At 44.7% G+C, this 72,089-nt stretch overlaps 1 protein-coding gene across 1 annotated transcript; it reads right to left on the reverse strand.

Moving 5' to 3' along the window:
- Nucleotides 1-5,425: 5,425 nt before the first annotated feature.
- Nucleotides 5,426-51,555, reverse strand: LYPLAL1 (lysophospholipase like 1). Its single transcript, XM_053308967.1, has 5 exons — nucleotides 51,389-51,555; nucleotides 45,161-45,260; nucleotides 20,713-20,882; nucleotides 8,811-8,926; nucleotides 5,426-5,802 (listed from the first exon to the last, which is right to left on the reverse strand). The coding sequence occupies exons 1-5, from the start codon at nucleotides 51,471-51,473 to the stop codon at nucleotides 5,563-5,565; spliced, it is 711 nt and encodes a 236-aa protein (XP_053164942.1). The 5' UTR covers nucleotides 51,474-51,555; the 3' UTR covers nucleotides 5,426-5,562.
- Nucleotides 51,556-72,089: the final 20,534 nt, after the last annotated feature.

The following is a 72,089-nucleotide window of genomic DNA, read 5'->3' on the forward strand; positions in this document are numbered from 1 at the left end:
TCAAATTTGAAATAAATCCTGTCCCCGCATATTTGTCCCTCCTTTCCTGATTTTCTCATTCTTCAGCTCCTGAGAGAATGAGGAAAGTTGAAGGGAAGTTAGACAAAATAAGTTAGGGCGTGTTGCCTTCTAGTATGCTGCTCGGACCCACTCCTGTGTATTTAATAAACAAACAAACCAACAAACCACAGTGTTGGAGCAATGACTCAGCAGGAGCGGTGTCCTCGCCCGAGAAGCCTGCTCCAAAAGCAATAGCAATAGCAATAGCAATTACATTTATATACCGCTCTATAGCTGGAGCTCTCTAAGCAGTTTACAATGATTTTAGCATATTGCCCCCAACATTCTGGGTACTCATTTTACCGACCTCGGAAGGATGGAAGGCTGAGTCAACCTTGAGCCCCTGGTCAGGATTGTAACCTTCTGGTTACAGGGCGGCAGTTTTACCACTGCGCCACCAGGGGCTCTTATTTTAAGCAGCTGGAAGCTTCCCCATTACTGCATGTGCCTGTGTGGCAGGGGGTGGGGGGCAGTGTTCCTTCTAATAGGGATTCCCAGATGTTGACTACAACTCCAAGAATCCCCAAGCAAAAGCCGTTGCAGTTGGGGATTCTGGGAGTTGTAGTCAACAACATCTGGAAATCTGTTAGAGGGAACACTGGTGGGGAATGATTTCTGCTACACTTCCTTGCTTTTGGAAGTGCCCTGTTCCTTTAAAAAACAACAACACATGGCCCTGCAAAATCCTCAGGGACATATTTTTCATGGCACAGAAGGCTTCCTGAAGAAGTTGTGGAATTCAACTTGTGGAAATCAACTAGTGGAATTCTCTGCAACAAGATGTGGTGACAGCCAACAACCTGGATGGCTTTAAGAAGGGCTTGGATAACTTCATGGTCTATCAACAGCTACTAGTTGGAGGGCTAAAGGCCACCTCTAGCCTCAATGGCAGGATGCCTCTGAGTACCAGTTGCAGGGAAGTAACAGCAGGAGAGAGGGTATGCCCTCAACTCCTGCCTGTGATTTCCAGTAGCATCTGGTGGGCCACTGTGCAAAATAGGATGCTGGACTAGATGGGCCTTGGGCCTGATCCAGCAGGGCTGTTCTTATGTTCCTAAGTGGGGGGCACAGCAGGAGCAAAATGCATTTATGGATGGGTGAGCTGTGCCCCACATATTAGATTTCTGAAACTGAAATCTGAGTGCAGCAAAGAAGAAGAGTTGCTATGAAATTCTGGCTATTGAGGAGCTGCCCACAGAGAAAGTTCTTCCTGAAAGACTCCTGCAAGTGAAGACAGAAAACTGAAAATATCCATTGGTCCCAGAGTGGATGTGTAATATTCCACGTTTTCATTAGTAAGGTATGTCTGTAAGCAGTGGAATAAGTTGCAGTTTCACCCTTGGTCTTGCAAAGTCTTTGAATACTTTTTAAAAAGCCAGGTGGATGGATTCTGTTCTTTTATATCCTGGATCTTTGTATGCAATGGCCTCACCCCTTGGAACACACCAGCAGTGATTGTTATTGCTTCATAATTTGAACAACTTGAAAAGTGACCAGTTTCCATGTGAAAAGCAAAAACTATTTACATATCTACCTCCAATGGTCATAACAAACGAGGTTCTGTAATCCTGACGACAGGATCACACACTCTTCTCTAGCATCTGAAGCATATTAGAAATGTCAGTAGTCTGGCACTAATCAAAGACACTTTCAGGACATTTGTTTTCATAGTGAGGAAAAGCTTGCCATTCTCAAGACCTCGCTGCCAGCCCTTGAGAAACTTACATATTTTGCTTACAGAAGCATCCTCTTTTTAAAAAGAAATGAACCGAGAAAGAGCCAAAGATGATTTCATGATGCAAGTACAGGAGGTTTGTCTATTATCTTTTCTTTTTTCTTCTTGTCAGCACAAATAAGTTTTGACCTTTGAAATAATTCCATTATCATCATATCATCAACTTTGCTCTGACTTCTGAAGGTAAGGCACATTAAGTTATATAACACAGAGCACCTCTTCAAGAAATCCATGCAAGGCAACAACTGTATCTCTCATCTCATCATGCTGCCTTTGATCATTTCGAACCCTAGAGAGGTGAGCCAAACATGTGGCTGGTTAGCAGGGTGGGGCAACCTTGACTCTATGATCCAGAGTTACCTTCCCTGTAGAGTTCTATACCGTGTCCACTTTCATCTGCCAACTAAACACACAGCCTTCCTGGCCCCAGGCCTTCTGAAATGTGGGACTGGAACCAAATTTTCTCCAAAGTGAAATTTGAAAGAGAATGTTATAGGTATGTAGAAAGCGGCTTCCTACCAGATCAGACCATTGGCCCATCTAGCTCAGTACTGTCTATGCTGACTTGGCCAGTGGCTCTCCAGCTCAATGCTCTTTGTATGCTTGTTTTGTTATCCTATATACTTGATCCATCTTATTTCTTTCTTTATTATTTCTCTGTGTAAACGGCTTTGGAAACTTTTGTTAAAAAGGGGTATATAAATATTGGTTGTTATGTTATGTTGTTTTGTGTGGCACTTGCCTTAAATAGTAATTTAGAAATTCTTTGTGATTACTCTTCTGCAGGCTGGCTCAAATGGATGGATTCTTTTTTGGTAATACATTCAAAAGTTGAGAAATCCAATAGCTCAGAATCTTCCTGTCTTTTTCATACATCTCCCACTTCTACCCACACATAAGGCTGTTGACTTTGTTTCCACGCCTCCTCCCAGTGATTAAAAAATTAGAGGACTACCCCCCCCCCCTTTTAAATTCACTTGACAGTCAGCTAGTTTAATAGGGGGTGACTAATTCAACTCCAGGACCTCTTATTTGTTCAAGTTTTGTTACCAATAATTTTAGGCTTACCAGCTTGATCAGCTGATTCCACTCTTGCCTGTAATTGTTTTCCGGCTCCAGCTGTCTGTGGCTGCACTTCAATTAATCAGGAAGCTTTGCAGTTCAAAGCACTAACCTATTCATGAATTTCAACCCTCCTTTCAAAAGGACATGTTTATAAGGATGGAAGATTAATACCAAAAAAACCCCAACAACCCCTAAACTCAAGCTTTATTTCCAAGCAGAACAGAAAACCTTTACAGAGCCCAAGAGAATTCAAGCCTAATTTGAAGTCATTTTCATTTGCTCACTGAATTATGTACCTCGCCCACATAAGTGGCAACTCCAGAAGGTATCCTGAAATGCATTGGTTAAGCCCACTCATTTGTTTCGTGTATATTTGCCGAACGGCCTTCGACTTAGACTGAAATCAGAGAGGCTATATATATAATATTGGTTTTTAAAAAAATTAAATATCAAAGCATGTAGACTAATTACTGTTGTTATTGACAGCCAGTATGCTTCTGTGCTGTACCCTGGGACAAGGTTAACAGATGTTTTGGGACAACAACATAATCCCAAGCCACAATGGCCTCTAGCAAAAAGCACAAAAATACAAGCAGAATAAAGTTGTACTCTCAAGTTGGTGTCGACTTCTGGCAGCCACAGAGCCCTGTGGTTTTCTTTGGTAGAATACAGAAGGGGTTTACCATTGCCTCCTCCTGCACAGTGTGAGATGATGCCTTTCAGCACCTTCCTATATCACGGCTGCCTGATATAGGTGTTTCCCATATTCTGGGAAATATACCACCAGGGATTCGAACCAGCAACCTCTTGCTCGCTAGGCAAGTCATTTCCCCACTGCACCATTAGGTGGCTACAAGCAGAATGCAGGTGTTATTAAATAATCTGTTTTATCCAGACATCGAGTCCTTCCCAAGGACCAGGGATGGCTGAATTTTTTTAATCAATGTTGTTGCTGTTATTATAGATATTGTTGCAGAATATAGGCTGTTCCCAGTAAAGTTGCTTTTTGTAATTGGCTGATGGTGATTTCTGTGGCCACTATGGTGTTGATGTGCTCTTCAAGTTGTTTTGGAATTGCACGCAGGGCGCCAGTTACCACGGGGATTATTTTGGTCTTCTTTTGCCACAGCCTTTCAATTTCAATTTGTAGATTGGTGATTTTTGTGTATTTTGTGATTTTTGTGTGTGTGATTTTTTCTATTTCTTTTTCTTCTATCCCTTGGTATTGCTGATTATTTTAACTTGTTTTTCTTTCTTCTCAACTACAGTTATATCTGGTGTATTGTGTGGCAGATGTTTGTCTGCTTGTAGTCGGAAGTCCCATAATATTTTTGCATCTTCATTTTCTTCAACCTTTTCAATTTTATGCTACCACCAATTTTTGGCTACAGATAGCTTGTATTTTTTGCAGATGTTCCAGTGTATCATCCCTGTTACCTTGTCATGCCTTTGTTTGTAGTCAGTCTGTGCGATCTTTTTACAACAGCTGATTAGGTGGTCTACTGTTTCATCTGCTTCTTTACAAAGGCGGTACTTGCTGTTTGTGGTGGATTTTTCGACTTTTGCTCTTATTGCATTTGTTCTTAGTGCCTGTTCTTGCGCAGCCAGTATTAAACCCTCTGTTTCTTTCTTCAAGTTGCCATTCTTAAGCCATTGCCAGGTCTTGGTGATGTCTGATTTTCCACTTATATTGTGCAAATAATGACCATGCAGGGGCTTATTTTTCCATTTTTCTGCTCGGTTCTTGACTTGTTCTTTCTTGTAGGCCTGCTTTCTTTCATTGGTGTTGAACAGTTTCTTGTTATTGACCATTTGAAATGCATTTTCTTCACTGTCCTTGATATATTCTTTAAGGCTTCTTCCTGTTGTTGTTATTATTATTATTATGCTATTTACACACAGTCTACCAGATGTTATTGACTGGATTTGCTACTTTAATTATCGGGCTTTTTCCAAGGGTCTAGGATAACTAAAGAAAAATTAAAGATAGTGTTGTAGTATTTGTGCTGTCCCGAGTAGTTGTGGCCTTCTGTAGTTGATGTGTTGTAATTTTATTGATGCCCAAGGTGTCAAGACCTTTGGTACTGTAGCAAGCACCAACAATTATTGGCACCACTATTTTTTTTTCTTTTTCCAGTGCCGCTTAATTTCAATCTAAAGGTCCTTGTATTTAGTTATTTTTTCCAACTGTTTTTCGTAGACTCGTCTACCCCCTGGGATTGCAATATCAATTATCAGAACCTGATTCTTCTCGATGACTGTCACATCTGGCATACTGTGCGCTAAATGTCTATCAGTTTGTATTTGAAAATCTCAAAGGACTTTTTCTTCCTCATTTTCCGTGACCTCATTTGGATGATTCCACCAATTCTTGCTTAATTTTTTAAAATAATAATAATTATTATTACTATTATTAAATTTATATACCACTCTTCCAAAAATGGCTATTATAATGATGGGCATCTGCTAGTGCTTAATAATCCTATTGTATGCAATTTAAAATCACATGATATTTACAGATGCCCTAGAAAATTCCAGGAATGATCCACATACTTACAAAACACACACCATAATTTTTGTTTAATATTCTTATCATCATTTGAACATTGTGCTTCTGTTCAGAACCAAATTACAAGTTCAGAAATAATGTAACACAGAAATATCCATATGCATTCTAGATACCAGATACGTGATACCTCCCCTTATTGATCATGAATCATTAACTCTTCTGGCAACTGCTTCAGAATCCAGGCTTGCAATTTTTCCAACTCATCACTGTTCAGTTCATGATGAAAGTTTGGAAAACTTAGAAATGTTGTCCTTACTCCAAGGGATTTTAACATCTCGTTGGTTTCTTCACCCCACGGATGCAGAACTAGTTCATCAGCCATCCCATGACACTGAAATAACTCGGGTAGTTCCCCTTCATTCTTCTGTAATGCCTGTTGGCAGAGGAGACATTACCAATCTTAACAAGAAATGTAGCTCTTAGAAAACAGAACGCCAATGCTCAATACTGGATACCCAACAAGATATAGTATTTGGATGGCTATTCATGCGTGCATGTGCAAAAGCCAGTCATTTGAAAAGGGAAGAATACCATATCATCAAGTTTGAGAAACAAAGGTCCATTGCATCTGACCACTGCTCCATCTAACCCCTTATTTCCTATTCCGGCTGGCAACAACTCTCCAAGATCTAGGCAGATCTTGGAGAGTTTTATTTCTAGCCCTGCTAGTTGAGATCCCTGAACGGAAGATACTAGGGATTGAAATTCTATTATTATTATTTCTTGTTTACACAGTCAAAAAGGTGTTATTGACTGGTTTGTTTTATCCAGACATCAAGTCCTTCTCAAGGACCTGGGATGGCTGAATTTTATTATCAATATTGTTATTATTATAGATATAATCACAAAATATAGGCGGTTCCCAGTAAAGTTGCTTTTTGTAACTGGCTGATGGTGATTTCTGTGGCCCCTATGGTGTTGAGGTGCTCTTAAAGCTGTTTTGGAATTGTACCTAGGGCGCCAATTGCTACTGGGATTATTTTGGTCTTCTTCTGCTACAGCCTTTCAATTTCAATTTGTAGATCTTTGTATTTTGTTATTTTTTCTATTTCTTTTTCTTCTATTCTGCTATCCCCTGGTATTTCTATGTTGATTATTTTGACTTGTTTTTCTTTCTTCTAGACTACAGTTATATCTGGTTTATTGTGTGGCAGATTTTTTTTTAAATTATTAATTCTTGTTTACACAGTCAGACCTGTTATTGACTGGTTTGTTATATCCAGACATCGAGTCCTTCCCAAAGACCTGGGATGGCTGAATTTTATTATCAATATTGTTGTTGTTATTATAGATATTGTCGCAAAATATAGGCTGTTCCCAGTAAAGTAGTAGTAGTAGTAGTAGTTATTATTATTATTATTATTATTATTATTTATTTGATTTCTATACCGCCCTTCCAAAAATGGCTCAGGGCGGTTTACACAAAGAAATAACAAATAAATAAGATGGATCCCTGTCCCCAAAGGGCTCATAATCTAAAAAGAAACATAAGATAGACACCAGCAACAGTCACTGGGGGTACTGTGCTGGGGGTGGATAGGACCTTGTTCATGCACAGCATGTACTTTACTTAGAGGTGCACCTAGGTAATTTTGGAGCCTGGACCTAAAGGACTTTGGAGCCCCCACCCCCCCGCCATATTTTAAACACATTTTTAAAGTGACCACACCACCCGGGACAGACTAAAAAGGATTTGGAGGCCTCCAGGGTGTGTGGAGGCCCTGGACTTTGGCTCAGAAGTCCAGAGCAGTGTTCCCTCTAAGGTGTGCGCACGTGCATACACTAACACATTTTTTGATGTCCACTCAGTTAATTTTAGATCCCGCTCAGGTTGAATCAGGAAGGCCCCACTCTGAATGCATGTGCGTACACAGTGGCTTGATACTGCTACCCAGAACAAAACTCATTCCACACACAGATGAAAAAAATTAACGAGAATGCTAAGTAAACGGGGAGAGAACGGGGTAAGAGTACCTCTGAGTATCCCTCAGCTACAGCTACAGAGTATCTGTATCCCTCAGCTACAGCTGAGTATCCCTCAGCTACAGGAGCAGATAGGGAGGCAGCACCTGAAGTATACTGAAATAGCCTGATGGACAGAAGGATGTAGGCTGTTTACAGATCGGGGGCAGGGTGGGAAAACAAAAATAAAAGAAACCAAAAAGAGACAAACTTCTGCAACAGGAGAGGAATGGGAGATGGAGGTCATTCAGACAAGCGAAAACTGTGTTCTACCCAGGTTTGGGAGCTGTGTGTGTTTCCAAATTTCAGTTGTGTGGGTGCAAACAACTTGGCAGGAGGAGGGAGAAATGATTGTGTGGAAGCTAGGTAGGAGCTTTCATACCCAACATTTGACCAAGGCAGGAGGAAAAGCTGTCCTACCCAGCTTTTCCTCCTACCTTGCTTCCACACAATCACTTTTCCCTCCTCCTGCCTAGTTGTTTGCACCCACACAACAAAAAATTGGGAGCAGACACAGCTCCCAAACCTGGGTAGAACACAGTTTTCGCCTGTGTGAAACTACGTGTTGTAGGATTGGAAGATTGAAATATAATGAAAAGAGGCATGTAACTATGGGATATTCCTACAGTCCCCCACCTCCACCACCCATGTTTTGCAGCCATCACATGATGGAATCAATTTGGAACACAATCATTTGATTTTCGTGAGTCACTAAACTGAACAATCTATGTTTTGAAGTTTTTTGATGACACATTGTCCGAAGTGAAAAGGTAAACTTCTGCAATTAAGCCCCACAGGGGCTCTCACGGTGCAGCAAAAAAGCTGCAATGCAGGGGAAAAATCAGTCCCACAAATCTGCCTTTACTTAAATTGGATGTTGAAATTTGAATCACTCATGCGACACACAGGGCAGGTTCACCTGACCCATCACGAGGGAACTAGAGGCTCCTGGGGAGCACGTGCTCCTGATGCAAGCCGATACTTCCAGCCATTTCTCTGTTACCTGAACCTGCCATGTCAGGTGGAAAGTATCGGGTTCCCTTCACCACCTGACATTTGCTCAACATCCATAACTGACATTTGAAGATGGCTTGAGAATGTCGGGCGAATGTCAAGCAGCGGTGGGAATCTGACATTCTACGGCCGACACGGCGGCTCGGACGACACAAAACGAGCTGAACTTGCAGCTCGTGTCAAAAGTGTGTGCTTCCCAGGAACCGCTGGTTACTTGTAGCAGGTCGTGTGAACCACCCCCCTCCCCCCATAGTATTAGTCTAGGAAGCTAGGGTAACAAACATGGCTCTTCTGGGAAATGATGATCAAGTAAAAATTCACTTCACATCATTGATGCACAGCCTCCAGAGGTTTTTAAAGTTAAACGATATGGGAAATGAGACTAGTAAAGCCTTTGGAACTCACCTGGTAAACAACGGAGTTCTTACAGAGAAAGCTTGAAAGAGCAAACACTCCTGCCAGGTCTTGGTGATATCTGTATGCCAAGTGCATAGCCATACCTCCTCCCATGGAAAACCCACCTATGGAATGTTGAGGGGGAAAGTGACAAAAAGCATACTATGTCCACACATTCAGAGACCTCACTTTCAGTGCTGATTTCTACCTTCTACGCACATAAAGGTATACATATGTAACAAGGGTCCATCTACTCCAGCATCTTGCTTCCCACAGTGACCAGTTGCCTTTGGGCACATGGAGGCAACCACAGCTCTTTTCTAAGAACCAGTATTCAGGGGCATACTGTCTCTGAACATGGAGGTTCCTCATAACCATCTTGACTACACTTTATTTCACTTCAGTGATTCAGCCTTTCTTTATCACATATAATTAACATTTTTTATTTTAGTTTTACATTTATATCTCGCTCTTCCCCCAAGGTGCCCAAAGGTTATGTTTATACATGGTTATGTTTATCCTCACAACAACCTCAGAAGTAGTAATCCTAGTAGTGTGGCTTCATTTTTACATTAAAAAACAAACAAAAAAAAAAACCCTGAGATTAGGTTGTTAAATTGTATGTGAACATTTTAAAATAGAATTATTAATTATTTTTATTATTAATTAATTATAATTTCAAGATATTTCACACTAAAAGGAATGTATGGCCTGAATCACACTGAGATTTTATTCATAGTTTTGGAACAATAAATACCCACACGTCTATTAGACTTCTTTTCTTCTGGTTTAAGTTGATGTCACCCTTTTTTGTGGCTTATCCTAGTGAGTTATGAAGCTTAAATCTGTTTCCCACTGGTTTCCATACTGGCTGCAGTGAAATCTTTCACATGGTGACAAACTGACTAAAATAACAAAACACATAAAGGGCTGGTTCAAACAATGTCTGAGTCAGCCCCACCTACACACAATTAGGGGCACATGTGCTCGTGTCCCACTCCTACTCCCCTCTTGGCATCCTGTTCCCCTTCTCATAATTGTGTGGGGAGCAGTTCATCTGAACAGTCCTCCTCATGATTATGGGAAGGGGAAGAGCGTGTCAGGAGGGAGAGTGGGACACAGAACGTGCACATCTCTAACCATGGGTGGACAGGAGCGGCTCATATAAATGGTTCAAAATGGTCCAAACAAAAGGGCCTATATCAACTCACAGTCCTGATATGGAAACTCTCAAACATATATTGAAGCAACAGTTCTGCTATGGAAATATAAGTGGCTCAGTAGCAGAGGTGCTATTTTATATTTTAATAACTGATTATTAATTATTAATTATTACTAGCTGACCTGGCACAGAGCATATGCGCCCCTAGTTCTTCCTGTCGTTCTTCCCCACTGGCTGGCCCGGTGGTGGGCACTCTCCTTCCCGGCTGGCCCGGTGGCAGGAGCTCTCCCTCCCTGCTGGCTGGCCCAGCAGCAGGCGCTTTCCCTCACCAGTCGGCCCAGCAGTGGCCACCATTTTCTCTCCCCATACCTGTGGCTATCTGGCAGCTGCTTGCGAACTTCCGTGAGAGCTGCCTTGCATGGGATTAGCCACGGGTACGTCTTAGAGCAATAAATATATAGATTAGGGATTCTCAACCTTGGGTCCCCAGATGTTACTGGACTTCAGCTCCCATAATCCCCAGCCCCAATGGCCTTTGGTTGGGGATTAGGGGACTTGATGTCCAACAACATCTGGGGACCCAAGGTTGGGAACCCATGATATAGATTATTATTTTGCTTTTTTAACCCCTCACCCCACAGATAATAAGATGGTTCCCTGTCTCCAGAGGGCTCCAAAAAAGGAACACAAGAATCTTCCTTGTACCGAGTCAGAATGCTGGTCCATCTTGCTTGGTGTTGCCTACACTGAATGGCAGTGGCTCTCCAAGGTTTCAGGCAGGAGTCTCTCCCAGCCCGACATGGACATGCCAAAGACTGAACCTGGGATCTTCTGCATGCAAGCATGCAGATGCTCTTCAATTGAGCGATGGCCTCCATCCCTTAAGGGGAATATCTTAAAGCGCTCACACGTAGTCACCCCTCCAACAATGCAAACCAAGTTGGACCTGCTTAGCAAAGGGGACAATTCATGCCCACTAAATCTAAAAAGACGCACATAGAAGACTTCAGCAACAGCCTGTGCTGGGTTGATCTGTGCCAATTGCTCTCCCCCTGCTACACAGAAGAGGATCACCACTTTGAAAGGTACCTCTTTACTAGTTTGCAGGGCTTCCATCACAATGAGCCAGAGCCCGAAACGGAAAGAAATGTCTTAGCTGCTCCTGACTCTCTGCTCATTTCCTTGTGCCACCCGATGGATGATGCAATCACCCCCAACCTCATAAAAATGCAGCGTGGAAATGTTTTGCTCTATATAAATATGCATACATACACTCCCAAACACTGGCACATATTGTGCATACATAAAATTAAGTCCATTTTGATGTTTTAAAATACAGAGGCAAAAAAAGGGGCACATTGAAAACTCATTACTAATTTGCAAATGATTTAATCTCAGCTTTGGGTTTTTTTGCATCCATTTAGTCACTAGTTGGCAAAGGAACCTGCAATTACTCACCAGCCATGCCTGATAATGCAGTCACCTTCTGTAGGGAGAACATTAAGCAACGGGGCTTTCATGTGGTTCCTAACATTTGGGGGGAACTGAATGCCAAAAGCTGGTTTGTTGAATTCTGGGTCTTTAGGGAGAAACTCAGTAGCACTGCAGTCTCTGGGTGAATACTGAAGCGAAAGCTTTGAGGACCATAGTAATAAGGGGTTGCCACATGCAGGATTGGCCTGGACAGTCCAGGAATCAGACACCCTGTCCATGATGTAGGAAAAGGATTGTCCAGTCTGGGATGCTGGGATTTTACCTTATTTGCTGGTACAGTACTTTTCTCCAGGCATCACAACTACATGGTGCCAGTGTTTAAGGCCCATATTCTTACCCATTCTCTGGCATCACTGCAGTGTCAGCTGGCTAGGTTGCCTTTCCATATATGGTTCAATAAGCCCCTTCCCCTCCTTTCTGGATCATCTCTAGAATGAGTGAGAATGGTAGGAACATAGAAAGCTGCCTTCTACTGAGTCAGACCGTTGGTCCATCTAGTTCAGTATTGTCTACACAGACTGGCAATGGTTTCTCCAAGGTCACAGGCAGAAGTCTCTCTCAGTCCTATCTTGGAGATGCCAGGGAGGGAACTTGGAACCGTTTGCATGCAAGCATGCAGATGCTCTTCCCAGAGTGGCCCCATCCCCTAAGGGGAATATCATACAATGCTCACACATGTAGTTTCCCATCCAAATGCAAACCAGGGAAGACCTTGCTTAGTAAAAGATACAATTCATGCTTGCTGCAACAAGACCAGCTCTCCTCTGGATTTAATTGTGAAGAATATGGACAGAGGAACATAGGAAACCGCCATGTACTGAGTCAGACCATTGGTCCATCTAGCTCAGTATTGTCTACACAGACTGGCAGCGGCTTCTCCAAGGTTGCAGGCAGGAATCTCTCTCAGCCCTATCTTGGAGATGCTGCCAGGGAGGGAACTTGGAACCTTCTGCTTTTTCCAGAGCAACTCCATCCCCTGAGGGGAATATCTTACAGTGCTCACACTTCTAGTCTCCCATTCATATGCAACCAGGGCAGACCCTGCTTAGCTATGGGGACAAGACATGCTTGCTAAAACAAGACCAGCTTTTCTCCCACACCTCCTTTTCTCCAGTGGAATTGTTGGGGCCCCACTTCTCTCTAGGACTCTTTCCAATCCCCGTGAAAAAAGCAATGTTTTAAAATCTGCCCCCCCTTCCCTCCTGATGGTTGTCTCCAGGAATTCTCTCCAGCGAATGTGGCAACCCAAGGTTGGAGGCAAAATGTTATGCTTTCAAAGCAGTGCTATTACTATGTAAGCCTATGCTAGGCCTATCTAAGCCTCTGTTGAACATAACACATAAAACACACCGTCAAACTGAGGAAGATGTGAGCCAATTTTCGCTATCTAAAGTGAAATCTGAAAATAAAATATATATATTACACAAATGAAGACTTGAGAAAAACTTCATGAGATTAGCAAAATATACAATATGCAACAGCTAGCCAAGCAGCAATGACATCACCATCACAGCATACAGATAGAGGTAGTCAAGGTCTGCAGGTTTATTTCCTAATCCTAGCTATAAATAGTTGCCCAGAAGAACAACAACATGAACCGTGATGTTTGGAACTCAGCTGCAGCTGCAGATCTATGCACTTAGGCTGCTTAAATCCCACCAAAGTCAATAGGATTTAAGCAGCCTAACTGTGCACAGGATCCCAGCCAACGGCAACTATTATGTTTGCTCAAATCATCCTAAGAGTATGATGACTATTGTTTAAAACAAGTCAGACTCTGGCAACAGAGGATATTAGGCACAGCTTTGCCAAACATCACAGCTGTTCAGCCATCATTCATTTCAATGGGTTCAATGCAAGGGAGGAGAGCTGGTCTTGTGGTAGCAAGCATGACTTGTCCCCTTAGCTAAGCAGGGTCTGCCCTGGTTGCCCATGAATGGGAGACCTGATGTGTGAGCACTGTAAGATAGCCCCCTTAAGCGATGGAGCTGCTCCTGGAAGAGCAGAAAGTTCCAAGTTACCTCCCTGGCTTCTCCAAGATGGGTCTGAGAGATGGGTCTGCCTGCAGCCTTGAAGCCGCTGCTAGTCTGTGCAGACAATACCAAACTAGAAGGACCAATGGTCTGACTCAGTTTAAGGCACCTTCCTGTGTCCCAGTAACTTACTCCTATCTGTGAAACTTTGAGTTACTTCCCAAATACATGCTCCTTTCCTCACAACATCAAGACATCACTTCAAGTCATGACTTGCATGTGTGAATGCACCATCAACAATTAACACCACAGACAGAACTTCCATTATCTCCTTGCATCACCAGAGCATGGTCTAAGGGCACCTGATGCACCCACCTTGCTGAAGCTAAGCAGGTCTTTGTGTGTTCAGTGGCTGGATGGGAGACCAATGTATACCACCTTTCAGGATGGGGCCATAGCTCAGTGGCAGAACATTTGCTTTACTCGCAGAAGGTCTCAGGTTCAATCCCTGACATCCTTAAGTAGCACTGGGGAAGACTCCTGCCTGAAACCTTGGAGAAGCTGCTACCAGTAAGTGCAGACAATACTGAGTCACTACTACAACAAATATTGATATGTCGCTCTTCAACAAGAGTCCTCAATGCGGTTTACATAGAAAAATTAAAAAAAGAAATTGGGTTCCCTGTCCCCAAAAGGCTCACAATCTAAAAAGAAACACAAGGTAGGCAGCAGCAACAACCACGGGAGGGATGCTGTGCTGGGTGTGAATTGGGTCAGTTGCTCTCCCCCTGCTAAATATAAGAGAATCATCCCTAGATGGACCAATGGTTCTTCTCAATGAGAAATCCAGTGATGTACATGCCTGCCTAATGGGGGTGCGAACTGCTCCTCATGTTTGCCATGGGAGAGCATTCCATCATGTGAACCCACACGACAGTCTGAGTGGTACAGCCTACATGCAGGTGAGCCATGGCAGTGAGCATTAAGCCTAAGTGTCTGGCAGCAGACAGAGGGCTGCCTGAAAGGACCTCAGCTATGAGCAATATGGCGAAATGAATAGAGTTGGACCTGGAGCGGAGAAGATTCAGGATCAAGTCCCCAGTCTGTCATGCAACTCACTAACTTACCATTTAATCTACTACTCTATAGGATAGGAAAGCTAACACTGAATAACCTCAAATACACCATCCTAAGCTCCTTAAGGGCAGGATACAATGTGGTAAATATATTAAATGCCAGAAAACGGATGCAGATTTCAAAACTGTGATGTTTCCTGATAAAATACAAATAAAATATGCTGCACTGTGGTGCAGGATTGCTTTAGGGGTGCTCTGGGGCAGGAGTGGTTCTTGTTCATCTCCCCTTTCCTCTGAAGCCAACTGTGATCCCTGAAAATATGTCCCTGAGGGTTGTGCAGCCCTCAGGGATTTTTTTTGCGGGGGGGGGTTCCCAGTCAGCTTCAAAGCAAAAGGGAGATTGATTAGAATTGCCCCTCCCCCAGAATGCCCATTGTGCATTAGCACCACGAGTGGTTCTTTAGTCCGGATGTCAGCCATTATATTCATAAATAGAACTGCAGGGATTTATCAGCAATTTGCAAGAAATGCAGCACTCTTGTGTTCTTTCCTCCACGGTTCAGTAGCTAGGGAAGAAGTCTAGCAATAAACCGAGAAGTGGCTGCATGGGTCATGTTATTGTAATGAAACAAGAGGTCAAAAATCATGCACATATTCCTTGGCAAGCAGTCGAGTCAATGGCTCTGTCGCTGAAAGTTTGTTTTCACTGGCTGCTAATGAAAGGCTACAGGTTGCTGGGACCAATTGGCTTGGATCAGCATTTCTGTGGCATACCCAAAGAAGAAAAAGCAAAAGTGACCTGTAGAACAAGGAAAGAGGAAATGTCGAGGTTGCTAGAAGTAGTGAAATAAAAGGAGACAAAGGTTATTTTATATACCACTGTGAGTGTAGCAAAAGGCCAAACAAAAATGCTGCTTACACAGGAAAACAGGAAGCTCCCTTATAACGAGTCAGACCATTTCACTCAGCATTGTCTATGTCTATACTGACTGGTAGTGGCTCTCCAAGGTCACAGGCAGGATCTTTCCCAACACTACCTGGAGATGCTGGGGAGTGAACTTGGGACCTTCTGCATGCAAAGCAGATGCTCTACCACTGACCTACAGCCCTGCTGCCTAAGGGGAATATCTTACAGCATACAGCACTCACATGTAGTCACCCATCCAAATGAAAACCATGGTAAGCCCTGCTTAGCAAAGGGGACAGTTTGCACTCACTACCACAAAATAAAAAAGGAAAGATTGTGCAGATTTGCCATCGAGTCAGTGTCAACTTCTAGTGATCACATAGATTTCTCTATCCATGTGATTTTCTTGGTAGAATACAGGAGTGGTTTACCAGTGCCTCTTCCCGCGCAGTCTGAGATGATGCCTTCAGCACCTTCCTATATCGCTGCTGCCCAATATAGGTGACTACATATATATTTACTAGGCACAGTCTGGGAAGCACACCGGCAGGGATTTGAACCAACCAAGCTCTAGGCATGCTGGTTCCCCGCTGTGTCACCGCAGCTGATCACTACCACAAACGACTCCTAATTCCGCAGGAAAGATGTATGTGTGTGTGTGTTTGTGTGTGTGTAAGCAGCAACCTTTCATGTGAGTCACTCCTGTGCATCTGGATACAATCTCCATTCTTACAGCCGTCTTGAACTGGCTGGATTCAATGTGGGAGCATCTCTATTTGCATCAAATGATGCATGCAACCAGTTCAGTAAGACCATGGGGATGGGAAGTTGTGTCCAGGTGCACATCAGCAACTCACATGGATCTCTCTTGAAGAACTGAGAGAAAGTGATTTGAACTGTAAGCTGCATTCTTGTTTGGCTTTTTGCTGTATCCATAGAGGACCATAAAATAACTGTCCATCTTCTACTGTTATGCATGACTAGCTTTCCTAAACCAGGACTCCATTTGGATCTGGGCCTTTAAATTTAAAGACTAGATGCGTACAGAATGATCGTCATCTGTATTCAATGTAACAGATGCTTAACATTCTTCTTTTTTAAAAAAGAGATGGAGCAGAAAGAATGGATGCTGAGAAACGAGCACGTAACTGAAATGACAATAATTAAACACACGCAGGATAGAGAAAGCTTGGATGGACTTAATAAGTTCAATAATAATTGGATGGGGATAGTCCAGGAGTTCTCAGGCTTGGGTTCCCAGACACTGTTGGACTACAATACTCATCACCCCCAGTCTTTGGCCACTGTGGCTGGGGATGATGGGAGTTGTAGTCCAACATCATATGGGGACCCAAGCCTGAGAATCCTTAGGCCAGTCAGTTATTAAAATGATGCTTCTGGAGCCTCAGGGTTGAATTTCAAATTATATTTTTTGATGCAAAACATATGTACTAATTTCTTTACTTCCACTGAAAAAACCCAACAAAAACCAGTGTGATAATTTACCTGTGCTATTTAAGTAATTCAGAAGAAAGTTTTCTTTGGGAAGTTACCAGTCAGCTTGGACATCTCCATAAAGCAAATTGTTCCAAGCAGAAACATATTCCCCAAAAGTTAATTTCCAGACAGAAAGTGTCTCTCCATAATAGCCTTTCCACAAATTCTGTTTTTCTAGGACAGAGTATAGTGCTCTACATGTAGATGCCCTCCTAACCTATCCCCTGGAAGACACCTGCTCTTCTCCATATGACCCAATGCCAGCAGGTAAAATAGGAAAACCAGATCAAAGAGGCTCTTTTGAGACAACACACCCTGAAGCCAGGGCAATGAGCCACCAAGGAAAATAAAACTGGGGCCTTCAAAGAACAGGGAGGGGCTGCATCCAGAAAGAAAACAGGAGTCTGGCTCCATCACTCAGGATCTTGGTGGCATCTGGATCTGATTTTAGATGCTACCACATTAAAGGCAAAATTTCTCCACCTTGGATGATTCATTGGTGTGCCTGTAGCACCTACAACACACAGATGAAGTTTCGCACGTGACAGTGTTCCTATACAGGCCCTCCCGGAAACCTTGCCCATAGTTACAGGTATACATGACCTCCAGCTCAAAGGCAAGATGCCTCTGAATACCAGCTAAAGGGAGCTGGAGAACAGCATCCATCTCTTGCCTGTGGGCTTCCCAGAGGCATCTGGTGGGCCTCTGTAGGAAACAGGATGCTGGTCTAGATAGGCCTTGGGCCTGATCCAGCAGGGCTGTTCTTATGTTTGTCCTGCGACCATTGCTCAGAGCATACAACTCTCATCTTGTGTCAACTAACTATTTATTTCTGAACTCAGTTGAAAGTGCTGCTTTTGACTTTTAAAGTCTTAAATATGCTTGACCCTCAAGGACTGCCTGCTCCCATATAAACCTGCCTAGATTTTAATATCCGCTTTGGATGCCGATTTTGCCTTTATCCTGGGCTATGAAGCAGATGAGCATGAGAGACAGGACTTCAGTGGTGTCACCCTAGCTCTGGAATACCCTCTTGCTGAAGAACTGGCTGTTCCCTCATTATTATATTTTAGACAAAAAGTCCAACAAACTTTTGTGTAATTATGCTATTATATTTTAAACGGCATGACTGACGTCCAGATGAACACTGTATGCACTACAAAAAAGGGGGCAATTTTTGTCCATCTCTCCTTCCCTCTGAAGAGCACTGTGCCTCCTGAAAAAATGTCCCCGAGGGCTGTGCAACCCTCAGGGGACATATTTTCAGGAGGCATACTGTGCTTCAGTGGGAAGGGGAGATTGGTGAAAATCGCCCCCGCTATAATGTGCAACGTTAATCTGGATGCCATCCATTGTTTCTAAGTTGTGATGCTGTAGTATGTTGTAGTTGTAATTATTATTCTGGCAATATTGAGACTAGTTAGTCATGACAAAGCAATGCTGAAATCAATTTGACAAATGACTAACTTAGTCTGGATGCTGCCCATTGCATTCGATTTAGTAAGCCACTATGATGCTCCCTGAGTAGAAGAGCAGGACACCTGTGGCAATCCTTTTGTAGGGAATTATTAAAGAGGCTCTTTCTTTTTCAGTACTTAAACAGAGCCTGAACCTTGGTAGTTTCAAGAAGCTTTTAAAGCCACACAGAACTGACTTTATGTTGACTTTATTAACTCTGTTCCTGCTAATATGCTATGACTGTGTTTATTGTATTTTTAAAATGGTTCCAACTGGTTATGTTTTATAAGCCACTCGGCTATTTTTTAAACCAACAGTGGGATATAAATATGGTAAATATATGTACATTTAATATAAATGCACTGAAAGAAAGAAACAGGCATAGAGTTCAGTTAAGTGCTAAACACTGGCCAATATGATGCATAACACACCAGAGTTGCCTGACAGCTGGTGCAAGTAGCACTGTACAACTGCGGGTACACAGTTTTGCAGGTATACAACTGCCTGCTTGCCCAACACTAGGGCTGCCTAGCATGGGCGCAACAGCTAGCTGATGGGCAGTGCTGGTGTTGCACTGTGCATCGTGTTGGCCATTGGCCATAACTGCAAGGACGTTCTCTGGCACAAGTTGTCATTGGAGCTGTGCATGATGGACCTTAAATAACAACAACGACAATGACAACAACAACTTTGTTAGCCACCCCATAACATTCTGTTCTCTGGGGAGCTCACAACATAGCATTAAAACATGAAATAAAATACATGAAATTAAATACATTAAATCGTAACAGACCAAAAGGGGGGGAAATACAAAATACAATATAAAGCAAATTTAAAACTCTTTTGAAATAAGTTAAAAATCAGATTTGAGAGTCAAAATTTAAAAGGTCTGAGTGAACAGAAAGGTCTTTACCTGCGTCTAAAAGAAGAACCAAGTAGCCGCCTGCTTCACCTCATTTGGCAGGGGCACCCGGAGGAGGGCCTTCAAAGATCTTAAGCTCTGGGTTGGGACAGATGAGGCAAGGCGCTCCTTCAAGTAACCCATCCCAAGTCATTTAGGGCAAACTGGGCCCAGAAACGGACTGAGAGCCAGTGCCGCTGATGAAACACTGGTGTAATATGCTCAAAAGGTCCAGTCCCAATTAATAATCTTGCAGCCCTATTTTGTACTAGTTGCAGTTTCCAGACCATTTTCAAAGGCAGCTCCACATACAAGGCATTGCAGTAATCTAAGTGAGAGGTTACCCGAGCACGGGTAACTGTAGCCAAGCTATCTCTGTCCAGGTAAGGTCGCAGTTGGAGTATCAGCTGAAGCCGATAAAAGGCGCTCCAAGCCGCAGAGGCCACTTAAGCCTCTAGTGACAGTGCTGGATCAATGAGCACCCCCAAGCTGCCAACTTGGTCCTTCAGAGGAGTGCAGCCCCATCTAGAACAGGCTGAACATCATCCACCCGGGCAGAGGAACCACCAACCAACAGTACTTCTGTCTTGTCTGGACTGAGTCTCATCTTGTTCACCCTCATCCCATGAAAATGATTGCCGGGAAATCTAGGACCAACAAACGGAAGTACTTTTTCACACAACGCATAATCAACTTGTGGAATTCTCTGCCACAAGATGTGGTGACAGCCAACAACCTGGATGGCTTTAAGAAGGGTTTGGATAACTTCATGGAGGAGAGGTCTGTCATCGGCTACTAGCTGGAAGGCTGTGGGCAACCTCCAGCCTCAAAGGCAGGATGCCTCTGAGTACCAGTTGCAGGGGAGTAACAACAGGAGAGGGGGCATGCCCTCAACTTCTCAGAGGCATCTGGTGGGCCACTGTGCAAAAGTAGGCTTCTCAGAGGCATCTGGTGGGCCACTGTGCGAAACAGGATGCTGGACTAGATGGGCCTTGGGCCTGATCCAGCAGGGCTGTTCTTATGTTCTTATCCTGTCCATTTCATCCTCATCTAGACCTTCCCATTTGTAAATAATGGATATTATTGTTACCTTGCCTTTTTTTGCCCAACTTGGATGCAAATAATGTGAAATAATATCAGGACAGAATTTGTGCCAGTCCTTAGCAATTAGCCAACTCCATGGGGAAGTCCATCTCATAATTAAGTGGCTCATGGCCTCTTCTTTATAGCAGAACCCCAATGCTACAAATAGTGCTAGGATGCGTCCAGTTAGAATGGCTGTGGATTGCACTTAAAAGGGATTAGCAGAAATTCTACCTAAGCATTTAGGAGTTCTTTGACTGCCCACAGCCTCCACAGCTACTCACCACATTTCAGGCTTGGCTCAGCTCACAGGATGAGCTCTCTTACAAATGTTAAATATTTTCTTCTCTTAAATCTTACCCAAGAGTATCCTGTTCTTTCTGATGCCGTTTTTAACTTCATCATCAATCAAATCGGTAAGCTCTTGACACATTGAGTCAATAGTTTCAATATGTTCTGGGCAATCATTAGAGATCTTATATCTGTCAAACCACACCGTGGACAAGGACCCTCTCATTGGTGTATAGGGTCTGAAAGAAAGGTTGTCAAAAATATGCATGAGAGCAAAGTCACAATAGACCAGTGGAAATCTCCAAGTAGGGTATCTAAGGACCTTGACACACACTGGTTTACTGGGGGACAAAGGGTCTGTAGGGCCATCAATGAACCGTCCAGACAACTAAGGCCACAGGTGTTTGTTTAAACCCAGGTCAGCCCAGAAATCTGTGGGCATGGGAGGTGGGACTTAAAGAGCAAATGGGGTGTGGCAGGTGAAGGACGAGGAACCTTTTGTCCCTGCTAACTGGGCAAAGAGGCACATTTCAAAGTGGTGATTTGCTTCAATTTAGTCGAGGGAGAGCAACTGGTCCTATCCAACCCCAGCACAGCATCCTTCTAGTGGCTGTTGCTGGTATCTGCCTTATGTTTCTTTTCAGATTGTGAGCCTGTATTATTTTTTCTGCGTAGCCATCTTATTCCTTTTTCCATGTAAACTGTTTTGAGAACTTTTTGTTGTTGAGAACCAGTATATAAATATTCTTAAATAAAATTAAAACAGTAACAATAACCCCACCCCACCCCCTTTGAAACATACCCCCTTCAGTCTTTTGCCCCAAGAACATTTCTCTCAGCTGGCCTCAGGGCCCAGGAGAATGAAGGAGTCTGAACACTGGACATGGTGAAGTAAACCATAAGAAGACCAAGGGTTCTATTTCCCCAAAACGTTTTCTGTGGGGGTGCGGGGAATACTGCTTACTAGCTACCAAACTACTAATTCAAGTTTTGTAAATTGCAATTTTTTCTTTCACTAGCAGCGACTGCCACATTCTTGCTCTGTGGAAGATGACTGCACTAGCATCACGGATAGCTTACTGGATGGTACCTATGACATGATAGTCATGTCTACCCATGCTGTTTAAGATAGGCCATTGCTCAGAGCAGGGGCGTAGCTACCCCGCCGGCGGCCCATGTGTGGCCACGGCGGGCGCCCCGATAGCCCTGCCCCTGCGTCTGATGTCAGACTCAGGGGATAGCCACGCCCCCGTGTCTGACGTCAGATGCGGGGTGTGTGGCCTGGCTCCCGAACGGAGCCTTGAGGCTCCGTTCAGAACTCAGCTCAGTTGTAACTGCTGAAGGGGCCGCGCGGCCCCTTTGGCAGTTAGAAGAAGGCTGGTGCTGCTTTCGCAGCACAGCCCAGGAGCGGCTTTTCCCTGCAGGGAAGAGCCACTCCTGGGCTGTGTTGCGAACGCAGCACCAGTCTTAGCTCCTGAAGGGGCCGCGCGGCCCCTTCAGGAGCTAGTTAGGCTGGCGCTGCATTTGCAGCGCGCAGCCAGGAGCTGCAAACGCAGCACCAGCCTTAGTTTAGTTCCCGAAGGGGCTGTGCGGCCCCCGCTCGGGAGCTAAACTACCGCCCCCCGCGTCTGATGTCAGACGCGGGGGGCGTGTCGGGGCTGCTCTCGCAGCTCCTGATTGGTCACCAGCCCGGGTTCTTTGAACCCGTTGGCCCAATGGTGACTCCGCCCTTGGCTCAGAGGTAGAATACGTGCTTTGCATGCAGGAAGTTCCAGGTTCGATCCCTGGCATCTCCAGGAACACCTGGGAAACACCCCTCTGAAGCCAGCGTGGTGTAGTGCTTAGAGTGCTGGACTAGGACCGGGGAGACCCACGTTCCAATCCCCATTCAGCCAAATAGTTGCTGGGTGACTCTGGGCCAGTCACTTCTCTCTCTGCCTAACCTACTTCACAGGGTTGTTGTGAGGAGAAACTTAAGTATGTAGTACACGGCTTTGGGCTCCTTGGAGGAAGAGTGAGATATAAAATGTAATAAATAAATAAATAATAAATAAACCCTGGAGAGTACCTACCAGTCAGTGTAGAAAATACAGAGCTAAATGGACTAGTATAAAGCAGCTTCAGATGTTTGAGTCTACACGCTTCCAAAACCCTGGACAATCATAATTCACTTCTTGGGAAAACCCATGGGTTCATGGGGCTTGAAAATCTCATGTGCTCATTTATACAAAATTTATGAAACTAGGGACAGTGGCCAACATCCAGACTAAGGAAATGCAGGTGCAGCATAACTGCATGAGTGCTCTGAGGGAGGAGTGATTTTTGTTTCTCTCTAGGGATGTGCACGAAGTTTCTTCTGCACTGGCAGGGGTAGTCCTTTAAGGGCGGGGGAGGGTGTACTCACCCCTCCCCCCGCATATCCCCCGCTGGTGCTCCGTTACTATTAAGCCCCTCGGGGCGGCAGCGGGGGATATGCGGTGGGAGGGGTGGGTGCACCCTCCCCCACCCTTAAAGGACTACCCCCGCTGGTGCCGAAGCACTGAAACGGCCCCCGGAACCGAAACGTTTCGGAGGCCTTCATAATGGCCTCCGAAACGTTTCGGGCACAAGCCTATTTCTCTCCTCTGAAGTTGACCGTGGATCCTGAAAATATGTCCCTAAAAGACACACAGCCCTCAGGGACATATTTTCAGGGGTCACAGTTGACTTCATAGGGAAGCGGAGCTAAAAAATTGTCCCTTCCTCTGAGCATGCACCGTGTGTTAGCTCCATGATTGTTTCCTTAGTTTGGATGTCAGTCATTTTAGTTAATAAGAAACTTGGGCCTTTGATAATCCATGGTAACATATTCATTTGTCTCCAAACCCATAGAGTCAGCAGTTTCATTTTGGTTCTGAATCAAGCCTGCACATGTCTGGGAAGTAAGTCATGATTGGCTTCTCCCATTAACTTCAGTTGGACTGCTCATGAGTAATTTAGTCTGGCTGTCAGCTATTAAAAGTTTCATCTAATCTTGTAAAAGCAAAGTGAAACACTTTGATCCAAGAGCAGTGTTGTTTAAAAATGCAAATGCAGCTAAGCATTCTCTGCTTCTTCAGGTGATCGTGTGTTAATAAATATATATATACATTTCTATGCGAAATTGCCACAAGCATAGAGTTTGCTTGCTTACTTGCTTGCATCTTGGCAAGCAAAATATCGAATTATAACTTTACTAGATTATCTTTAAAGACACAGAACTTCGTATCCATGACATGATACTGATGGCTGACATTTAGCCAAGCATCTCTGCATGATAAAAGGGCAGAACAATATAAGACTCTGGGGCTATTCTGATGATCAGCAAAAATCGGGCTAGCCTCCGCTAGCCCGATTTTTGCCGATCGTCAGAACCACCGGGCTCGGCTGCAAGCCCGGTGTTTCTCGAGCAGTTAACCCACTCCTGTAGCCCTCCCCATAGCCCGGGTTTGCGGAGTGAGCACTCTGCAAACTCGGGCTATCTGGTCGTGAGTAGCTGCAGCGTGGCTCCGCGCCACAGCTACTCGCAAGTAGACCCCCAGAGGGGAGGCGAAAAGCCACTGCCTGGCTCCAGGGGTCTCCCCAGTATGCCCTGCGTGCTCGCTTAGCCCGCTCTCCCCGCAGTTTTGCAAAAAGCAGGTCTCACGGATTGTGAGACCCGCCTCACTGTTTAACAAACCTGTTTCCATTTCTACTTTGGGTCCTCATCCAAACTAAAAGTATTCAGCCTAGATGCTAAAGGTATTCAGTTTAACGTAGCCCTTCAAACCTCAACCAACAGGACTATTCACCAACAGAAATTTGAATACGGCATACAGTGAGTTGGATGCACCCAATTCCTTTCTAAATCCATAATAAAAAACATGCTTGCTTGTAAGCTGGACTTGGAGCAAGCATTGTGATTACCAAGGAGATGATGTGGAAAATAGTAACTGCATGGGGAGTGCTCCATCCCCAGCTGTAATAATACTTCTTGGGATTTATACGGGATATAGCACTTTATACGATTCAAAGCACTTCACAGACATCATCATCATCATTATTTATTCAATTTCTATACCGCCCTTCCAAAAATGGCTCAGTGCAGTATACACAGTGAAATAACAAATAAATAAGATGGCTCCCTGTCCCCAAAGGGCTCACAATCTAAAAAGAAACATAGACACCAGCAACACTGGAGGGATGCTGTGCTGGGGATGGATAGGGCCATTTACTCTCCCCCTGCTAAATAAAGAGAATCACCACGTTAAAAGGCGCCTCCTTGCCATGTTAGTAGGGCTCAATCATCTCAAACATCATCTCATTGAGGTCATTCACACAATCAACAACTGTGTTCTACCCAGGTTTGGGAGCTGTGTTTGCTCCCAATTTTTGTTTGTGTGGAAGCAAAGAAAGAGGAAAACCTGGGTAGAGATGACTGTGTTGAAGCAAGGTAGGAGGGAAAGCTATCCAGGTTTTCCTCCTACCTTGCTTCCACACAATGGGGCTATTCTGACAATCACAAAAATCGGGCTAGGAAAGCCTAGCCCAATTTTTGCGGGTCGTTAGAACCACCGGGCTTGCAGCCGAGCCCGGTGGTTCTGGAGCGGCTAACCCGCTCCTGTAGCCCGCCCCTTAGCCTGGGTTTGTGGAGCGAGCACTCTGCAAACCCAGGCTATCTGCTTGTGAGTAGCCGTGGTGTAGCTCCGCGACTACTTGCGTGTAGACCCCCGGCTGGGAGGCTGAAAAGGGGGTCTCCCCAGTATGCCCTGCGTGCTCTCAGGGCCCCCCGCTGCACAGTCCCCGAGCTCCCCAGCCGCCGCCGTCTCCATCTCGGAGACGGCAATCATGTGGGCGGCCGATTCCGCCACCCAGGGCTCCCTTCGCGTTCACTTCCTCAAACCAGGTCTCACGGATCATGAGACCCGGCTCAATCACTTCTACCCAGGTTTTCCTACCTTGCTTCCACATAATCAGTTCTATCCAGGTTTTCTTCTTTCCTTGCATCTACACAACTGAAAATTTGGAGCACACACAACTCCCAAACCCGGGTCGAGCACTGTTTTTTATTTTGTGAATGACCTCATTAACTCTTACAACATCTCTGTAAGGTAGGAGAGTATCATTAGACCATATGGCATGGGAGGAGGGCACTGAGGCTTGGAAACAGTGAAGCTGACACAATCGAAAACTGAGCAGGACAAGTGTTCTACCCAGGTTTGGGGGCTGTGTGTGCTCCCAATTTCCGGTTGTGTGGGAGCAAACAACTAGGTTGGAGGAGGGTGAAGTGATTCTGTGGGAGACAGGAGCAGGTTGCTTCCTTCCAGAGCCTAATCTGGGCTCTGCTGCTTGCAAGCCCACACAACTGGAGATCTCCAGTACTGACCTCAAGAGCTGGATCCTCCAGCTATACCACAGCTTTGCTGAAGCAGCAGAAAGGCAGTCCTCAGTATTATAGCAGCTCTGATTTTCCTGGTCCTCCTTTCCACCTGACTCTATAATAAGATGGTTGCCAGCAGCCCAGGAGCAGCTTATATCGTGCCAGTGCTGCAGATGACCAAAATACAAGGTAGGATGGGCTCTCTTCATGTCCTACCTCAGTTTTAGCCTGGGTTTTAGCCGTTTTGCCCAGGTTTCATACCTAGCATTTGACCAAGATAGGAGGAAAAGTTGTTTGCTCGCACACAACCGAAAATTGGGAGCACACGCAACTCCCAAACCTGGCTCCAAATCTTCAGCTCTGTATTGAGCTGAACATACCAATGGTACGACTCAGTATTGAGACTATTTAAATATCACTTTTCTACAGGAAATTCACAACTTCACATGGCAAGAAGGTTTGCTGTGTATAGGTTTACATAGCAAAAGGAACGAAAACATGAGAAAAACAATGATAAACTGGTTTTCATTCCCAAAAATGACCCCTGCTAACTTGGCAAAGAGGCACCTTTCAAACATAGTGATTCTCTTTATTAGCAGGGGGAGAGTAACTGGCCCTATCCACCCCCAGCACAGTACCTCCAGTGACTGTTGCTGGTGTCTCTCTTGTGTTTTTTTTTTTTTTTTAAGATTTTGAGCTCTTTGGGGACAGGGAGCCATCTTATTTATTTGTTATTTCTCTGTGTAAACCACCCTGAGCCATTTTTGGAACGGCGATATAGAAATCGTATGGATGAATGAATGAACAAGGTTCACAATCTAAAGGAAACAGAAGGGGCACACCAGCAATGGCTACCGGAGGGATGTTATGCTTGGCTGAAGAGGGACAATTGCTTTCTCCCTGATAAATATAGAGCCTGTTCGCACAACCAAAGGAGGAGGGATTTGGAGGGAAGGCAGGATCCTACCTGCCTCCTTCCAGACGACCAGAGCCATAACTGGGTTTTGCTGCTCACATGCCCACTCAAGCAGAGATCTCCAGTACTGACATCAAGAGCTGGGTCCTCTAGCTATACCACAATGCATTGCTGAAGCAGTAGAGAGCCAGCCCTCAGTATTATAGCAGCTTTGCTCTGCCTGGTCCTCCTTTCCACCTGACTCTATGAGATGGTTGTCAGCAGCCCAGGAGCAGCTTAAATCACGCTGGTGCTGCAGATGACCAAAATAAAAGGTAGGATGGGCTCTCTTCATGCACTGCCTCACTTTTAGCCTGGGTAGTGGGTCTAGGCTACCCAAGGACAAAACTGCTGGGTCAGGAGAACTCCTGCTGCTGCAGACAACCAGCCATTCTTGGGTGAAAGCTCTTCCACTCAGGAGTCTCTGGTCGCAAGAACAGCTCCACTGTTGCTTCCACCATCACTCTGCTCCCCACAACCACCACTTTAAAAAGTGCTTGAGGCTGTTCTCACAAGCAGCCAAGAGGGGGCTAAGGCAGCCAAGCTCACTCTTGGCTGCTTGTGAGAAGAAGAGGGAGGCAAGCGGCTACCGCTGCGGTGGCAAATTTGCCCTCAAAGCCCCCAGCTTAGATGTGGTTAATTAATTAAATCAACATTTAATTTAATGTTAACCACATTAAATTACATGTGGTTAATTTCACTACATCAACTATTTAATGTGGTTAAAGGTTGCTTGGGGATTATGGCACTAGTGTGGGGCATTGTGGGAGTTCTGGGGGGGCAGGGAGACACTCCCAGTCCCCCGACCCTCCACGCTGCCTGAGGAAGCAGTTGCACATCTGGGCAATGATCTCTGCACCCAGACTCTTCAAAAGGATCATCTGTGGGGAGGTAAGCTTTTGAAGGATTCTTTCCCTCGCCCTTTCTCCAACCATGAGAAAGGGCTCTTTCTTTGCTCAGTTAGCAGGAGTTATGTAAGTATAAGGCAGCTTCCTGTGTGTTAAGAATGAGACAAACTACAATGTACCCAGCCAGTGTTCCCTCTATCAGGGATTCCCAGATGTTGTTGATAACAACTCCGAGAATCCTCATCTTCAATAGCCTTTGCTTGGGGATTATGGGAGTTGTAGTCGACAACGTCTGGGAATCCCTGTTAGAGGGAACACTGTACCCAACTGGGCAGCTCTAACATTTCAAAATCATTCCTGACAGTATCACTTTTGTATTTGTCCTAATTTCTACATCTAATTTTTTTTTAATGTTACGCCTGACGTTGCAGGACAACAACAAACAATGCACACTCAGGCTCTCAGTCTCACCAGGTTTAACAAATCTCCCCCCACCTCTTTGTGAGCAGTTAGGACTGTTGGAAGTGAAGGACTATGCGCTGTCTCTTGTCTCATTGACATAGGAGGACAGACTAGTGAGTCAGAGGGCTAGAGGATCAAGACATTGGTCATCTCTTCTCTACTACTCTGACACTATCCCTTTGATATGTAGATTGCTAATCTCAGGGACTTCCTTCCTTCCTTCCACTTCCTCTTCCCTTCTTCCCTTCCTTCTACCTTGCATCATGCAAGTTCCTCTCCCCTGCACCATGTGTACAGAGATGCAGAATCCATCTGCATCCTGCTAGATAGATAGATTAGAGATTCTATCTCCTCACTTTCCTATCTAGAATGGAGTTCTCTAATAAATACTACTTATATTGACTTGAAACTATGAACTGGCTCCAAGTTACTTTACTCTCAGCATACACGCATGCCTAACTAAATTCCGCTGTGTTGTACCTCTGTGCACTCTGCTATAATGATAAAAGGTTTCTCTTACCAGAGAGAATTCCCAACAAGGATTGCAACCCAGGAGTTTTCCTTAGCATTTACTTCTTCCGCGTTATGTATAATGTGTTGCTTGGATCCAACTAAGTGCCAGCATCTCAGTTTTTCAGCCCTAAAATGTAGATTTTGAGAGGCGCAAAAATGTCACTTCCCATATTGTTGTCTGGAGGAGGAAACAAGATCCCAAGATAGTAAACCAACATATGGAATTGTTGCCTTGTTGTGTTATTTGGTGCTAATTGCCCTAATGCACATATGAAGCTTCTCTGAGCTGGTTTACTGAAGTAACACATGTGCAGGCTTTCCTCTGCAAGTCTCTGGGGTCATTCACACAATCAACAAGTTGTTCTAGTAAGAACTAATCAGCCTACTTTTCTTTTTATTGTCTCTACAACTGGACTAAATTTAATCACTTGAACCTCAAATCGAGGTTCACAAATGTACATGCATCCACCATTTTGCATCAGGGTGGATGGCATTATTACAAATTATACCATTGAGGTGTCCCTGTGTGTCACTCACTGCAACTGTATCAAATTTGGTTCAAATGGGTTAGACAGTCCTCTGGTTAGTGCACTTGTGCCTCAAAAGTTCACATGTCCACCATCTTGGATCAAAGTGGATGACATCATCACAAACTATACCATTGGGACATCTCTATGTGTCCACACAGCTGTAGCAAATTTGGTTCAAATCAGTTAGATTGTCCACAGGTTAATGCACTTGCACATCAAAAGTTTATATGTCCGCCATCTTGAACTGGGTTGGATGACATTGTCACAATCTGCGCCATTAAGGTGTCCCTATGTGTCGCTACAGCTGTAGCAAATTTGGTTCAAATCGGTTAAGCAGTTCACAAGTTAGCCCACTTGCACCTCAAATATTTACGTGTCTGACATCTTGGATCGGGGTGGATGGCATCATCACGAACTATGCTGTTGAGGTATCCCTGTGAGTCAGTCACTGCAATTGTACCCAATTTGGTTTAAATGGGTTAGACAGTCCACAAATTAGCCTGCTTGTGCCTCAGATGTTCACGTGGCCACCATCTTGAATTGGAGTGTATGACATCATCACACACCATGCCATTTGGGCATCCCTATATGTCCCTACAGCTGCAGAAAATTTGGTTCAAATCAGTTAAGTGGTTCACAAGTTAGCCCACTTGCACCTCAAAAGTTTATGCTGCCACCATCTTGGATCGGGGTGGATGACATCATCACAAACTACGCCGATGAGGTGTCCCTATGCGTCCCTACAACTGTACCCAATTTGGTTCATATTGGTCCAGGCGTTGCGAAATTGATAGGGGGGACACGTGGGCACACAGAAACACTCTGTGAGGCTATTCTCACAATAGCACAAAAGAGGCTATTCTCATGATCACTAGCCTGTTTTGGGGCGATCGTGTGCTGCAACGGGAGTCGCACGGCTCCCGGCAGCAGACCTTGCTAAGTACCCCGCCCTTTAGATGAGGTTAACGGAGCGAGTGCTTCATTATCCTCATCTTTTTGCTCGTGTGTTGCTGCGGCATGCAGCGACACACGAGTAGACCCCATGACCGGGAGGCTGCAAGCAACCTCCCGGGCTCGGGGGTCTCTCCAGGATGTTGTGCACACTCGCGAGGGGCATCCTGGAACTTCCGGGGGCCATGCGGCTCCCGATCCCTGCAGCCCCATGACGGAGCCGGCAGTCGTGTGGGTGGCCGATTTGGTCGCCCAGGGTTGCCTTTTGATCGTCTGCGGGAAAGCAGGCTAAGCCCCCTCTCCCCGCCAATCCGGAAGAAGCTCTTACTGTGTTCTACATGGGTTTGGGAGTTCTGTGTGTGAACAAGGTAGGAGGAAAACCTGGGTAGCTTTGCTCCTGACCTTGCTTCCACACAATCACTTCTGCCAGGTTTTTTTTCTTACCTTGCTTCCACACAACCGAAAAGTGGGAGCACACAAAGCTCCCAAACCTGGGTAGTTCTCGATTGTGTGAGTGATCTCTTTATTTTCTGCCTCCATTAACATTCATGAACATCATCATCATCACTCTTATCGCCTTTGTGAACATCATCATCACTCTTATTGTACAAGATATCTTTTTCTGAAGCTGTAGCTGAGGATAAGTATGTTTAGGAACAGGGTGCTATTCTTTAAAAAGAACAACACTCGTAAGAGAAGGAGGAATGTGTGATCTGTTCCTTCCCAGTTGAAGCTCTGAATCCAGTCCTGGTCCCCAGACCATCAATGCAATTCAGCAACAAGATAAAACATTTGTCAGATAAGAGATGGATGCCGTCTGATCTGAAGCATACTTTTAATGGGGAATTAAGGCCTCCAACAATACAGAGGACTATGGAGTGCACTTCACAAGAATCTGATGGATTGTCTTTTTCGTTTTTTAAATCTCCGTGCACAGGATCTGGGTAGACGTGGCTCTCACACAGATGCCATTCCTTCTATAACAGAACAAAGAGGTTTGTTTTCTTTTCCTGACATCCAGCTTTGTGTAAATTAATCCATTGGTACTAGCTCCGGATGTCTCTTGGCTCCCATCCCATTGGCAACAGAAGCGTTCACCATCAGCATGGATGCCAGCGCTTTCAACTACACGCTCAGATTAATGGATGCGTGCATGTTTTAAAAAACCAATTCTCCAAAAATGTCAGCTCAGCTTCTTCATTCTAATAAATGCTGTCTGCTGATATTGCTTTTACTTCCATAAGCCATGGGCACAATCCAGCCAAAGTGCTTTAAACGGGTCCTCCATTTGAATGGAGGAGATTTAATCACTTGGCTAGACCTTACTCTTTTTTAGGTTTTGTCCATCAAAGATGGATGCACACACTTAATTACTTTCCGAATCTGAGCCTAGGGCTTTGTAATAGAACTTTTCAGCTTCCATGTTCAAATTTCATCAGTCAGCCTTCTTCCACAGTCTCAAAATGCAATTAAAAATGGATTAAAAGAGTTTTTAAACCAAAAAAGCTCCTCCCCTCAAAACACAGTCGTTTTTGAACGTCCTTTTGTCATTTCTTTGCTTCTAAACCTTTAGCAAATCTAAGATCCTAGAATGAAGGATGACATCTTCTTAAACCACAAAAATGATATATTTTAGTCATGTATTTATGTGGGGATTCAGTGGCCAGACTAGAATGGCTTCTGGAATACCCATGCATTCAAAATGTTCAACAAATATATATTTAAAACCAACCAGTCAAATTCATTGCAAATGTCCCTGGGCATCCAGCATTCTAGACTACAGGGAGGATCTCTCCCCAGGTACTCGGCTTGTCTCTTCAGACAAATGCTGTACTCGTGCTATTGGGGGTGGAGAAACAACATAGTGAGCCGGGTCTCATGATCTGTGAGACCCGGTTTGGGGCAGTGAGCGGGGAGGAAGCCGAGCCCAGTGGTTCTTACAAGTAACAAAAATCGGGCTAGGCTCTCCTAGCCCGATTTTAGTTAATTGTGAGAATAGCCCCAGTGTGTCGTGCATTGTACAGAGTAATGCTATGAGAAAGAAGTCACTGCAAGCTCAGAAAAAGTGGGGGGGAAGTTCGCACAGCGCTATAAAGTAATTTCCAGGGTTCCAGAAACATTCACTTAAATGGAAAAAGGACAACATTCTCCATGAAGTCAGAAGAAAGTGCCGATGTTCGAGTTATCAAGTGGTCAAAAAGGGATCTGTGAATGAAGGTCAAAAGCGAAGAACTTGGTTCTCACCTTTTGGAGTGACACTGATGCAGTGTTTGGAAATTATTAGTAGGAGAGAACATAGGAAGCTGCCTTCTACCGAGTCAGACCATTGAACCATCTAGCTTAGAACTGTTGACACTTACTGGCAGTGGCGCTACAAGGTTTCAGGCAGGAGTCTTTCTCAGCCCATTCCATAATTGTCACTGCAGCTACTAAACCTTTCCTTAAGTTCAAGTTCAAGTTCTTTAATGTTATAGCCACAAGCCAAAACAAAAGAAAAAGGTTACAATTATACAACAGTAAATAGAGTATATATAATTAGAACAGGTTAAAATTAAAATTAATAATTTTTTTAAAAACAAAATCGGAAACATAGTGATAATAAAAATTAAAACAATAAAATGTCCTTATTAACCATCCAGTGATGTATATTTATGGCAGCAGCATAGAATTTAGCCACATCAGATGTAATTACAAACTCCTTAAACATCAGAGCAACTGGAGAAGGCAGAAGCCAAAACATCTTGTTGATTATATTTCTGTTTCGTTAATCAACAATAAATATATACTGTTCTGTTTGATTAACAGCATCCTTCCAGGATTCAGATAAGATTTGTATGGAGTTCTGTTTGCAGCTTTAAAAATTCTTTCTCTCTTCCCCCACCTCTCTGTCTCTCTATAGAGATCCCGTTCTCATGACCAGAAATCAGATGGTAGGAGGCAGTAAAGGCAGCTATTGATGATCATGAGAACCCATGAGAAGCCTGCTTACCCAGCCCATTCAAACTTGGGAAGCCTGACTTGGGTATCCTGAATTTTACTGAGGTGGGATGAAAATACCAGCTGTCACAAACCTCAGAGTTTGCTTGTGTTTTGAAATTGCTGCATTAAGCTCTCCCCAGCAACCAGCAGCTATGTTTGTCAGAGAACCCATGTTCTGTGGCTAGAGGGACCAGTCAGAGCTGTCGATGTACTGAGGGGCTGTCTGTCTACCGCGAGTGCAATGCATTGTGGGATACCTTGAAAGACCTAGCTCCCTTTTCTCATAATGGAGATTTGAGTTTGCAAACCCAAATGGAGGGTCTGCTCGGGGGCGGGGGGAATCAGGGTAGGGCTCTTCCCTTCCCCAAATTACCCCCACATGATCGTGTGCAAGACCTCGCTTTTGCTCAAGTCTGGGTGGGCGCTATGCATTGAAAGACACCCCCCCCAACACAATTCTACTGATTCACCTCAGTTATAATCAACAAGACTCCCGCAGATCACCAAAGCTGCCAATCTGTTTAAATGGTGCCAAGCTGACTGGTGCTTTTGTGCTGTAGCCAAAGAGAGAGACCTGCTACGAGAAGGAACCCATGAGAAGTTCAGAAAAACTGTGCACTCTTTCTCCAAAGCATTTTCCAGGGCTCCACAAATATTTACTTAAATGGAAAAAGGAACATGTATAACAAAAGTGCACAAATTATCTGTTGGTTACTGAAAGAGTACAAATGGGATCCTTCAGTTCATTTGTTGGTTAATTTTGGATTCCACTGGGAAGAACTGAGAGAAGGAAATGCTACATAACGCAAAGATTATTTGACCTAGATTTGTGGAAGGGAAACATTAAAAAGGTACGGTATACTTATTTCAAAAAGTTGAGACTACATAATTTTAACTTGACCACGTTAGCTGCTACAATGCCAATTTAAACTATCACTTTCTATTTGAGAAGAAAAAAAGGCAAAAATTGGGCAGTATTCTCTTCTGATTTAGACATTTGACTGAAAACAAATGTTTAAAGCCACACTGCTAGCAGCTGAAACAGTATTTAAAACTGCAGCCATGCCGACGCAAAGGGGAAAAAATATCATTTGCTTTAAATCCACTTGGGTAGACGTGGCAGTGCATTCTGTTTTTAAAGCCCCAAGCTCCAGCACGTTTAATCACAATAATTGGGGGGGAAAGATTAGGTTGTATATAACAAATGAAAGGGGATGCATTTGTTGCTTTTACACAGTAGGTAATCCACTTACACAGTAGGTAAACCACTAACTCAGTGATTCTCAAACCTGAGTCCAGTGGTCCCTCTAATTTTTTTCATCTCTGTGTGGAATGAGTTTTGTTCTGGGTGGCAGTATCAAGGCAGTGTGTGCGCACCTGCATTCAGAGTGGGGCCTTCCTGATTCAACCTGAGGGGGATCTAAATTGAACTGAGCAGATATCCCAAAACTTGTGAGTGCACGCAAGTGTGCACGCCTTAGAAGGAACAGCGCCTGGGTCTCCAGATGCCGTTGGACTTCAACTCTCATAATCCCCAGCCACAATGGCCTGGGATTATGGGAGTTGAAGTCCAACAACATCTAGGGACCCAAGTTTGAGAACATCCACACCAACTCATTCAAATGCAAGCTATAATTCTTACGAACAGGTGACCTAACCTTTGCAAATTATTATTTGGCCACAATCATTAATCTTCTGAAACTCTTCCTTTGAAAATGTGTTGCTTAAATTTACCCTCTTGCAAAGCACACTGCCAGCTTAACTTTAACTTTAATTAACTTTAATCTCATTAATATTTATAATCATCATCATCACCATCATCACAAACAAATCACAAAGTGTAATACACCATGTAGTCCTACTGTGAATACTTCATTCATATCTATGACAGGGCTGTCTCACTTATAGCAGCAGTGGCTTTGGTTCCTGAGTGCTTCTGGTTCTTTAATCCAGGCCTTGGCAAATTTTCCTTGGATTTAAGAGCCAGCCCCAAAACTTTATAAGCCAGTCAATGGACACTTGACAAAATTACTGGACTTAGGGAGGAGACCACCAGCTGAGTGACAGCTTGCTCTTCACTTTCCCCCTTCTCACTTCTCCAAACAAATAATGGGGAGGTGGGGAGGACAGGGGCCCATCTTCATTTTTTGTCCCAGGACCCACTCCAACCTGCTAAGGCTCTGCTGCCTGGGACAAATAAAGATCTTATCGAATAACTCTGCCTTTGAATATCCTAGTCTAGGCACCATAGTTAAATTTCTAGGTGCCATGACTCTGTGGCACCTGGGACTTGTCAAGACCTATTTTAACTATGGTTAAAATATTAGGAAATATTACATCTGCGCACAGTCTTTGTTGACCATTCCCATGGTTCACAGATCATTGTGCTGGCGCAGAATGCTGTTACAAACAAATCTGGATATTATTAGATACACCATTCAATTCAGAGCCTGAAGTGCTTGGAATTAAACCCACTAATACTCCCAAGTGTGAACATTCAAGCTTTAGCATCATCATCCAACACTGCTGTAGCTTTGGCACGACAGCAACACCACTGCAAATGAACCTGTTTTTGCACTGGTGAAAATACTGTGTGACCAAAGTGAAACCAGAGTGCTGTATGTGGAAGGTAAGACAAGAATCAGAAGCTATTCACACGAGCAGGCAAAACCAGGCTAAGGAAGTCCAGCCTGGTTTTACCTGCACGTGTGCACCACTGAGATTGGGCCTGATCCCGGCGGCGCCTTGGCAGCAAATCCACCTAGGCAGCCACCCTGCAAAATGAGGTTAGGAGAGCAAGCACTCTCCTAACCCTGTTTCTGAGATCATTTGCCAGATGTGGCTGCTTGCGTCCCGTCACCCTGGCCCTCCAAGCTATTGGCAGCAGCTGGTAGTTGTCTGGGTGGGCAATCCACCCGACAAAGAGGACACCCTCGATCGTCTGTAGGGAGGTAAGCTCTTTAGGGCTTCCTCTCCGCTAACCCTAAAAGTTGGATTAGAACCAATGGATCATGTAGCTCAGTGCTCTTGGACTTTAGACTCCTGGAATTCAGAGTGTGATGGTGGTTTAGTTTAAAATTGGAGAAACAGTCCACTTTTAAGATGTATATATGGACCTATTCTCAACTGGCTCCAGACAATGGGGAAACATCCTCCTTGCAACGAGAAAATAGCCCAGTTAATATATGCTTCCGATATCTGACCTTCCATTTTGCCACTCAGCCGCAGGGACAGGATGCCGTTATATGAACATAAGTTGCTTTACTCTGAGCCATAACATTGGTCGGTCTGTCTATCTATCGATCTATCGATCTATCTATCTATCGTATTTTTATTCTGCTTAATATGTACATCTCTAGGCGATGCACAAAATTTAAAGTAATATTTAAAAGTCAACACAGATTAAAATACATGAGACATAATAAAAACAATAGTATAGAAGTTAATAAAACGATTAAAATTATTGAAATTAATTCCGAAGAAAACTTGTGAGGACAGGAGAGTCTTGAGGGTCTTCCTAAAAATAAACAGGAGGAGATGCTCTTATTTCAGCAGGGAGCATATTCAAAAGCCCTGGGGCAGCCACAGAGAAAGTCCGGTCCTGGATTGCCACCAAATGAGCTGTCAGCAACCGTAACCGGACATCTCTAGAAGACTGCAATAGGTAGCAGGGTTTATGACAAAGGAGGCACTCTCTTAAATAGCTGGGACACAAGCCATTAAGGGCTTTATAGGTAATAACCAGCACTTTGTATTTCACCCAGGAACGTATCAGCAGTCAGTGCGGTTCTTTTAAAACTGGTTTTATATGGTCCCTTCATGTTGTCCCAGAGGCACAGGAACATAAGAAGCTGCCATATACTGAGTCAGACTATAGGTCCATATAGCTCAGTATTGTCTACACAGACTGGCAGCGGCTTCTCCAAGGTTGTAGGCAGGAGTCTCTCTCAGCCCAATCTTGAAGATATCAGGGAGGGAACTTGGAGCCTTCTGCTCTTTCCAGAGTGGCTCCATCCCCCGAGGGGAATATCTTACAGTGCTCACACATCAAGTCTCCCATTCATATGCAACCAGGGTGGATCTTGCTTAGCTAAGGGGACAAGTCATGCTTGCTACCACAGGACCAGCTCTCCTCTCCAGACCAGCTCTCCTCTTCAGTCTGGTTGCCAGACCAATATGGCTGCCGCATTCTGTACCAACTGCAGTTTCCTGACTACATACAAAGGCAGCCCCATGTAGAGTGGATTACAGTAGTCAAGCCTGGAGGTTTTAAGGTCATTTACCACTATTTAAGGTCATTTACCTCTAGAAATAGACATAACTGACATATCAATCAAAGTTGATAAAAAGCACTCCTGGCCACGCATGTTTTTCAACCTGAAAAACCAGGGAGAGCTTTGGATCTACCTGATCTTTCAGGGGGAGTGTAACCTCAACCCCACCCAGAACAGGCAGATCTAAACTATCACTTGGGTCCCAACCCCCCACGGTCAGTACCTCCATCTGATTCAACTTTAGTTTGTTATCCCTCATCCAGCCCATTACCACCTCCAGGCAGGCATTTAGGAAAGATATGCTATTCTGATGTGGTTGACATGAAGAAATAGATCTGGGAGTCTTCAGCATATTGATAACACCCTGCACCAAACCTCTTGATGGTATCTCCCAGCAACATGTAGATGTTAAAGAGCATTGGAGACAGTATGGAGCCTTGTGGAACTCCACACTTTAGTTCTCGCTTTGTAGAACAACAGTCTGCCAGCAACACCATCTGGAATCTACTACAGAGGTAGGAATGGAAACACTGCAAATCAGTGCTACCCAATCCCACCTCCCTCAGGCGGATCAGAAGGATACCATGATCAATGGTATCGAAAGCCACAGAGAGATCCAAAAGGATCAGCAGAGTCACACTCCCTCTGTCCACAGTCCACAGTCAGTTGGAGATCATCCAACAGGCCAACCAAGGCAGTCTCAATCCCATAGCCCACATGAAAGCCAGTTTGAAACAGATCTAGATAATCTGCATCATCCAAAATTGCCTGGAGCTGAGAGACCACCACCCGCTCAATCACCTTGCCCAACCATGGAAGATTAGAAACAGGTCTGTAATTAGCTAACTCTGAGGGATACAGTGCAGCTTTCTTCAAAAGTGGTTTAATAATAGCCCCCTTAAGACAAGGAGGCATCCTGCCTTCTCTCAGAGAAGCATTTATCATATTTACCAGACCCTCTCTGATAATATGATTATCAGATGAGATGAGCCAAGTTGAGCAAGGGTCAAGAGAACTGGTTGTAGGGCACACAGTCCAAAACAGTTTGTCCACTTCCTCAAGAGTCACAAATTGAAAATGATCCAATCTAACCCCATAAGAGAAGTTGCTGGACACCTCCACAACACACTCTGCAGTAACTGTGGAATCCAGCTTGGCCCGAATACGAGAGATTTCATCTGCCGAAAAGTCATTAAAGACGTCACAGTGAGTGACTGATGGTTCCAAGTTTAAATTCAAGGAGGAGTGGGTACATACTAGCCGCCTCACAACCCTAGACAAGTCAGCTGCACATTAATTTGCAGAAGCAATGTGGGCAGCAAAGAACCACTTCTTTGCCGCCAGAGCATAGGTTGTGTTGCGCCCAATCAGACTCGCGCCGAGTCTTCCTCCACTTGTGTCATCTACCTCACCGCTTCAACTCCTCTAACACATCCAAATACCTTGCAGTCTCCAGCCCTGGTTGCTCAACTGGAGTCCTGTTGCCCACTTGCCAGCAGATGTCCAGGGACTCCAGCACCTGGCGCGGTCCTTGTTGACCCGGGCGACGACCGATCCGGTATAGATTTATTAAAGTTATGTCTCACCATATTGTTGATGGGAGAGGCACTCTTTGTCTGGCTCCTCTGGTGAGACCTGTCCAGTATGGTTGGACCTCTGGCATAGCTCTCACCTTCTTCAGAGCACACAAGCCACGCAACCACGCCAAGGTAGTTCATCATCATCATCATTATTATTATTATTATTAAAAAATTATAGAAGAAGAAGAAGAAGAAGAGGAAGAGGAAGAGTAGTAGTAGTAGTTGTTGTTGTTGGAGAGGACGCTTAGGAGCGATTGTGTCTACTGCTCTAGTGAGTTCATTATTCTATGTTTGCACCAGAGCATCAACAGATTCACTAGCAAAGCCAACCCTAAATCCCTCCAAGGCTTCTTGGAATCCTATTGGATCCAATAAACTCTTTGGGCGGACCAATCTAATAGGTCCTTCACCCCTGAAGACGTGGGTCGTGGCTGTAAGTTCTACCTTAACCAGATGGTGATCCGTCCATGACAATGGGGAGATGACAGGAGTCTCCACCCAAAGAACACCACTCTGATCAGAGCAAAAGACCAAATCAAGTGTGTGACCAGCATCATGTGTCAGTCCAGAGACCAACTGGGATAGGCCCACAGTCGTCATGGCTGCTATGAACTCTTGAGCAGCTCCTGACAACCCGGCCCCAAAATGAACACTGAAGCCCCCACCACCAACAGCCTGGGCCACTCCAATGACAACTCAGCAACCAGGTCCGTCAGCTGAATTAGGGAGTCCACTGGGCAGCAGGGTGATCAGTATACCAGCAGAAGTCCCAGTCTATCCCTGGTCCCTAGACTTAGGTACACACATTCAATACAGGCCAAATCCCTGACAGGGATCCTGGTATTCTTATAGGCCACAGCCACCCCACCTCCCTGCCCACATCCTCTCACCTGCTCCACCATGGAGCAACCCTCTGGGAGAAGCTGGGACCAAACTGGACCACTAGTCTCTCCGGACCAGGTATCTGTGATACATACCAGGTCAGCTCCTTCATCCATAATCAAGTCATGGACTACATCAGATTTATTTTGAAACGATCTGGCGTTACAGAGTAATAAAGTGAGGTTCTGTGGGTAGTGGCATTGCTTTCCAAAATCAAAGAGGTGGTAGGCCTGCTGGAAGGGGCAACAACAATTAAATTTCTGAATTCCCTTCCCCTGTAATGGCCTACTGGCCTACCAACACCATATCTTTGTCGATTCCCTACCACCACTGGTATAGCTTCCCCAGAGTCATCTCCCACCTCCCCATCTCTGTTCAACCCAAGACATATACCTGTACCAGGCCTAACTAAGAACTAGACAACAATGAAATGAGCAGGAGTCTTCCTCCCAGCGGTCCAAGACAATAAGTCAGCCCCAGCCCTCAGTCCCACCCTGAAAGCCACCACCAAAGGCCGCCACCAATCTACTTGTCTACTCTGATGGGCAGTGGCTCTCTGGGGTTTAAGAAGGGGTCTTTCCCGGGCCCTACCTGGAGATGTCAGGGATGGACCTGGGGTCTTCTGCATGCAAGGAGATGCTGTCGCCCTGAGCCGCAGCCCCTCCCCATAGTTTATTTGGCAATGGTGATGCCTCTGTGAGTCACCAACGCTTGGCAGCTACAACACAGGCTGCATCAGAGAATCCTGGTGCATCCTGAGGATAGGGCATAGAAAGTGGAGGAATCAATGCTGCACAGGGCATTCCAATAGGGAAAGAGTGATGGCTACAGTGGAGGCCTGTCTGAGTGAGCTGGAAAACAAGCTGTAGGTGCAGCTTCTTTTCTGCCCCACCACCCCGCCCTACCCAGATCAGACCAGCCAACACTAGAAGCCAACACTAGATGGCTGCATCCAACACAGTGCATTAATTTTCAAGGAGCACTTCAGCACTTTTCATGGCAGACTCGTGTGTCTCTCCTGGCACACAGCTCGGGAATCACTGATATATACCAGCTTTCTGGCCTGAGAAGAGACATCCTATACCTAAAGCACTCCCAAGAGACGTTCGTCCAGCCTTTGTTGGTGACTTTTTCAGCCAAGCAGCACCACACTGCCTAAAGATGCTACTTAAAGTGAATTGTGGTTGCATTTTTGACATGGCTCTGCCCACTTTCACATAGTGCAGGCTCTATGACATCACCAAGCCAAAACATCTTCCCCAAAATTGATGTTTGTGCAGCAGTTGGTATGCTCTATATTAAGCACTTATTGGGTGGTGCAGCAAATTGTAGGACTGGGTGGTTGCCCTTTTGGCATCAGGGTGACTGAGTTAGGATTTCAGATTAGCTTGACTGTGGATCAGACCTTCAGCTTTGGAAAACAAAAGCAAACCAACCAACCAACTCACCCACCCCACCTCAAAACAGACCAGTATGAATTTTGTCTTGTTATTTCTGCTGCTTACCCTTTCTTAGCATCATATGAAACGGCCTTGTATTGGACGGGTTCACACTTAACACAGAACGTCAGATTTCCCAGGGCTGCTGTTATGCCCATGTGGGACCAGGGGCAATTTTGGCCAATCTTCCCTGCATTCGAAAGTGTCCAGTGCCTTCTGAAACTATGTCCCTGAGAGTTGTGCCGCCTTTAGGCACATAGTTTCAGAAGGCACAGGGCACTTCCAAAGGCAGGGAAGAATGTACAAAGTCACACCCAGCTGCGTACATGGGCACAGCATCAGCAGGGAAATTGCTGGCTGCATTAAGAGCAAATTCAGGCTGCAAAGATGCAGCTCCCATTGTATCTCCACTCTGTTGCTCTTCATGTTAGCCAGTGTTTATAAAATGAACAAATTTCCTTATATGTGAAAGACCTGAAATAATTATAACGAGCTGACCTGGCGCAGAACAATCTATACATGCATATGAGTAGATTTACTAAAGAGACTACTATTACTACTATGGGTAAATATATATCACTTAGATCAGGGCTGCACAACTTCAGCCTTCCAGTTGCTGTTGGGACTACGACTCCCACCATCCTCATCCAGAGTGGCCAATGATCAGGGAAGATGGGAGCTGTAGCTCAACACCAGCTGGAGGGCCAAAGTTGTGGAGCCCTGACTTAGATACCAGATGGATTGGCTAATACAGACACTCTCCGAATTACAAACATCCAAATTACAAACACCTGTACTTACCAAAAAAAAGCTTCGTAACATATTACATTAAGGAAGTCCCCAACATACAAACGCCAATCTGCACATTACAAACAGGCGTCACTCTTGGGAACATAAAGACAAAGATGGCAAATACAAAAGTTCCCAAAGTCCACATGGATATAAATAAATAAATGAAATGGCTCTCTGTTCCCAAAGGGCTCAGAATCTAAAAAAGAAACGTAAGATAAACACCAGAAACGGCCACTGGAGGGATGCTGTGCTGGGGATGGAGAGGGCCAGTTGCTCAATCCATGGAAGTTTTTCACACCCGGCTTTTAGTTTGTATCTCTTCTGGAATGGAGGGTGTGCATTCACATATCGGCCAAATTTACCCCGAGGTTCCTGTGAGCTTCACACAAAATTTGGGTTTTTCATCACTTGTTAAAAGTGTAGCCCAATTTATATCAGGGTATAAAAATCCACTTTTTGTGTCGGTTTTTTTGCGGCAACTTTGAACTTGCATTAAAACCTCACAGAAAACCTGTGGTAAAGACTGCTGTCAGGGAAAGCTCCTGTTAAATAAAGAGAACCACCACTTTTAAAAGGTGCCTCTTTGCTCAGTCAGCAGGGGAACTATATACATTCTAAGTTACGAACATACAACTTACAAACCGACCTTTGGAACACAACTTGTTTGCAAGTAGGCAGTCATGTAGCTAGGGGAGGATTGGCTCATGTTCGCTCCTCTCTCTGGCAGCCCCTTACGCATGCCAGCCACACCACCTGTGTGTGACATCACACGTGGCCAGCACAGGGGCATAGCAAGGTTGGAGTGGGCCCAGAGACAAGATTTTAAAAAGATTTTAAAATGTCTTTAAAATGTCACACACAAAGCTCAGCTCATGAAGTAAAGAAATCTGAAATGAGGCTGAATAGTGGTAACAAAACACACACACACACACATATATATACAGGTGAAACTCGGAAAATTAGAATATCGTGCAAAAGTCCATTAATTTCAGTAATGCAAATTAGAAGGTGAAACTGATATATGAGACAGACGCATTACATGCAAAGCGAGATAAGTCGAGCCTTAATTTGTTATAATTGTGATGATCATGGCGTACAGCTCATGAAAACCCCAAATCCACAATCCCAGAAAATTAGAATATTACAAGGAACCAAGAAGACAAGGATTGAAGAACAGAACAATATCGGACCTCTGAAAAGTATACAGTGTACTGTGCTTGATTGGCCAGCAAACTCGCCTGACCTGACCCCGTAGAGAATCTATAGGGCATTGCCAAGAGAAGGATGAGAGACATGAGACCAAACAATGCAGAAGAGCTGAAGGCCGCTAATGAAGCATCCTGGTCTTCCATAACACCTCATCAGTGCCACAGGCTGATAGCATCCATGCCACGCCGCATTGAGGCAGTAATTGCTGCAATAGGGGCCCAAACCAAGTACTGAATACATATGCATGCTTATACTTTTCAGTCATGTGACTTGCCGGGGGGGGGGCAAAGGCAGTGGGCCCCCAGACAACTGTCTCCCCTTGCCCTATTATAGTTACGTCCCTGGGCCAGCACCTAGGCCTGCACAGCTCTCTGGAGCTCATTTCCCAGCTGGGCTTGTTACCAGCTGTGTACTTTCTTCATTCTCTCCCTCACTCCAAGTGAGGGAGAGAACTAAGAAAACATGCAGCCAACAATGAAGCCAGCTGAGAATGAGGCCGGCTGGAGCTCAGTGGGAAGAGCAACCCAGCCAATTACAGCTCCACTCCTGTACATTGGGGACTTCCTGTATTTGTACGATAGTAGCCGGCTTTGGAGCAACCTAAACCAGTAGTCTTCAGTGCAGTGGCCCATATTATCTGCACAGCAATGCCAGCATATCTGGTCGGATGGTGCTACCACGCATGTGGAAGCCAGCCCCAGCGGTGCTACAGAGTAAGATGGTCCCTGGCCACTCTGTGGTGGCAGTTGGGGGAGGGAGGGGCCACTTCAGCTGGAACATTATTTCTTGTTTACACAGTCAGACAGGTGTTATTGACTGGTTTGTTTTATCCAGACATCGAGTCCTTCCCAAGGACCTGGGATGGCTGAATTTTATTGTCAATGGTTATAGATATCGTCGCAGAATATAGGCTGTTCCCAGTAAAGCTGCTTTTTGTAATTGGCTGGTGGTGATTTCTGTGGCCCCTATGGTGTTGAGGTGCTCTTCAAGGTCTTTTGGAACTGCACCCAGGGCGCCAATTACCACTGGGATTATTTTGGTCTTCTTCTGCCACAGCCTTTCAATTTCAATTTGTAGATCTTTGTATTTGGTGATTTTTTCTATTTCTTTTTTCTTCTATTCTGCTATCCCCTGGTATTCTTCTTCTTCTTCTTCTTCTTACATTTATATCCCGCTCTTCCTCCAAGGAGCCCAGAGCGGTGTACTACATACTTGAGTTTCTCTTTCACAACAACCCTGTGAAGTAGGTTAGGCTGAGAGAGAAGTGACTGGCCCAGAGTTACCCAGCTAGTTTCATGGCTGAATGGGGATTTGAACTTGGGTCTCCCCAGTCCTAGTCCAGCACTCTAACCACTACACCACATGGCAGTTGGATGGTGCCAGCTCGCCAGCCTGTTTCTCTCTCCTTCTCCCCTCCCAATGTGACTCACTGTGTTCATTCTCCCAATGTGACTCACCTTGGGGTCATAGGAACACAGGAAGCTGCCATATACTGAGTCAGACCATTGGTCTATCTAGCTCAGTACTGTTTTCACAGACTGGCAGCAGCTTCTCCAAGACTGCAGGCAGGAATCTCTCTCAGCCCTATCTTGGAGATGCCAGGCTTGCTGATTTCCTAATCATTTGCAAACAATCAAAACCTTACAACTATTAGTTATAATCTTAATAGCAATCATTTTGGGTAAAGAATGATTTAAAGCTAGTATGAAAATGCACTGAAGAATACCTGGCAGGAGCTGTTGGATAAATGACTTTTATATGTTGGAAAGACAAATCTCGATTCAAAGTCTGTTTGATCCAGGCTCTTATTCCTTGACCAGTATCACCTGAATAACACAAAAAGATATAGTCTGCATTAGATATCTCACTGGACGTGTGCTTCATATAACAGCAGCTTCTGGGGGGGAAATGGGCAAGTTCACACAATTATAATTAGGTCTGAACTACCTTTCTATATGTTCAGGCTTATATAAAGTGTTTTATATAAACCTTATATAAGGATTTGATCCAGGAGGTTCAAACACTTGGTAAATAATTAGAAGATCTTTCACTGTGAAATGCAAAAGTGACCATGTGCTAGTATTCTGCTATAGGATCCAACACAAATGCAACTAATTTCATGAACTGGTGAAACCAATACTTCTCTTTTATAATAGATGCAAAAACAACAACAACGTTATTTACCAGATTATTGGAAAATAACCCAGCAGAGAAAAGGACATGAAAATATGGTATGCTGAACATGCTCAGGTTTTTGAAATGTTTCATTTTGCACCTGTCATTTAACAATAAATATGAAATCTCTGATGGCCAACATAGCGCAAGAGAGTTCTCAATGCACATTAATAAGAGTGTCCAAGATGCGTTCGAATGTAGTGTAGGGCTGGCCAATCTGAGGCTCTCCAGCTGTTGCTGGACTACAACTCCCATCATCCCAACTCCCAAGTGTGAGCACTGTAAGATATTCCCTTTATGGCAGGGGTGGGGAACCTTGGCCCTCCAGCTGTTGTTGAAATACAACTCCCATCATCCCCAGCCACTGGGGGCCAAGGTTCCCCACCCCTGCTTTATGGGATGGAGCCGCTCTGGGAAGAGCATCTAGGCTCCAAGTTCCTTCCTTGGCATCTCCAAGATAGGGCTGAGAGAGACTCCTGCCTGCAACGTTGGAGTAGCTGCTGCTGGTCTGTGTCGACAATTCTGAGCGAGATGGACCTATGGTCTGACTCAGTATATGGCAGCTTCCTATGTTCCTATCCCCGGCTGCAATAAATGGCAGCTGGGGATGATGGGAGCTGTAGTGCATCAATAGCTGGAGAGCCTCAGGTTGGCCACCTCTAAGGTAGTGTGTTCTTCTATCCTACATGCCTATCTGTTAACTGTTACCTAACAGGAGTTAATATATGAGTAAGAGGTGACATACTGAAAGATAATGATTAATACGTTAGGTGGTAGTCATAATGACTGTGGCTGCCTGACCTAGGGATAGCCCCTTAAAGACTCCTGCCATGATTTTCCTGTGGTCCATTCTCTTGCCTTCTTCCCTCATCTGCAATAGCAAGCAGCAATCTATTCAAGGGGTGGTACAAAAGACTGTAGGAATCACAGCTTATGACTATGTTCTCACGGTTCTAGAGAAGGGTTTCTTAACCTTGGGGCCCCCAGATGTTGTTGGACTACAACTCCCATCATCCCCAGACATGATCTTTGTGGCTGAGGATGATGGGAGTTGTCATCCAACAACATCTGGGGGCCCAAGGTTAAGAAACCCTGTTCTAGAGCTCTTAAGCACAAGGTGAACAGTTCCAAGGATCACGGAATCAGGCATGTCACCACTTTTTCAACTATTGTAGCCATAAGCAAATTTTAGAGCTGACATTATACATATCCATTGACAAGAGAACACATCTTACTATGAGGCCATTTGTTAATAAAACCCTTAAATGTTACAGATAGTGTATAAAATTTGTAAAATAATCAGTAGCTGAATGAGGATTTTGGGATATAATTTCTAATTCATTTACAGACATATTTTTGCACATTTCAGACATTAGTTTTATATTTAAGAGTTTTGTCAAAATGTTTAATATCCTATTATAGCAGAATATGTTATCTTCCCAGTGGGTATATATCAACTTGAAAACGGGCTTACGGCTACAGTCATGGGGTGTGTGTGTGTGTGTGTGTGTGTGAAATGGTAAAATGCCTGATTCCGTTACCCAGGAACTGTCCAGGTATAATTTCTGGACCAGGAACTGACAACTCCAGCTACTCTAACATCCATAAAAAACTATCCCTTATAAACACGAATTTACACCAGGGTAGTAAAAACATTTTAAACAGATTTACAGTGCTAGAACCCCAATAAGTTTCACACTTAAAAAAAACCCCTTATTTAAAACCACATAAAAAGGCTTTGATCTAACGCACCGACGTTAAGAGACACAGATTAAATAGCCATAAGCACAGCACCTGCAGAGGAACAACAATTTCAGCATGCCTGTGGTCAAGTCAACAAGGCGAGCCTCAAGGTAGTGAATTACAGTACAGACATTAAAGTTCTCTGAGGGTGTGACCATGTTCTGGTCCACCCAGCTCTCTCTCCCAAAATAACTTTAAAAACACTATAACTGGAAGGCTATAGAAACGGAACACAGGCACACTTCTAATGTGAAATTGCTTTTGATCCTGCCAGTCAATTATCATCACTGTCATCAGCTAGGCAGCAGAAAGAGAAGCAGAACACCATTTCAGTCCACAGCAGTGTTCTCTCTAATTTTTTTCATCTGTGTGTGGAATGAGTTTTGTTCTGGGCAGCTCTATCAAGGCAGTGTGTGCACACTTGCATTAAGAATGGGGCCTTCCCAATTCAACTTGAGTGGGATTTAAAATTAACTGAGCGGACATCAAAAAATTTGTGAGCGTGCACAGGTGCACACACCTTAGAGGGAACACTGGTCCATAGGAAGGAAGCCCTGCTGACCCATTCATTGAACTAGCCCCCAGGGCATTCTTCATACTGCAGGCTTTACTGTGAGTTTACTGTGAGACTTTACTGCGAACTCGAAGTTGTCTCCAAAAATCCAACACAAAAATGGATTTTTTAACTCCGATATAAATTGGGCTACACTCTAACGCGCAGTGAAAAAAACGGATTGTGTGTGAAGTGCTCCCCAATAGCTCCCAGGGACTTTGGGACGAATCTGCCTGATATGTGAATGCACACCCTCCATTCTGGAGGAGATTTGAGCTAAAGGGCTTAAAAAGCCCTGTGTGAAAAACGCCCAGAAGAACAGACATAGAAGGCGGCCATCCACATGCTTTGTAAAGTGCATAACTTTGCATGTATCCAACTTATTATTTTTACTCAGTGGTTATCAATGATGTTGGGAGAATAACTGATTATGATCCCGGCAGAAATTCGTAATTTGAGATCATTACTGTCCTTCAGGACAGCCCTTAAAACCTATCTGTTTGGCCTGGCCTTCCAGGGTTTTAAATGATTGACTAACCGTTTTAAATTGTTTCAAATTGTTGCCCTGATTTCCAGGGTTCTTAGCTGTTTAATTGGTTTTATTGTGTTGTAATAGTTTGATTTTAATAGTTAATTTGTTTTAATTGTTTTTATCATGCTGTAAACTGCCCTGAGCCATTTTGGAAGGGCAGTATATAAATCTAATAAATAAATAAATAAACAAACAAACAAATCCCACTGCAAGTTTCAAACGGAGCGAGTGCTACTAAGCAAATGAAAAGCTTCTTCATTTGGCTGGTGATAATTTTTGCAACGTTCAAACTTTGGGGAACTTGAAAGGCAGAGTCTAGATGCATGGTCTATGTGCAACTAACTGGGAGAACTAAGACATGCCCTGCCAGCTGAATAACTAAATGGGAGAAGAAGGAATGAACATAGGAAGCTGCCATAAACTGAGTCAGACCATTGGTCTATCTAGATTAGTATTGTCTTCACAGACTGGCAGGGGCTTCTCCAAGGTTGTAGGCAGGAATCTCTCTCAGCCCTATTTTGGAGAAGCCAGGGAGGGAACTTGGAGCCTTCTGCTCTTCCCAGAGCGGCTCCATCCCCTGAGGGGAATATCTTAATTCTAATGGCTAATAGGACTGCAGGGAAACCTGCCACTTCAAACGAGGAAGGGGAGGAAAAATGACAAAGATTCACAAATGATAAGGCGTTCTTGCAGGAGCAAAACTATAGCTTTGCTGACTGTTTTAAGAAAAGAGGCTTCATAAGCACTCCCATGATTGACTCGAAAAATGGAGAAAGTTCAGGCTCTAACAAACTAATTATATAATAAAAAACTCAAACTTTAAATACAGTTCCCTAAACTGGCATATGCATGGGAACATTACACTAATTCTCTCTATTAACGTCATAGGCGCTAACCAGTACGTGCCTATGACACACAGCCATATTCAACACAACACTAATAGCAATGGAAAAGCTAGTCGCTAAGTCACATTTTCCCAGCAACAGAATATTGCTGTTGTGGGCAGGTTCACACAAGCAAGGCTTATTTCCATAAACTCTGGTATGTTACTATGTGGAGAAAAGCTAATGTGAATTAAAGCTGTTTACACGCAGCAGCCACATTCCTTATAAAGAGGAAAGCCACAAGCATGGGAAATGTTTGCAGAGCTCCTTGCATAAATGGATGGCTCTCACTAATGTCTTTTCCACACAAGTCATGGCCCAAGCACATGAATGTGTGGGAGATAATAAGTGGGGCAGACTGGAGCAAAAGTTTGAGGGAGTGTATGGAGATCCCAAGATTCATCTCTGCAACATAAGTGCTCTCTCCATAACAAATAGATGGCCAAACCTCATTCAACCGCTAATAAGGACGATTAAAATGGAAGGAGGGCAGAGCTCCTGTATCTTTAATACCTGTGCAGAAGAGGAACATTTGGCAAGTCCAGCTTGTTATTCTGGGTCTTGCGGGTAGTGCACATGAATTGTCTCCTTTGCTAAGAAGGTTCGCATGTGGATGGGAGACTACAAGGCTGGTCTCACAGAGCACTCTAACCCAGGCTAGGGCAACCCAACCGGAGTTAGGTTGCTCAGGTGGAGTGCTGGGATTGTTTCCGAACCCGACACTACTGCCCAGAATAACCCTGCTTTCTGCCCCGGCTCTTAGCGGAAGTTAAGGGCGCAAGGGCGCCCTTAATCCCAGTGCCAGGATCATGTGTTTGTTTGGGCTGCTTGCAGCCCAAGTGGATATAGAGATGGGTGCCTAGAGCGCCTGTCTGATGAGGGAACCCCCCCAGTGCACCACACTCGGTGTGCAGTGCATTGTGGGATTCCTGGAGGCTGGGATGATGATTGTGGGTGATGTGTGGCTCATGCACCCAAGACAAGTTGAGCCACTGTCTGGGGAGGAGGGTAGGTTGAACCCTGTTGCCCCCACCACATGCTCCCCTTCTCTGCCTCAGTATTGGTTGGGTGAATGACCTTTACATGTGAGTGCTGTCTGCTATAAGATATTCCCCTTAGGGAATGGGGCCAAAGCTCAGAGGCAGAGCACCTGCTTTGCATGCAGAAGGTCCCAGGTTCAATCCCTGGCATCTCCAGTTAGAGCGGGGGGGGGGGGGGGGGACCTGGGCCTGAAACCCTGACACGGACAATATTGAGCTAGATGGGCCAACAGTCTGACTTGGTATAAGGGGCAGTTTCCTATGTACGAAGCACACCTTTACGGTGAAGGCATGCAACCCAAGCATATGTGTGTGTACAACACAATGTCTGCATAGGGCTCCTGGATGTTAGTGGGCAAGGCCTGGGAGCTCAGTCCTGGCCCGGTAACTCTTGGGCCAGTTATGTATCTTTCAGCCGAACCTACCTCATAGGGTTGTTGTGAGGATAAATATAACCATGTACACCGCTCTCTGAGATCCTCGGAGGAAGAGCAGGGTATAAATTTAATAGATATATAAAAGAGTCAAGCCCTGGGCTGAGCATGTGCTTCCTAAGTGCACGTCTCCCATACACCCACCACTACTTTGCACCCGGCTCTGGCTAGCGGGGACCTTGGAGTTCTAGTAAAAAGCAAAGCATATCCCACAAGCCCAAAGTCTGCCCACCCCTGTCCTAGAGCTCATTCACAAATGCAGGACCTGATATGAGCCGGGGCTCCCACTCCACTCTAAAACCGGGACTGAGTGGGCAAACACGGGTTTAAATGGTTTTACAGCTGAAATGTCACAGCGCTCGGTATAAAGTGACAGCGAGTGCCTCTGAGTATGTGCAGACTGCTTCCCACCCCCCGCAATACACAGATGAAGGCAAGGGAAGGGGAGTGCCACCCCGATCTTCAAATTCCTAGGCAGTGCCCCCCCCCCCCGTCCAGAACCCTTGGCATGAGCTAGGTGCCTTCTGCGGGCCAAGCAGGTCTCCGCGGGGGCGCCCCTTGCAGCCCGCGCCGCTGGGATCGCAAGCATCCACCTGAGCCATGCAGAAAGATGACAGAAGCCGTGTGTCTCCTCGTGGGGGCTACTACGATCTTTTGCAGCGTCCCCCGAGCTGCCATTCTTGCCTCTCTGAGGAAAGGAGAAAGAGGCGGCCGCAACTCACGGCGCCGGCGCGTCGGAGAAGCGAGCCAGCCTTTCGCAGTTCGCAGATAGACGGCTCCGCCTCCGAGGAGCTGGGCAGGGCTGGGTTGGGGAGGGTTTGCGTGGAAGCGCAGGCGCGTCAGACGGTTTAATAGTGTGAGCGAGTTTCGCGTGGGGAGGAAATCGCTGGGCAGATCCTGTATGAAGTGTGCTTCCAACTGTGTTTGAAGCTATTTCTGGATGTATTTTTGGCACTATCAAACTGCTAAAATCTCCAAGGTTGCTTTTATCATGCAGGTTTTAGGCACTCCAAGCCAGTCTGGAGGAGGGTTTGCATTTGCAGGCAGTCCTAGCACTCAAGTCTGTTAAATATTAATGGTTTCGGTGCGCTTCACTCTGTATGAGATCACAGAAGTTGGGAAGAATCTGGAAGGAGATGTGCTTAATTTCCAGGTGATGCATTGGAAGCACTGCATCGAGTTTGATTGGTTGATTAAGTGTCGTCGGTGTCGACTCTTAGTGACCACATAGATAGATAGATTCTCTCCAGGATGATCTGTCTTCATCTTGGCTTTTAAAGTCTCTCAGTGGTGCATTCATTGCTGTAGTGGTCGAGTCCATCCACCTTGCTGCTGGTCGTCCTCTTCTCTTTCCTTCAACTTTCCCCAGCATTATGGACTTCCCAAGGGAGCTGGGTCTTCGCATAATGTGTCCGAAGTATGATAGTTTGAGTCTGGTCATTTGTGCCTCGAGTGAAAATTCTGGATTGATTTGTTCTATGATCCATGTGTTTGTTTTCCTGGCTGTCCATGGTATCCTCAAAAGTCTTCTCCGACACCCAAGTTCAAAAGCATCAATGCTTTTTCTGTCTTGCTTCTTCAAAGTCCAGCTTTCGCATCCATAGAGTGTCACAGGGAAAACCATTGTATGAACGATTCTAATCTTTGTAGATATAGACACGTCACAGCATCTAAATATCCTTTCCAAGGCTTTCATTGCAACCCTACCAAGTGCTAGTCTGTGGAGTATTTCTTGACTGCTGGATCCTTAACTGTTGATGGTTGATCCTAAAAGGCAGAAACTATCCACCAATTCAGTGTCTTCAGTGTCAATTCTGAGTCTGGTTGCTGTACCCGTTGTCATTAGTTTAGTCTTCTTTAGATTTAATTGTAGTTCCATATTTTCACTGTGCTCCTTGACTTTCATTACTAGAGCTTGTAGATCAAGAGCCCTTGGTGGCGCAGTGGTAAAAACTGCCGCCCTGTAACCAGAAGGTTACAAGTTCGATACTGACCAGGGGCTCAAGGTTGACTCAGCCTTCCATCCTTCCAAGGTCAGTAAAATGAGTACCCAGAATGTTGGGGGGCAATAGGCTAAATCATTGTAAACCGCTTAGAGAGCTTCCAGCTGTAGAGCGGTATATAAATGTAAGTGCTATTGCTATTGCTATCTGCTTCCTCAGCTATCAGAGTGGTGTCATCAGCGTAGTGCAGGTTGTAGTGGCTAGAGTGCTGGACTAGGACCGGGCAGACCTGAGTTCAAATCTCCATTCAGCCATGAAACTAGCTGGGTGACTCTGGGCCAGTCACTTCTCTCTCAACCTAACCTACTTCACTACTTTTTCACTACTTTGTTGTGAGGAGAAACCTAAGTATGTAGTACAAGCAACTTTTAACATACAGCCACTCGAACTGGCGAACCAGTCTGCCGCAAATGGGGCCAAATTCGGTTTGATTGACTGGTCCACTTTTCCTGAAGGCCGGTCTGGTACGCAATTGAACTGGTGAACTGGCCCGATTTGCAGCGAACCGGTTTTGCTATTGAACCGTTTGTGCAAACCTCTAATGAGCACTTTTTACAGATGGGTGCTACCAAGGAAGCTAGTCTTTGGAGGACTGAGTTTGGGGCGGCACCAGATCCAGACAGGAAGCAAATTGGGTCATGACCATAAGGGATGATACTTATAAACTACTTCTTCACATAGTGCACGGAATCATCTGCCACAAAATGTGATGGCCCCCAGTTTAGATGGCCTTCAGAGAGGTCTCATGGAGAAGGATCTATTTGGTCATTGGACCAGCTTGGGGGGAAATGGATTTTTATCAGGGCAGTGAAAACCATCCCAATAAATACTGTACAAAGTGGTCATTCAATCGGGAAAAGGTAAAGAGCTTTCTGATATGACTGCTTTTATTACACAATATGCTTGCCCATTGTAAAGTTGTGTTCTTGCTATAATTTGAGCCATATCCTCTTTGCCCATGGTCAGATTTAATTCCCAAAGTCATAAGAACATAGGCAGCCTTATACTGTATTATACCATTGGTCAGTCTCAGTACCTTGTATATTAACTGGCAGTGACTCTCTAAGGTTTCAGACAGGAATCTTTCCCAGCCCTAGTGGAGATGACAGGGAAACCTGGGACCTTCTGCATAGGAATGTGTGAAACGGCTCAAACTTGAGCTGGACCCCCTGAGCTGGCTCGGAGCTGGTTCAGGGGAACTAAGTTAAAAAAAAATTAAGAGACTCACCGCCGGGTCGATGACAGCCCTTGGGGGGAGATCTCTGCCATCTCCCCCTGCCGGCCATGCAGAGGCCTATTGGGCATGCGCGGCAGCCTCCAAAATAGCCACCACGACTGGAGGAAGGGCCAGAATGGCCCGAAAACAGGCCAAACCGGCCCTTTTTCGCGTGGGAGAAGGCTGAATTGGAGCTGAGCCAGGGGTATGTTTGGGGGATACAAAACTGAACATGCCTGGTTCGGTTCGAGTCTGGTCCGGACTCGAACCGTGCAAACCTGTTTTATGCACACTCCTGCTTCTGCATGCAAAGTAGATGCTCTGCCACTGAGCTATGGCCACTTCCCCTGACAATACTTGTGTTGTGTTGTATGTAAGAATGACTAAATGAGGTTGGGGGGCGGAAGTAATGTCATTTGGCTGTTCAGATGTGGTATGATATACCATGTCAGGTGTATGCTCTTGTTTCAATAACTATGTGCTATTTGACAGATTATAGAGATCACACCCAGTAGTCCACATAAAATGCAATAAAACTATAGAACTCATTGGGACTGCCTTCTGATTCAACATGCTAGGGACATTGTTGCATGGGTGTCTTCACATATCAGGTAGCCTGAGCCTGTCTAGTTTTCTTTCCCCTGCTTCTTCCCTTATTCATTGGTGCTGCTCATACCTTCCTTGGAAACTAGCTGCACCTCCTTAGGGAGGCCCCTGTACTTATTCTGAGGATCATGGCAATTTGTAGAAGGCATTTTAATCTCCCACATATGTGGATTAGTTCAGAAAACACGTGTGAACTGAACAATTGTCCCTTTCTCCTATTTCTATACTTCTGAGGTCTCATGTTTATGGCTTCCACTCTTTGCCATTTATTTGTCCAAAGTGGGGTGGATTGTAATTTTTAACAATGTCCCTAGCATGTAATTTTTTTTTTATTTTTTGCTGGTCTCTGTCTCATCTCCCAGTGTATGCACTGCTCTAATCACTTTTCTTTTCATGTTTCACCACTTATTAGCTCAGCTCCCCAGATGCGTAGCACCAGTCCCTGATGTGCACTGCAGATGCATAATTCAGACAAGTTTACTTTGGCCCAAATTTACGGTGTTTCATAGGGTAAATGGGCATGTTGTTCACATCTCCGTTGCAATCTGCTTATTTTGTGTGACAGGACGGCATCCATCCACACGGTGCCAGAAAGACTGAAAACGTGGCATTTGGGAAAGTGAAAGCTGTATGTGTTGCTGCTTGCCTAGAACAGGAACAAAAACTGTAAATGGGAAAATAAAATCTGTTAGCTGAAGCATCACATTTCTTGCCAATGCCAGGCATGACATTCCTTCTGCAGAGAAATACTCCTCATGCATATTTCCCCCCAATGGTGAAATACCAGAGTTACATTTCTTTAATCCCTGTGGTATCCTCTTGGCAAGATGTTCAGAATATCATATAATGTCATTTTATCGTAGCAACAGCCCTGCAGGGTAGGTTGAGAGATGGTAGCTTGCCCAAAGCCAGGGGTAGATACCCATATTTACCTGCATTGAAGATTACCCGCCTCTGCATTGACGACTACCCCCTTAAAAACAGAGGTTAAATAGAGGTTATACCTGTATTTACTCAAAAGGAAGAGGACTCTCTGAATTTAAGGCAACCCCCTGAATTCTATCACTAAAGAAAGTGTTAAAAACATAGTACTGGATTCAGGTAAATTTGGTAGACGGATTGTTTTGATATGCACCAGCCAGTGTGCGGCTGGCATAACCAAAGGCAGGGCACTCTGAATATGCTCCGTTCATCTAAGCTATTGCATGTGCTGTTGGTTTCCCACATGTGCACAGATATACCCTGTTTACCTGAATCCAAAACTAGGATTTTTCCAAGTTTGTTGATATTTAAAATGGGGGTGGGGGTGATGTCACTGTGCTGGCATCTGTTTCGCTGGGATGAGGCAGTGTGCTCGCTGGAGCAACGACTCTTGGAACTTTTTCTCCTAGTGATCACTAGAGGCATTAGGAGTAGTGACAGTGAGGAAGGGCCTTGCTCTTTATTTCCCTTTTTGCTGTCTCTGTCTCATCTGGCTTTCTCTGATTGGTAGACTGATATTTTCAGGGCCTATCGTTCTGCCTTTTTTCCTCCCAAACTGCTTCTTGTTCTCTGTTCTACTGCAGACTCCATTAGCCATGTGGCTTCTCTCTCTCTCTCTCTCTCTCTCTCTCTCTCTCTCTCTCTCTCTCTCTCTCTCTCTCTTTCTCTCCCCCCTCAAATCTATACTAGTATATTTAGAGGATATTGATTATCTAGACCCATTTCAAACTGGCTTTAGAGTGGGCTATGGAGTTGAGACAGCTTTGATTGGCCTGATGGATTATCTATAGCAAGGAATCAACGGAGAGAGTGTAACTCTGCTGGTTCTTTTCGATGTCTCTGTGGCTTTTGATACCATGGTAACCTTCTGGAATTGTCGGAGGGATTTGGGAATAGGTGGTACTGCTTTGCAGTGGTTCCGTTCCTATCTCTCAGGCAGATTTCAGTTGATGTCACTAGGGGATAGTTGCTCTGTGAAACAAGAGCTATTGTATGGTGTCCCTCAAGGCTCCATCCTATCCCTGATGCTTTTTAACATCTACAGGAAACTACTGGGTAAGATCATCAGGGGATTTGGAGCAGAGTGTTGTCAGTATAGTTTTGATAACCCAAAGGGACCACATAACACCAATTTTAAAAGAACTGCACTGGCTGCTAATATGTTCCTGGGTGAAATACAAAGTGCTGGCTATTACCTATAAAGGCCTTAATAGCTTGGTTCCAGTGTATTTAAGAGAGCGCCTTCTTTGTCATGAACCCTGCCGCCTATTACTATCTGGAGAGGTCTGGTTATGGTTGCCACTGGCTCATTTGGTGCTGACTCATTTCCGGGCTTTCTCTGTAGATGCCCCAGGGCTTTGAAATATGCTCCCTGTTGAAATAAGAGCATCTCCTTCTCTATTTGTTCACGGGAAGGCCCTCAAGACGCACCTGTTCTCGCATACTTTTAACTGGAATTAATTTTAATAATTTGTTTTAATAACTTGTTTTATGAGATTGTTTTATTGTGTTTTGTGGAATGTTAATCTGCTTTTACTTTTTTATATTGTTTTAGATTTTGTACACTGCCAAGAGATGTACATATCAGGCAGTATAAAAATAAGATAAAGAAATAAAGAAATAATAAATATGCTGATGACACCCAAATCTATTTTTCCATAACATCATAATCAGGAAATGGCATAGCTTCCCTAAATGCCTACCTGGAGGCAGTAATGGGATAGATATGGGGTAATAAAGTGAAGCTGAATCCAAAAAAGATGGAGGTACTAATGGTGAGGGGTCATAATTCAAGGGATGTGATAGAACTCCTTGTTCTGGACAGGGTTGCACTCCCCCTAAATGAACAGGTATGTAGCTTGGGAGTGCTTCTGGACCCAGGCCTCACCCTGGTCTCTCAGATGGGGACTATGGCACTTTCTATCAACTCTGATTGATACGACAGCTGCATCTGTTCCTTGAAGAGAATGATCTCAAAATTGTGGTGCACTCACTGGTAACTTCTAGGCTTGACTACTGCAATGCGCTCTACATGGAGTTGCCTTTGTATGTTGTTCGGAAACATACAGTTACTTAAAAATGCAGCAGCCAGATTGGTCTCCCGGGTTTCTAGGAGAGAAAATATTATGCCTGTTTTAAAACAGCTGCACTGGCTGCTGATATGTTTCTGAGCAAAGTACAAAGTGCTCGTAATTCCCTTTAAAGCCCTCGGTGTCTTAGGACTAGGCTACCTGGGAGAGCACCTTCTTTGGTATAATCCCCACCGCAATTTAAAGTCATCAGGAGGCGTCTGTCTCTGGCTGCCATCAGCTCGCCTGGCGGCAACGGGATCAAACCTTCTCTGTAGCTCATCCTGGGCTCTGGAGTGCGCTCCCTATGGATATTAGAGGCTTAAGAGGTTTAACAGCCTTTAAAAGAGTCCTAAACACACATATTTTTAGCTTGGTCTTTAGTGAGTACTGAAATTATTTTAAACTGGTTTTTAATTTTGTTTTAATGAGTTATTTGTTTTGTAATCTGTTTTTATATTTGTGAACCACCTAGAGCCATCTGGGTGAGGTGGTATAAAAATCAAACAAATAAATGTAAATAAGTAAGAAAATAAATTAATAAATACGATGAAGACAGAAAACTTAGGCACATGGACTGTAATCAACACTGTAACTTCCCAAATAAAGCTTACTTGCTTTTGGATCTTAAACCACAGTCTCAAGTTACTCTTTAATGGGCTCAACCCAGTGGAGAAAGTGGATAGAGAGAAATTCTTCTCCCTCTCCCATAACACTAGAACCAGGGGTCATCCCATAAAATTGATTGCCGGGAAATCTAGGACCAACAAACGGATTGGAAGTACTTTTTCACACAACACATAATCAACTTGTGGAATTCTCTGTCACGAGATCTGGTGACAGCCAACAACCTGGATGGCTTTAAGAAGGGTTTGGATAACTTCATGGAGGAAAGGTCTATCAGCGGCTACTAGTTGGAGGGCTGTAGACCACCTCCAGCCTCAAAGGCAGGATGTCTCTGAGTACCAGTTGAAGGGGAGTAACAGCAGGAGAGAGGGCATGTCCTCAACTCCTGCCTGTGGCTTCCAGTGTCATCTGGTGGGCTACTGTGCGAAACAGGATGCTGGACTAGATAGGCCTTGAGCCTGATCCAGCAGGGCTGTTCTTATGTTAGGTTGCTGGTTCGAATCCCCGCTGGTATGTTTCCCAGACTATGGAAAACATCTATATCAGGCAGCAGCGATATAGGAAGATGCTGAAAGGCATCATCTCATACTGTGTTGGAGGAGGCAATGGTAAACCCCTCCGGTATTCTACCAAAGACAACCACAGGGCTCTGTGGTCGCCAGGAGTCAATACCAACTCGATGGCACAACTTTACAACCAAAAATGTATACAACAGAAATTTTCATTTGTAAATGATCTCAGTAAAGTCTATAGTGGTGTGTCATTAAAAATGAATTGCCTCCAGTGTTATTCAGGAGGTCTCAATTATGTTTCAAGATTCTTGTTACCATAGGTGAGAGTAACTTTTGAACTGAAGTTGATTGGTAATTAAAGGGGAAAGCGAATCTCGAGGTGTGGTTAGTTATTTTGGAAAGATACGACAGTGTCAACAATTATTAATCAGAATAAAAGGGGAGAGACCAGCCTAATGGCAAATAGATTAACCAGAGCTCAAAATGATGGTCTTACATCCTTGCTGAAATTTTTGAATTAGATGAGCACACACTGCATTTCTCAGATGACTAAAAAGACACCATAATCATCACTGTTTTAAAAAATAATGACAGAGCTGGTTGAGAAAAATTATAGGCTAGACTGACTAAAAATATAACCACAAATTCTGCACTTGTGTGGTGCTATGCAAAATAACTTAACACATCGTATTTGTACTCGAGCTGCAGTACAGCCTGATCTCAGAAGGACGGGAAAGATGGTGGGGGGAGTGGGGTGTAAAAGGTGGTGGGGAAGGGTAGGCAGGGCTTGGGGGAACTTGAGGAGTAGGGGCATTAGCTGGGCCTGCTGCCTCAGCTCACTGACTGGGTTTGGGCTGCTCCTGTCCAATATTCACAGTGGCTGGCATCTTGACTACATAGGAAGCTGCCTTTTACTGAGTCAGGCCATTGGCCCATCTAGCTCCATACTGCCTAAACAGACTGGCAGCGGTTTCTCCAAGGTTGCAGGCAGGAGTCTCTCTCAGCCTTATCCTGGAGATGCCAGAGAGGGTACTTGGAACCATCCCCTAAAGGGAATATCTTATAGTACTCACATGTAGTCTCCCATTCAAATGCAAAGCAAGGTGGGCCCTGCTTAGCAAAGGGGACAATTCATGCTTGCTGCTACCACAAGACCTGCTTTCTTCCCAGAGACCAGCTCTCCTCCCACACTGCTCATACTCATGAGTAGCCCCATTAATTTCACTGAGACTACTCATGAATAATTTAATCTGGATGTTAGTCACTATACTTGAGTATACATCTGGGGTTCCATCTTTGGGTCTCCGCCAGATGTTGTTGGACTACAGCTTCCATCATCCCCTGCCACCATGATCTGGGGATTGTTTTGGATTGTGGTTATGTGTCTATGGTTTTGGATTGTGATGTGAACCAATGACTGTGGCCTGTGATCCATGCTGCATAGTTTCTCTATGTGAGAAATGTCAGGGCTGGGACTGAGCTGTATTTCTAAGCAAAAAGGGATATTTTTCTCCTTTTTCTAAGCTTAGCTCTTCATGGATTAGTTCAAGGACTTCATAGCTCATAGCTCAGTTTAGCAGTTCAGCATATCTAGGACTTGTGGGGAAAATAGTAGAGAAAATTTCAAAGGAGGGAGACGTATGAAAAATAGCAACCAAATTGAAGTGGGTGTGTGGGGTAGGGGTGTTCACAAACCATTTAACAGTGAACCAGTCCTCCATGAACTGGTCCAGTTCAACAGTTTGATCATGAACTGGCCTGGCCTCCAGAAGAGGTCGGCCGGTCTGCGATCGAACCAAACCAAGCCTGGTCTATGGCGGACCAGTTCAACCTGGTTCAACAGTTCAAGGGTTATGCTTGTAAAAGGGAATCTGGTGAGGATTCCTCTTTACAAGCAAAGGGGAATCCTGGCTTGAAAATGCTTCTAAAGGGTAACCGGAGCAGCTGCAAAAAGGCACCTTTAAAAGTAGATGTAAACCCCAGTGCAATTGCAGCAGCACAATTCCAGAATGGACTGGGCCTTTGAAGATGCACAGAGGTCATTTGCGTGACCTCCGTGCATGCCACAGGGCCTGGATATTATTGCTACCTGCCTTGTGCCACCTCGCAACCATTGCTCCCCATGGCAAAGGAGGTGGGCTCACTTGGCATAAACCAGAGGTTCATGAAGAATGTGGGCTCAGACATAACATACACCTCAGTGGGAGTAGCTCTTGGTTTGGAAAGCCAGCTTCAAATTTTGGTTACACATCTGGGTTTGAGGCCCTAAGTGAACCTCAGGTTTCTGCTGTGGTATGGGTTCAGACAGCCACAGACAAGTTGGCTACTGACTTTGCAAGTTGGTTGGTTCTGAGTTATGTATGAACGAATCCATCCATAGTGTGAAGTGGATCGAAGGCTTGCTAGGCCAAAGCTGACTTTGTTACCCACTGCAAGTGTGTGAGTGTGTTATGTGCCCTAATGCAGCTAGGCAAATCTCTGCACAGAAGCAGGCTTCCATATGCTCAGCTGATATGGCAGAGATTTGCAGCCACCATATCACAATACTCATCTAAGCCCCACAGTGAACAACTGTGCACATCTTTTGATGTGAATGAGGATGCTCATCATCTCTATCAGGGCAGGCCTGCTCAACTTTGCCCCCCCCCAACTGTTTTTGGACTACAACTCCCATAATCCCTAGCCGCAGTGACCAATAGCCAGGGATTATGGGAGTTGTAGGCCAACGTCTGCCGGTGGGGTGGGGGGAAGTTGAGCAGCCCTGATCTAGGGCAACAACAGCTGTTAACACTCGATTTGTTGCCCATCGTTAGATCTGTATTTGGGGGCCACAATGGGAATGTTGCTGATGTTGTCACAGTATTTGAGAAAAGGACTATAAGGAAAAAAGCTCCATACCTCAGAACAATCATAGAAAAAGCTTGAAATGGTTTGCCTAAAGGCTTCTCACATTCCATCCTTTTATTCCAGGAATGAGTGTAGCATCCGTTCTCCTAAAAGTGACCACAGAGAATCTGGCTTGAAAAAGGTTCTCACACTTTTATTCACACAATGGACCCAAGAAAATTCCTCAAAAAGATTTCTTTTAAAAATAAAATAAATAAATGCAGACTTTGTATTTACTCTGGTTGGCAGGAGCAAATTCTGTCTTTCATAAATCAAGTGGGAGTCCCAAAGGCTACATTTCCATCCAGTTATTTGGAAATAAGCTCATTGATTTTTATTGGGCATCCTGTTAAATAGGCAGTTTGAGAATCACACACCAAGATGTCCCGTTCACAAGAAATTTCCCCATCTTGGAATAATGGGAATATTTGCCTTAAAATGCACCAATCCTAGTGATAAGATTCCAGTCAAAAGGCATTAGACCAGGCCTGCTCCACTTTGGCCCTCCTGCAGATGTTGGCCTACAACTCCCATAATCCCTGGCTATTGGCTACTGTGGCTGGGGATTATGGGAATTGTAGTCCAAAAACAGCTGGGGGGGGCCTAAGTTGAGCAGCCCTGCATTAGACAAATGGTTCTATCAGTTCCATTGCCCTTTAGAAAGCTCTGGACTGGTCTGATTCAGCACCCCCCTCCCTGGATCCTTCCTATCCAACTGAACCTACCCTGCATCAGCCCTGTCAGCTATCTTCCTGGACTCGGTCTTATACATCTATGAAGAAAAAAAAAAGCTGGGTGTGTGGGTGGGGGAACTGTGTCCTTTGTTGTTGGTTAGAGTTTCAGTCTGAAGACTGCTGCTCTTCACCTTACCCCATTATTATTACTGGCTGACATCCAGACTGTTTCACTTGTGTAAGGATGGTGCACGAACTAGTTCCGCTAAGTTGCGAGCTTGTGTTTCAGATTAGTATTGTACCACTCAAGGTGTTCTTGTCCAGCCTGTGGCACACTCCTGCTGTGAAACGCCTTTGTCTATCCATATAAGCTGCAGGGAATGATGCAAAGCTATCCACTACCCTTGTTGTGGACTGAGACCACAAGAGATTGCACAGTGTTGAGCATCCAGTCAGCTACCTGACTTTGCAGGCACACATCTTTGTTCATGACACTAGTCTGGATGCTGGCACTCATTATTATTATTATTATTATTATTGCTGCTGCTGCTGTTGTTTCTGTCTTATACCTCACCTTTCTGTATGAAATACACTCAAGACAGCTTACAAAGCAATCAATATAAGAATAGTTGAATAAGACAAAATGTTTGCCCCAAGATCTTAAAGAACCCTTTCATTCATTCATTCATTCATTTAAAAAAAACATTTATATCCTGTTCCTCCTCCAAGGGAGCCCAGAGCAGTGTACATAGTTATGATTATCCTCACAACAACCCTGTGAGGCTGAGGGATGTGGCTGGCCCAGAGTCACTCCGTGAGTTTCATGGCTCAATGGAGATTTGAACTTGGGTCTCCCCAGTCCTAGTCCAACACTCTAACTGCTACACTATGCTACACTGGCTCTCTAAACATCCTTTGATAAGCCTTTTACTATCCTATTCTGTTGACAATCCATAGAGAGTGATAAAAAGATGAATATTTCACACTGGTCAATGTGTGAATGCACTGGGGATTTTAGCCTGTGCAAATACAAAAAAAAAAAAAAAAAAAAAAAGGCCAAGTCCTCCTGAGAATAGTTTTTATTACAGATTAATTCAAGCAAAGTACAGGAGTTGTCATTTTATATATACATGGCATGTGGGAAGGATTAAGAGGTACATGTACACTCTTAATTTCCCTCTTCCTCTGTTTCTTATTTTCTCATGTTTACAGAAGTCCTGCATTCTGTTTTGCTTTCTGTGCCCCATGTATGCCTATTATAGAGTGCTCATTGTTGTATTGAAATATTTTTGCAGCTCAGCATTCAGTAATCCTGTTTGTTCCTTTAATTTGATCCTTTCACTTAAGGTCTGCTTATTTTTACACAGAACTCTGAGCCCTTTGCACCAGATTTGTTTATATATGTACATTTAAAAAAGCTTTCGGTGTAGTGCTTATAAAACTCTCCACATGTCATTCCTTACTTAACCACAATGGCCTAGGTTGCACTTTTCCCTCTTTAGATTGAATTGGGAAGGATTTCAGTTCCATTGCTCTCCGAGCGTTTCTTAAATATGCCCCGCTTTTTTTTAGTACCTTTCCCACAGTCACTAGAAATTCAAACATAAGTACTTTCTGCTCAAAGTCAGCTACTTTGTCGCACTTAGTTCTTTCTGGAATATTCTACACTCACTCTTGAAGCATCTTTCCCAGATGCTCAAGGTTTTTCAGGGGGCAGGTGAGGGGTGGAAACAACACATCAAGGCCATGTAATAACCCAGGTATATTAGCCTACACTGTGGTTGGGACCAAATATATTTGGATTGGCAGAAGCACACCCCACTAGTCCCGTGCTATGCCCAAGTCAGCATCTTAAAAGCATGTTTTTTATCCACTAAGGTCTAGAGGTGCTACCATGCTCCATGTTCCTTCTTCCTCTGAGGTGAGATGCTTTGTATGGCTGCACAAGGCATGGCTTGGTCTGTGGGGGCACCTTCTTTTATGGGAAACCCTGCCCAGGGAGAATTACCAAAAAACATATCTTTTGTCCTGCCAAAATGTAAAAATGTACCTTAATTTATGAGCATTTTCCCACCAACGAGATGATGACCTTATTTTTCTGTTTTTCGCTGCGCGCTCTCTCTCTCTTTCTGACATCTTGACTAAATTTCTAACTAGCAGTGGGGAAATCACTTGACTAGCAAGCCAAAGGCTGCTGGTTTGAATCCCCGCTAGTATGTATCCCAGACTATGGGAAACACCTATATCGGGCAGCAGCGATATAGGAAGATGCTGAAAGGCATCATCTCAAACTGCGTGGGAGGAGGCAATGGTAAACCCCTCCCGTATTCTACCAAAGAAAACCACAGGGCTCTGTGGGCGCCAGGAGTTGACACCTACTTGACGGCACACTTTACTACTTAGGAAACAGTCTAATGGACTACCACATTTCAACAAGACTTATTGAATTAAATTTAGTTTGCTGTACTAAGCCCTCAAATGGTCTCCATGCACAGACAGAGGCCAAATATGCAGTGGGGGGGGGGCAACCTGCCCACAGAATGCCAGGTGAGGCTCCTCCACCTCGTAGAGCATTTGGGGTATGGCAATGGGTAAGATTGCCACTATTTAAAGTGACATTTTCCTGCTCTCACCGCCCCCCCCCCCGAGCAGCACTCACTGGCCACTACTGTGTTCCAGCCCTACCTGGTGATGCCAGGGACTGAACTTGGGACCTTTTGTGTGCAAAGAGATGCTCTGCTACCCCTGAGCTATGGTCCCATCTCCATGGACTGTAATCTTGAGTACATTTTTAAAACTTCTATTGGACTTAAAGAGACAAAGAGGTCGTTAGGCAGGTTGGTGGGTGGGCAGGCAGGAAGACTGATTGAACTCACCTTCCCCCCCAGACAAGCAAGCATATACTGCTGGGAGCATGGACCACGCTCCCAGATGATCTGTGCTGCATGGCGCAGCATGGAGCTCCGGAGCCGGGATGACGCATCCCAGCCTCTGGATATCCCACAATGCATCGCACAGCATCTGTGATGCATTGGAGGATTCCCCCAGGAGACAGGAGTTCTAGGCACCCATCTCTGTGTCTGATGGGGCTGAACACAGTCCCAGCAGGCACACGATCCCGGAACCCGGGTTAAGGGCTTGCTTGAAGAGCCAGGTTTCAAAGCTGGGTTGGGCAACGCTGCCCTGCTGGGATCAGGCCCAATTCCAGCAATTCTCATGCGCAGCCTAACCCAGATTGGGCTTCCTTAGCCTGGGTTAGGGTGTGTGCAGGGGGATAGCAAGGTTGGAGTGGGCCCAGAGACAAAATTTTAAAATGCCCTCCCCACTCACTGAAGCTCAGCTTATGAAGCAAAGAAATCTTAAATGAGGCTGAATAGTGGTAACAAGAAGCATCTATATCTATATCTATATCTATATCTATATCTATATCTATATCTATATCTATATCTATATCTATATCTATATCTATATCTGTATAACCTATGTGCCACAATAGAACATCATCCTAAATAATTTTTTAAAAGGTTAATGATACTAGAGAAAGACATGCTGTTCTGGTAGCTCCAGGTCTTAACACTTATATCAATTTCAGAGGATGAATACAACTGAAGGAAGCCCGGGCGGGTGTGCAGCTGGGGGAGTCAGTCATGTAACTTGCCTCTGCCACCCCCCCAAGGCAGTGGGCCCCCAGACAACTGTCTCCCCTTGCCCTATTATAGTTACGCCCCTGGGTGTGTGTGAGAACTGCCTCATAGCATCACAAAGCAGCATGCTATCTGTAAGCAAAAAAAGCCCATTTTCAACAGCATACAAAAGGTGCTTGCTTGAAAACATCTGCTCAGAGACGTCAGAGAACAATCTGGTGGCATGATAAGAAAAGATCTGGGAAGCATGTAGCAATGGGAGGAATATTATCAGTGGGAGGAGGAGAGGGAGGACGTGCCAAGATTGGCAGTTGATCAGGGAGAGGCAACACATTTGAGTGCCAATGGCACAACCCCTATTATTCGTTTCATGCACATCCACATTCAGAGTCAAAGTTGTGATGAAAGAGGAGGGGCGAGAGAAGAGGGGAGTATAAGATGCAACTGCTACAATTGACTGTGAAAGGAACTAACAAATAAAAGAATGCTTTACAAAGCATTTTGGACTCTTTAAAAAAAGAAAAGGCTCTCCCGCCCACCATGGGCAGCCAAGCAAACAAAGGTTGAAAGGATAGCCCATTACTAGTCAAGCAGGATGACTACATTTGGAAAGTTTACATAAGCAGAACCTGGTCTGTGCACTGAACCTTACCCATTCTTTTCTTTGCTGTGTTTTATGTGCTGGAGGAATCACATGATTTGGGGGGTGGGTGGGAGGGATGTTCTTTTAAAAAACAAACAAACACCATATATAAACAGTACCTCTGCCCTCACACACATATCTGCACATTTCCCCCACCCCCTTTTAATAATACTTGTGAATTCATTTCAGGACAATTTTGGAAGGGACCTTTCTCCTGATTATTGAGCACGCAACACACAGATGTGATTTGGCCATTCAGTGTACATTTGGTTTTAATTGATTTGACTTCATGTCTAAGCACACGGACAATGTTTATTCATTTACAACAAAAACATAAGTTACTCAGCAACTTAACAAAGAGCACATCTCTCTTCTAGAGACATTTTCCACAACTGCAGCGCTGCTGTGCCGTTGGATAGCTCTAAAATAAACATTCAGGGCTTCTGAAATTTGAAAAAGCAAAAGCCAAATGTACTGTAGGAGACAACATCATTAATGAGCCTAGGTAGGAACAGCTGCATTTTCTGTCATCTGCCTCCCCCCCCCCATTTTAATTAATTCCTTTCTTTTGCGTTGGTAATTTTGCTTGAACAGCTAATGTGCTTGAGTTTTTATTTACACCCAATTTGTGGTACCAGCTCGTTTACCCAAAGCACCTCTCTAATCTAAAATTAATATAGGAACATAGAAAGCTGCCATATACCGAGTCAGACCATTGGTCCATCTAGCTCCGTATTGTCTACACAGACTGGCAACAGCTCTCCAAGGTTACAGGTTGGAGTCTCTCTCAGCACTATCTGGAGATGCCAGAGAGGGAACTTGGAACCTTCTGCATGCAAGCATGCAGGTGCTTTTCCCAGAGCTGCCCCATCCCCTCAGGGGAACATCTTATGGTGCTCATGAATGTGCTCTCCCTTTCAAATGCACACCAGGGTGGGACCTGCTTATCAAAGGGGATAATTCATGCTTGCTACCACAAGGCATCATCTCATATTGTGTGGGAGATGGCAATGCATTCTCCTCCTGTATTCTACCAAGGACAACCACAGGGCTCTGTGGGCGCCAGGAGTCGACACCGACTCGAACGCACACTTTACGACAAGACCAGCACTTGGATTTCTCATGCATTGCCATCAGGATTGGTCCCTAAAATTAGGACAAGGGAGAAATGGGGCAAAGATAAAATGACTGCAAGCCTCATTATGGGAGAAGTGACTTCAGCACTCGTTTCCCCCTAAGCCACAATACAGAAGAACCTCCATATTCACGGGAGTTCCATTCTCTACTGCTACCACCAATACGAAAACCGCAGATACGGAGGCATTGGGGCAATGGGAGTGCGGGGATTAGGTTCTCAGAGGTTGGAAAATGTTAAAAAAGCGGGGGGGGGGGTGGCCATAAAAATGCAGGGGGAAGTAGCCAACCATGATCCACAGGTCCCCAGCAGCAAAGCAATGTGCCCCAATAGCAAAAAATAAGTTGAAAATCGACAGGTCTTGCTCTTTTTTTCTGCAAAAGGGGCCATTTTGAGGCTCCTGGACTCAAAATGACAGCCGGAAATGACCTCTGAGGTCATTTCTGGCCACCTCCGACCTGTTATCCATGAAAATTAACCCCTTAGTTGCCAATTTTTCCCCATGAACTCCAAAGTCGGGTGCCAATTCCCCAACCATAGATACGTGAAATCGTGATACATGATATGATACGTGATACGTGATATGGAGTCTGCAATTAATGAGGTTCTCCTGTAATTCTGTTCACATGTTATGTTCAATGCATGTACAATCTGTGTGCAGCAGATTACGTACATGTTAGGGATGTGCGAACAGGTTCGGCGGTTTGAAGGTCAGGAGGCTCCAAAATGGCCAACACCCATGCGCAAATGACCTCTGCAAGGCCCTGGGTCATGCCACCGCACACTATGGAGGCCCAAACGGGCTGAAAATGATCAATTTCCCGGGCCGTGGCAGTGACTTCAGAGGCTGGCAGGGGGAGGGGGAACTTTCACAGACCCCCCTGCAGAATACAGGAAGCCCCCCGAAGGGGCTAAAGGTACTTTAAATTCATTTAAATTTTTTTAAAAAATTGCGAATGTGTCCGGACCAGGGGGGTGGGGCTCAATGGGGGCTGGACTGGACTTGGCTGGTCAGGTTTGAGTCCGGTCTGGACTCGAACCGAACCGGGCCAGCTGGTTCCATGCATACCCCTAATACATGTCTTAAGTACATACAGTTATTCACACATTATGTTAAATGCATGTGCAGCAGTACACTTCCTATCTCTACATGCATTTGTGGGGGCCTCTGCCCCAGTTCCCATTTAAAAGGAATACAGGTACAATCATTCACACAAAAACATGTACAGTACATGTATTCATGTAGTTCTGCTAACTGAGCAAAGAAACACCTTTTAAAGTGGTGATTCTCTTTAGCAGGGGGGAAACTACTGGCTCTATTCAACCCCAGCACAACATCCCTCCAATTGTTGTTGCTGGTATCTTTCTTATGTTTCTTTTTAGATTGTGGGCCCTTTGGGGACAGGGAACCATCTTATTTATTCATTCTTTATGTTTCTGTGTATACCACTCTGAGAACTTTATTGAGAAATGACATATAAATATTTGTAGTAGTAATAGATACTGACATAATAGGCTTGTCCACACAATCATTTGAAACTAGGTTTAATGTGGTTTACCAACACTGAAGTAATTGTGTGAACCCATGCCAAGGTGGTTTATGGCTCAAGTTTTTATTTATTGTTTATTTTTATTTTTACACTTATAGCCCGCTTTTACTCCAAGGCGCTCAGAGGAGGTAACCAAATACATGGTTATTTTTATCCTCACAACAACCCTGTGAGGTTGGTTAGGCTGAGAGATACATGACTGGCCCAGAGTCACCCATTGGGTTTCATGGTTGAATGGGGATTCGAACTCAGGTCTTCCTGGTCCTAGTCCAACACTCTAACCACTACACTATGCTGGCTCTCACCTTGGCATGAGTTCACACAATCACACTAATGCTGGTAACCCACATTAAACCTAGAATCAAAGGATTGTGTGAACAGGCCTAATGTCTGAATAGCCACATGAGCTTCAGGCTAAGAAGCCAACTATCCTCCTCCTCAGGCTTGTTGCCTAAGCATTTCAGACATTTTGAAGCCATTAAGGTAGGTGGAAGTACAGGTGGAAGTCCGGTCCCTGTAGGCCTTGGGTGCCCCCAAATTCTGCTTCTTGTTGTGCCATAGTGGCAGCTCGCCCACACCATGCCAGGCAGATGAGAGTGCCAGTGCACCCCATCCGTCCCTCCCTCCTCCCTCCCTCCCTCCTGCCAGGCTCTGTCCTCAGAATCGGTGCACATGGTAGCTGTGGGGCCAGGCAAGACGATAGAAGCTGCGGAGCAGACAGCAGCTTCCACCCGGCTGGCAATGAGGCAGCATGCACCTGCAGGGCAGGGGTGGGGAAGAAAGGGTGAAGAGAAGAAACAGGGACAGGGGATGCAGTGGCAGTGGCAGCGGCAGCCACAGCAGGATGGCTGCACTAGCTCCCGGGGCCAGCTGGGGCCAGTGATGGGAGAAGATTTCCTGCTTCCTGCCACTGCTGCTGACTCGTCCCCCCCCCACCTCACAGCCCATGCCTGCCAAGTGTCAAATAAGTTTCTTTACGGACCCCCACCCCTGCCTTTGCTGGGGCTGGGGCTGGCACATTCTAGAAAGAGTGAGTGGAAGTGAGGGAGGAAGAGGGGAGAGTAGCAGGATTGTCCATGCAAAATGTGGTATGTGCAGGTCAGTGGGAAATATCATATTCAGAATGTATTCTAAAGATACAAAAAATTAAAAGTTTCCAGCTTTCCCTGAGCATGTTCTGGTATATAAGTGGCAGGACTGTCTATGCAAAATGTGGTATGTGCAGGTCAGTGGGAAATATCTTATTCAAAATGTATTCTATTTTTTAAAAATGCTTCCAGCTTTCCCTGAGCATGTTCTGGTGTAATCATATTCAGAATTGCGTCTAAAAATTGCAGCTTATCCTGCGGCGGTGGGGATGGGGCAAAAGGCCTTTGGGTCCAGGCTCCAAAATTATCTAGGTGCACCTCTGCATTAAGGGTAGTTATGCTCAGCAGTTGAACTTTGGCTTTACTATTCGGATTTCTGAGATGAAGCCCAGATGTGAGCTGGCTAAGAGATGACCTTTCATCCACTTCTAGAAGACAAAACAGCTCGCTCCACAACAAAGATGTCATTTCAGATGTCACCACAATTAAGCACAGATGTTTTACCAACTTACTGACTGAAATATCCTTGAAAGCAAGACTCCACCTACATAGATGGCTTAAACCCAAAAAATGATTCAGTAGACATAGGCATAAATGCATATGGCTGACCATAATTAAGTTGATAATAATACTTTCATTCCTATTTTGGACCTCGGGTGTTGATTGTGAGGTGATTCTGAAAAATGAAACTTGTTTCAGCTTAATTTAGGCACTTAGGTTGATCTTGTATTCAAAATTTTGAATCTGTAATTTGCGGTGTTGACATATAAAGACTAACCAGGACAAGCATTATCATTTCTGAACCTAGACAAGTGTGACTGCTGAGAGTAACACAAAACAGCTGTAACTCTGCTAACTATGGACAATTTTTGGCTTGGTTGGTAAAAATCTATAGCCTTTGTTCTAATTACTAATCATGTAACTGTTACTTTTATTGTGAAGGTAACAGTTTATTGTATTACCAGTTGCTAATAGGATGCTAGAAGGAATATTTTATCCTTAGATATATTGAATTAAATCAATTTATAACAACCTCAGTTGAGACTGCTAGGGGTGCACTGAACTATTTAGAGTAGAAGAACAGAACGTGTAGGAGAAGAAACATGTCGCTGAAGTGTTTTTCTTGGCTCCCAGAGAAAGGCAAGGCAAAAGGGACTGTCAGGAGAAGAAGGACCAGCGTGGATGTAACCCCCCCTTCCATACTGAGGTCCAAAGTGGAGGATGAAAAGCAGAAGCCCCAGATGTTGGCTTGAAAGATCTGGAGCATTTGGGGGAGAACTGAGTCAGCTGACATAGAGGAGGGTGGGTAAGTACCCTGGACCTAAACAGGCAAATACACAAGGCCACCTTAAAAGCCACCAGTGTTTACAATGAATTTTGAAAAGGCTCTATCCCTCACCATGAGGAAGATGTACCTTCATCAATGTATTTCAGTCTGGCTTCTAGACTAACGTTGGTATCGAGACTGCCTTGGCAGGTGATCTCTTGGCAGTAGGAAGTCTCTGAGGCAGGTGATATCCAGAGGCTAATCATGATACCTATATGCTATGTCCTGGTTCAGAGGTAGAATGCCTCTGAATACAAGTTGCAGAGAAGCAATGGTGGGGAAAGGGGTATGCCTTCATTTCCTGCTTGTGAGTTTCTCAGAGGTATCTGATTG

Source organism: Hemicordylus capensis, chromosome 1 (genome assembly GCF_027244095.1).
Source record: "Hemicordylus capensis ecotype Gifberg chromosome 1, rHemCap1.1.pri, whole genome shotgun sequence".
Classification (NCBI taxonomy): Eukaryota; Metazoa; Chordata; class Lepidosauria; order Squamata; family Cordylidae; genus Hemicordylus; species Hemicordylus capensis.

Excerpts from the sequence above, each read along its gene's own strand:
- LYPLAL1 (XM_053308967.1), bottom strand. The coding sequence starts at position 51,473 with ATGGCAGCTCGGGGGACGCTGCAAAAGATCGTAGTAGCCCCCACGAGG. Across the intron at positions 20,883-45,160 it reads TATCCAACAGCTCCTGCCAG|ACCCTATACACCAATGAGAG; the intron begins GTATTCTTCAGT and ends CCTTTCTTTCAG. Across the intron at positions 8,927-20,712 it reads AAAGAACAGGATACTCTTGG|GTGGGTTTTCCATGGGAGGA; the intron begins GTAAGATTTAAG and ends AACATTCCATAG.